Source organism: Hevea brasiliensis, chromosome 11 (genome assembly GCF_030052815.1).
Source record: "Hevea brasiliensis isolate MT/VB/25A 57/8 chromosome 11, ASM3005281v1, whole genome shotgun sequence".
NCBI lineage: Eukaryota > Viridiplantae > Streptophyta > Magnoliopsida > Malpighiales > Euphorbiaceae > Hevea > Hevea brasiliensis.
In genome coordinates this window covers 6,830,556-6,902,644 of record NC_079503.1, presented here as the reverse complement: position 1 = coordinate 6,902,644, position 72,089 = coordinate 6,830,556, and the positions used below count along the sequence as shown (strand labels likewise).

The 72,089-nt window shown below is 32.6% G+C and overlaps 4 protein-coding genes and 2 long non-coding RNA genes across 16 annotated transcripts; 3 read left to right on the top strand and 3 right to left on the bottom strand.

The window, feature by feature from the left end:
* Nucleotides 1–17,381: 17,381 nt before the first annotated feature.
* On the top strand, nt 17,382–20,830 carry LOC110673066 (protein LAZ1 homolog 2). 5 transcript variants are annotated; one of them, XM_021836073.2, is made up of 8 exons: nt 17,382–17,530; nt 17,774–17,830; nt 18,078–18,186; nt 18,472–18,656; nt 18,750–18,838; nt 19,047–19,296; nt 19,966–20,196; nt 20,294–20,830. In XM_021836073.2, the coding sequence occupies exons 1-8, from the start codon at nt 17,504–17,506 to the stop codon at nt 20,477–20,479; spliced, it is 1,134 nt and encodes a 377-aa protein (XP_021691765.2). In that variant the 5' UTR covers nt 17,382–17,503; the 3' UTR covers nt 20,480–20,830. The 5 variants fall into 5 exon arrangements, with proteins under 5 accessions (XP_021691765.2, XP_057985762.1, XP_057985763.1 ...); XM_058129779.1 differs by having other exon boundaries at nt 17,774–17,835; XM_058129780.1 differs by having other exon boundaries at nt 17,382–17,640; nt 20,281–20,830.
* A 5-nt stretch (nt 20,831–20,835) lies between these two features.
* Nucleotides 20,836–28,675, bottom strand: LOC110673065 (uncharacterized). Of its 2 annotated transcripts, XM_021836070.2 has the most exons (13): nt 28,096–28,673; nt 27,422–27,574; nt 27,081–27,293; nt 26,914–27,003; nt 26,630–26,746; nt 26,270–26,539; nt 25,225–25,381; nt 24,895–24,972; nt 24,505–24,605; nt 23,860–24,030; nt 22,131–22,205; nt 21,756–21,863; nt 20,836–21,422 (listed from the first exon to the last, which is right to left on the bottom strand). In XM_021836070.2, exons 1-13 carry the CDS (start codon nt 28,483–28,485, stop codon nt 21,075–21,077), a joined length of 2,271 nt encoding a protein of 756 aa, XP_021691762.2. In that variant the 5' UTR covers nt 28,486–28,673; the 3' UTR covers nt 20,836–21,074. The 2 variants fall into 2 exon arrangements, with proteins under 2 accessions (XP_021691762.2, XP_021691763.2); XM_021836071.2 differs by lacking the exon at nt 22,131–22,205 and having other exon boundaries at nt 28,096–28,675.
* Nucleotides 28,676–30,818: 2,143 nt separating this feature from the next.
* LOC110673062 (protein trichome birefringence-like 16) lies at nt 30,819–35,182 on the bottom strand. Its single transcript, XM_021836067.2, has 6 exons — nt 35,027–35,182; nt 34,524–34,675; nt 34,124–34,222; nt 33,488–33,841; nt 32,988–33,183; nt 30,819–32,014 (listed from the first exon to the last, which is right to left on the bottom strand). Exons 1-6 carry the CDS (start codon nt 35,029–35,031, stop codon nt 31,159–31,161), a joined length of 1,662 nt encoding a protein of 553 aa, XP_021691759.1. The 5' UTR covers nt 35,032–35,182; the 3' UTR covers nt 30,819–31,158.
* Nucleotides 35,183–36,934: 1,752 nt separating this feature from the next.
* On the top strand, nt 36,935–48,427 carry LOC110673031 (uncharacterized). Of its 6 annotated transcripts, none has more exons than XR_009141332.1 (7): nt 36,935–37,169; nt 37,253–37,308; nt 37,393–37,878; nt 38,083–38,464; nt 47,290–47,486; nt 47,570–47,828; nt 47,948–48,427. It is a non-coding gene; the product is annotated as an uncharacterized LOC110673031 (long non-coding RNA). The 6 variants fall into 6 exon arrangements; XR_009141331.1 differs by having other exon boundaries at nt 36,937–37,308; nt 38,083–38,221; nt 38,359–38,464; XR_009141330.1 differs by having other exon boundaries at nt 36,937–37,308; nt 38,083–38,225; nt 38,359–38,464.
* Nucleotides 38,037–43,078, bottom strand: LOC131170551 (uncharacterized). The gene is made up of 2 exons (XR_009141333.1): nt 42,756–43,078; nt 38,037–38,433 (listed from the first exon to the last, which is right to left on the bottom strand). It is a non-coding gene; the product is annotated as an uncharacterized LOC131170551 (long non-coding RNA).
* Nucleotides 48,428–49,171: 744 nt separating the features above from the next.
* Nucleotides 49,172–53,249, top strand: LOC110673029 (proteasome subunit alpha type-6). Its single transcript, XM_021836006.2, has 9 exons — nt 49,172–49,335; nt 49,430–49,524; nt 49,602–49,683; nt 50,167–50,263; nt 50,717–50,775; nt 51,067–51,149; nt 51,775–51,870; nt 52,595–52,654; nt 52,945–53,249. Exons 1-9 carry the CDS (start codon nt 49,260–49,262, stop codon nt 53,035–53,037), a joined length of 741 nt encoding a protein of 246 aa, XP_021691698.1. The 5' UTR covers nt 49,172–49,259; the 3' UTR covers nt 53,038–53,249.
* Nucleotides 53,250–72,089: the final 18,840 nt, after the last annotated feature.

Here is a 72,089-nt window from a genome sequence, read left to right as displayed (position 1 = left end):
CACAGGGTGACATGTGGCATCATGAGATGGTGACATATAGAACTTCACATAAGCTTGCCATATGTCTTTTGATCATGTAAGATGATCAAAGTAAAGATTAAATATAGGTTTGACACTTGACACAATGTGATTTGGTCAATTAAATCTAGAGCTAATCAAAAGGTGACATGTGGCAAAGGTTTTAAGTGGTGACCTAGCTATATAATGTGTTGTTATGAAAAAGAAAAATAACAAGCTGCCACTTACTCTTTGGTGCCACCACCTAAAGAACACTCTTCCTCTCTTCTTCTTCTTCATCTCTCATCAATTCAAAGAGATTAGCAAACAATCTCTTGAATTAAAAATACTAGAAATCGTTTCTAGTGTCCTGTTTACATCTATAATCTCTCAAAAGGCAAAACTTGATTTTCTAATTCGTAGAAAAAGCTTTAGAAGCTGTTCAAGGGCTGCCATTGGTGATCTTGGTGTGGACAAGCTAGAGGGACAACATCTGGTGTCTTAGACACATCCCAAAGGTGCCAGACGCACTGCAGTGCATCAAAAGGTTAGTGCACTTGTTCTTGATCTAATCTAGGATTCTAATGAATTAATCTGTTAATTCTAAAATCTTAAATGGCAAATGTAGATCCAAAAACATATTAAAAGAGTTTTAATATACTGTTTATCATTGAAATCAAATAGATAAAAGTGAATCTCGCATGATGCATGTGACCCTAGATGAAAAATTTTTGGATTCAATAATCTAAACTTATGTTTTTCATGCTTCCGCTCCTTCACTACCTAAGTCATTTGGGAATTTTGTGACAAATTTCCATATGACTAAGCAAGAATGCACCTTGGCTGCTTTACTCAACATGCTGGTTATTGCCCAAAAGAATATGTCGGGCGATAAAGGAAAAGAGGTAGCTTTGATTGCATCTTCTTCTGCTGAAAGTCCAACAAGAAGAAGGGCAATAAGAAAAAGAAACCTCAGATTCCTGGCCCTTCCAAGAAAATAGCTAAACAGAAAGGGAAGACTAAAGCTGATGGAGGCAAAGGAAAATATTTCCACTGCCAACAGGATGGGCACTGGAAAAGGAACTGCCCAGAGTATCTTGCTTCTCTGAAAGGCAAGAAGGATACGCCTTCAGAAGGTATGTCCATATCTTGTTATTTAGATTCTAATGATATTCATAGCTCATCTACAGCTTGGGTTTTAGATACTGGTGCTAGTTCTCACATTTCTTATGATATGCAGAAACTAGCAAATAGTAGCAGCTTGCGTTTGCTAGATGTTAGAGTCCGAATTGGCAATGGCTTAACTATTGAAGCTTTAGTCATAGGATCTAAATATTTTTACATGTTTGGACATGTTATGTGTTTGGATAATATTTTATATGTACCTGATGCTTTTAAGAACATCATTTCTATATCTAGTTTGACTAAAAAAGGCTATGAATTTTAGTTCACAGATGATGTTTGCAATATTTATTTTGGAAATAAATATGTTGGTTTGGATTATATGAATGATGGTCTTTATTATTTGGATAATAATGACAAACACAAAATGAATGCTAGTAATCTAAATGAATGCAATGCCATAGTGAAAACTAACTCAAGTTCAAAATATATTTGGCACTTAAGGTTATGTCATGTTGTAGAAAATAGAATTGTAAAACTGGAAAAAATGGGGATTTTATCCCATTGGGCTCTGAGCCTACTCCAACTTGTGAATCTTGCCTTCAGGGCAAAATGACTAGATCACCCTTTGTACGACAAGGGCTAAGAGCTGAAAATATTTTGGAGCTAATACATAGTGATGTATGTGGTCCATTTAAAGAAATGGTTAGAGGTGGTTTTCATTATTTTATTACCTTTACTGATGATAAATCAATATTTGGGTATTTGTATTTGATGAAATACAAACATGAATCTTTTGAAAAGTTCAAAGAATTTAAATCTCAAGTAGAAAATCAAATAGGAAAGAGTATTAAAGTTCTTCGATCAGATCTTGGTGTTAATACTTGAGTACTGAATTTGATGAATACTTGAGAGAGCACGGCATTCTTTCCTAGCTGACTCCTTTAGGAACACCACAGCTGAATGGTGTATCTGAAAGGAGAAATTATACCCTATTGGCTATGGTACGTAGTATGATGAGCTATATTGATATGCCAATCTCCTTTTGGGGATTTGCATTAGAATCAGCTTTGCATATTTTGAATAGGATTCCATCAAAATCAGTATCTTCCACACCTTATGAGATATGGCATGGAAGAAAAGTCTTAAGCATGTTAAGATTTGGGTTGTCCAGCTTATATCAAAAAGCTAAACACTGATAAATTGGAAACCAGATCAGAAAAGGGTCGATTTGTTGGATATCCAAAAGATAGTTTTGGATATTATTTCTATTTGCCTACATCACAAAAGGTTGTGGTGAGTAGAGATGCCATATTTCTTGAACAACAGTTTGTTCAAGAAGGAGGCAAAAGAAGGCAAATAGAGTTGGAATTGGAGAGTTCTGACCATCCAACAGATCAGATGGATATAGATCCATCTACTCAACCTACACCTATTGATGAAATATCTACAACTGTTCCTCATAGAACAACCAGGGTATCTCACCCACCAGTGAGATATGGTTTCCTTCATGAAGAAGAACAAGAGTTGTCTACTCATGAAGAAGTAGATCATGGAGATGATCCACTTACCTATGAAGAAGCTATATCAGATATAGACTCTTCAAAATGGATTGATGCTATGAAATCCAAAATTGATTCCATGTATAAGAATCAAGTTTAGGATCTTGTTGACCCACCTGAAGGTATTGTACTTGAAGGTATTGTACCTATAGGGAACAAATAGGTTTTCAAGAAGAAAATTGGTTCTAATGGAAAGGTAGAAACCTATAAGGCAAGGCTAGTAGTGAAAGGGTTTTGCCAAAGGCAAGGAATTGACTATGTGGAGACTTTTGAAGGAACGAAAGCATGAAAAATACAAGTTTATACCATTGAATTCAAAAATTTTTACCTAGGGTCACATGCATCTTGCAAGATATATTTTTATCTATTTGATTTCAATGATAAACAACATATTAAACTCTTTTAATATGTTTTTGGATCTGTATTTTCCATTTAAGATTTTAAAATTAATCAAATTAATTTTAGAACCCTAGATTAAATCAAGAATAAACACACTAACCTCTTGATGCACTGCAGTATATTTGCGCCTTTGAGATACGTCTTCAGGACACCAGATGTTGTCCCTCTAGCTCGTCCACACTAAGAACACCTATGGCAGTCCTTGAACAGCTTCTAAAGCTTTTTCTATTATTTAGAAAATCAAGTTCTGCCTTTCAAAAGATTAAAGATGTAAACAGGATACAAGAAACAATTTCTAGTATTTTTAATTCAAGAGATTGTTTGTTAATCTCTTGGAAAGATGAGAGAAGAAGATGAAGAAGAGAGAAACCTTCTTGGGTGGCGGCACCAAAGAAAGAGGCTGCTGATTGTGTTATTTTTCTTTTTCATAACAACACTTATATAGCTAGGTCAACACATTAAACCCTTGCCACATGTCACCCTCTGATTGGTTCTAGGTTTAATTGACGCAATCACATTGTGCCAAGTGCCAAACCTATATTCAATCTTAATTTTAATTATCTTACATGATTAAAAGACATTTGGCAAGCTTATGTGTAGTGCCATGTGTCACCATCTCATGGTGCCACATGTCACCCTGTGAAATGACTAAAATGCCCCTGTGTCTTAATTTTGAGTTCTTAACCCAAAATAATTATTTCTCTTCTTCTAATCAATTTATATCAAATATAAATTAATTAATTAATCTCTATTAATTAATTTCTCATCAATTAAATTCATATTCAAACACTTTAAATATAAATTTAACTTGTGCTATACATCCAATAATCTAGATTTGGTTTCAAGTCATGCTAGGGACTTTGCAATCTAATTGCAAACCAAACCTATTTAATTAATCAATTAAACTCTTTAATTAATTAATTAAATCATATTTAATTAGTTGATTACTTGTGTATGTGTGTGACTTACTAGGCTCATCACTTATTGGCAATGAGACATGATATCAACTCTTAATATCATTAGAACTCTTTCTTACCATAAATGATTTCTCTAAATCATTTTATGCACCTCATAGACCATGGTTATCACCTAGCATAGCATGCTATGGCCATCTAATTAGTAATAAAGTTTACCTTAAATGAACCTATAATCATATGTTACCATGCACTAGAATCTCTCTATTACAAAATCCCAACTCAAGCTGGAGTCATGGTTTATGTCAAACTCCATTTGCTATGAATATTATGTTCTCTTTTAATTTCAGTTCTTGATTAAAAAGATTTTTCTCATCAGAAACTCTTTTCTGATTAAATCTATCTGTCCTGGCCAGGAACTTGAAACATCAAGAACAATTAAATGAACATAGGATTTTATCTCTATTTACTTAGAGGAACATATTCCATCTTGATTAACACCTACCTCCATATATAATTAGTAGGAGCCAACACATGCCCATATACCCATACATAATACAAGTATGAAAGTAGTATCAAACTCAAACTACCTATATACAAGATAACTGTGCTATCTCAGGTCTAAAGATTATATGCACTGATATGATTTATGACAATGCATTGACAAGAGTAAACTTCATGTGCTTGTCATAAGTGTCACTGGTTCGGCCTACTTATCATGTATAAGTGCCTATCATGTTTGTTATATGGCATGAGACTCACCATTCCATCTTATTTATATCTCATATAAATAACTTGGGAACAAACATGAATATAATCTTTCTGGATAAGTCATGTCCTTATTATGAAGTATCCTAGATTGTAAATCTATTTATGATACTTTGTGCTAGAAATACTGTCACTCATATTCTTAACAACTTAAGAATAGAATTTCTAACAAAATATCAATGGACTTTTTCTATTACACGTAAATATATTATGTAAACGGAAAAGTGGAAATGCCTTTTATTAATAAAAACATGTACAAGATACATACTAAATGATATGCTCTAGGGCATACTACTAAAATCTCCCACTAGCACTAGAGCCATTTATTAGAATATCTTAGACCCATCTTCTCAAGATGTCGGTCTAGCTGAGTCTGTGACATAAGCTTAGTGAATGGATCAGCTAGATTTTCAGCTGATGCTATTTCTGTATGGTTACATCGCCTCGTCCAATTATTTCTCTGATAATGTGGTAGCACCTTTCTATGTGTTTGGATTTTTAGTGAGACCTTGGTTCCTTAGCCTGTATGACTGCTCCATTGTTGTCACAGTGTAGAGGAACTACTGACTCAATGGAAGGAACTACTGTAAGTTCTGTCACGAACTTCTTTATCCAAACAGCTTCCTTTACAGCATCTAATGCAGCAATATACTAAGCCTCGGTAGTGGAATCTGCAGTCGTGCTCTGTTTGGAACTCTTCCAACTGACTGCACCTCCATTACAAATGAACACATATCCAGAGGTAGACTTTCTATCATCGATATCTGATTGAAAATCAGAATCAGTGTAACCATCCAATTGCAAGTCTCCATCTCTATAGATCAAGAATAAATCCTTAGTTCTTCTTAAGTACTTAAGGATATTCTTGTGACTATCGATGTTCGGACACGGATTGGATTGATACCTGCTAGTCAAACTAACAGCATATGTGATATCCGGCCTAGTACACAATATTACATATATTAAACTTCCAATAGCCGAAGTATATGGAATCCTGGCCATTTTATCTCTTTCTTCAGGTGTCTTTGGAGACATCTCTTTAGAAAGGTAGATACCATGTCTCATTGGTAACAATCCTCTCTTGGAATCAAACATGTTAAACCTCTTTAACACCTTTTCCAAGTATAGACTTTGGGATAAACCAATTATTCTTTTCGCTCTATCTCTATAGATGCGAATCCTAAGAATATAGGTTGTCTCCCCTAAGTCTTTCATGGAGAATGTATTTGACAACCATACCTTTACAGTTGTCAACATACCTGCATCATTACCCATCAACAGTATGTCATCCACATATAAGACAAGAAAAGTGATAGCACTATCACTAACCTTCTTATATACACATGGCTCATCCTCATTTTTGATAAAACCAAAGGATTTAATAGCTTCATCAAAATGGATGTTCCAACTCCTTGAAGCTTGCTTCTACCCATAAATGGATTGCTTTAGCTTGCATACCTTGGAACCATCTTGGGATTCAAAACCCCTAGGTTGTTCCATGAAAATGTTTTCTTCAATGTATCTATTGAGAAAAGCTGTTTTGACATCCATCTGCCAAATCTCATAATCATAGTATGCAGCTATTGCTAATAGAATCCTAATTGATTTAGGCATGGTAACAGGTGAGAAAGTCTCCTCATAGTCGATTCCTTACCTTTAACGAAACCTTTTCGCTACTAGCCTTGCCTTATAGGTCTCTACCTTTCCATCAGAACCAATTTTCTTCTTGAAAACCCATTTGTTCCCTATAGGTACAATACCTTCAGGTGGGTCAACAAGATCCCAAACTGGATTTTTATACATGGAATCAATTTCGGATTTCATAGCATTAATCCATTTTGAAGAGTCTATATCTGATATAGCTTCTTCATAGGTGAATGGATCATCTCCATGATTTACTTCTTCATAAGTAGATAACTCTTGTTCTTCTTCATGAAGGAAACCATATCTCACTGATGGGTGAGATACCTTGGTTGTTCTACGAGGAACAACTATAGATGTTTCATCAAGGGGTGTAGGTTGACTAGATGGATCTATATCCATCTGATTTGTTGATTGGTCAGAATTCTCCAATTCCAACTCTATTTGCCTTCCTTTGCCTCCTTCTTGAACAGACTGTTGTTTAAGAAATGTGGCATCTCTACTCACCACAACCTTTTGTGATGTAGGCAAATAAAAATAATATCCAAAACTATCTTTTGGATATCTAACAAATCGACCATTTTCTGATCTAGTTTCCAATTTATCAGTGTTCAATTTTTTGATATAAGCTAGACAACCCCAAATCTTAATATGCTTAAGACTTGGTTTTCTTCCATGCCATATCTCATAAGGTGTGGAAGAAATTGATTTTGATGGAATCCTATTCAGAATATATAAAGCTGATTCTAATGCAAATCCCCAAAAGGAGATTGGCATATCAGTATAGCACATCATACTACGTACCATATCCAATAGGGTACGATTTCTCCTTTCAGATACACCATTCAGCTGTGGCGTTCCTCGAGGAGTCAGCTAGGAAATAATGCCATGCTCTCTCAAGTATTTATCAAATTCAGCACTCAAATATTCACCTCCACGATCTAATCGAAGAGCTTTAATACTCTTTCCTGTTTGATTTTCTACTTCAGATTTAAATTTTTTTGAACTTTTCAAAGGATTCGTGTTTGTATTTCATCAAATACAAATACCCAAACCTTGATTTATCATCAGTAAAGATAATAAAGTAATGAAAATAGCCTCTAGCTATTTCCTTAAATGGATCACATACATCACTATGTATTAGCTCTAAAATATTTTCAGCCCTTAGCCCTTGTCCAACAAAGGGTGATCTAGTCATTTTGCCCTGAAGGCAAGATTCACAAGTTGGAGTAGGCTCAGAGCCCAATGAGAATAGAATCTCCATTTTCTCTAGTTTTGCAATCATATCTTATGCAGCATGACATAACCTTAAGTGCCAAATATATTTTGAACTTGAGTTGGTTTTCACCATGGCATTGCATTTTTTTAGATCACTATACTCTGGGCAGTTCCTTTTCCAGTGCCCATCCTTCTGGCAGTGGAAACACTTTCCTTTACCTCCATCAGCTTTAGTCTTCCCTTTTTATTTAGCTATTTTCTTAGAAGGACCAGGAATCTGAGGTTTCTTTTTCTTATTGCCCTTCTTCTTGTTGGACTTTCCAGCAGAAGAAGATGCAATCAAAGCTACCTTTTTTCCTTTATTGCCCGGCGTATTCTTTTGGGCAATAACCAGCATGTTGAGTAAACCAGCTAAGGTGCATTCCTGTTTAGTCATATGGAAATTTGTCACAAAATTCCCAAAAGACTCAGGAAGGGACTGAAGGATCAAATCCGTCTGTAGTTGGAAATCCATATTGAAGTCAAGATGTTCCAACTGCTCAATCAGCCGAATCATCTTGTGGACATGATCCCCAACATTCTGTCCCTCAGACATCCTCATGCGGAATAGATGCCTAGATATCTCATACCTAGCATTCTTACTGTGCTCACCATACAACTCTTGTAGGTGAAGGAGGATCTCACTCGCACTCTGCATGTTCTCATGCTGCTTCTGTAACTCATTACTCATGGAAGCAATCATGTAACACTTAGCTCTCATATCATGCTCCTTCCACTTGTCCAAAGTTTCATGTTCCTCTGGAGTGGCCTCTGGAGGTAAGGGACCAGGAACATTTGAATCTAGAACATATCCTATATGTTCAAGGTTCAGGACAAGTTTCAAATTTCTTAGCCAATCAGAGAGATTAGGTCCTGTCAACCTATTGCGATCAAGTATGCTTGCAAGGATATTGGATGGTGGTGGTTGTTCTGTGCTCATTGTTATTAGAAAATTAATTGCAGAAAATAACCAGATTAATTAGTAAATGTATCATGTAATTAACCAAAATGATTATGGTCTTTTAATCAAATTGGTCCTCCCACTAACTTAGCGAATCCTACACTTTGAAAGTAGAAAACGGAAATCCTAGTTGGATGGATTTCTAGTGGTTGATTGAATTCTTATAATTCTATTGATCATCTTCAGGTACATCCGTTATTGGAATTACAATAAACTATAAGTGAGCAACTCCTTACCCATCACATCTCATGTGAGGTTCAATCTTTTACCTAGCCTCTAATCCTCAAAATCTCAGATACATCTATTATTGACTTATCTTGCATTAGTTAAGTTGATCCCATTGAGCCAGTAATTATGCAAATAATTTTAATGTCCTCAGGTACATCCAATATTGGCCACCAAACCATTTACATATTTACAATATCTCATGCTTAACAATTATTCTTAAGAAAATCTCTTAAATTAATTGCATCATATGCAACTATTTAAAATTTCTTAAAATAATGGCCCCAATAGAGGGCCCATGTTATAATTACTTTAATTATAGCATTTCCAACTTAATCATTTGTTTGGAAGATTTTGTGGTCGTCCTAATTACTATTAAGGTCTCACTTTGAACATTATCCATATAGGATGCATATATCATATAATTGCATACATTCCCATACATCTCATGCATTCATGGATAAACAGTAAATATGGTATAATCATGCACTTTCTAAGGGATTCAATTCTGAGCCACCAAGAATTGAATCAGGGCATTCCTAGGTGCATTTCATTCATTCATGTTACAAGAGTTGTTGAAAGAGTACATAATCAACACTTGATCTTGAATTCCTCCCACTGGTCCCACCAATGCTCTTAACCTCCTTGAACTTCTTGCAATCCAATATTACATAGTAATCCTTGGCATACCAAGGCGAATTTACAAGAACTTAAATAAATGAAATTACAACCCAAAAATTACTACAAACTTAATAATACATGCCCAAAATAAATTAATTAATTTACAATCCCAAAGAAACATAAAAGAAATAAATCTAATCACATTAGTCTTTTATAGTCCATGATTATCCATCATGCATATCACTATTTAACAAGTAAATAAAATATACATACTTAAATTAAATTGAATATCTCATATTCAACTTAAAAATCCAGATTTGAATATGATTCAAATAAATTTAAAAATTCAGATTTGAATCACATTCAAACAACCTTAAAAATTCAGATTTGAATCACATTCAAACAACCTTAAAAATTCAGATTTGAATCACATTCAAACAATTTTTAAAAATTTAGATATGAATATTATTCAAATAACTTTAAAAAATCAGATTTAAAGATGATTCAAACAACTTTAAAAATTCAGATTTGAATCACATTCAAACAACTTTTAAAATTTAGATTTAAATCACATTCAAACAATTTTTAAAATTCTGATTTGAATCACAATTTAATTGTGTGATTAAAATTCTAATTAAACAATTTAATTAGACATAGGATGAGCTTTTAGATCATACAATAATTGCAAATTAAAAAGCCAAACCTTGCACCATCCATGAAGCCATACTATGATCACCATGTTGGTGTTCTTCAAGCAAGCCGCCACACATCCATTGCAACCAGCAATGGATAAATCATCTCATGATCAAAACACACAATTAAATCATATAATCAATAATATAAATGGCAAATATAGTGGCTCTAATACCAATTGAAGGAACGGAAGCGTGAAAAATATAAGTTTATACCATTGAATTAAAAATTTTTTACCTAGGGTCACATGTATCTTGTAAGATTTATTTTTATCTATTTGATTTCAATGATAAACAATATATTAAAACTCTTTTAATATGTTTTTGGATCTGTATTTGTCATTTAAGATTTTAAAATTAATCAGATTAATTTTAGAACCCTAGATTAAATCAAGAACAAACACACTAACCTCTTGATGCACTGCAGTGTATTTGCGCCTTTGAAATGCGTCTTCAGGACACCAAATGTTGTCCCTCTAGCTCGTCCACACCAAGAAAACCTATGGCAGCCATTGACTAGCTTCTAAAGCTTTTTCTATTATTTAAAAAATTAAGTTCTGCCTTTTAAGAGATTAAAGATGTAAACAAGACACTAGAAACAATTTCTAGTATTTTTAATTCAAGAGATTGTTTGTTAATCTCTTAGAAAGATGAGAGAAGAAGATGAAGAAAAGAGAAACCTTCTTGGGTGGCGGCACCAAAGAAAGAGGTTGCTGGTTGTGTTATTTTTTTTTTTTTCATAACAACACTTATATAGCTAGGTCAACACATTAAACCCTTGCCACATGTCACCCTCTGATTGGTTTTAGGTTTAATTGACCCAATCACATTGTGCCATGTGTCAAACCTCTATTCAATCTTAATTTTAATTATCTTACATGATTAAAAGACATTTGGCAAGCTTATGTGTAGTGCCATGTGTCACCATCTCATGGTGCCACATGTCACCATGTGAAATGACTAAAATGCCCCTGTGTCTTAATTTTGAGTTCTTAACCCAAAATAATTATTTCTCTTCTACTAATTAATTTATATCAAATATAAATTAATTAATTAATCTCTATTAATTAATTTCTCATCAATTAAATTTATATTTAAACACTTTAAATATAAATTTAACTTATACTATACATCCAATAATCTAGATTTGGTTTCAAGTCAAGTTAGGGACTTTGCAATCTAATTGCAAACCAAACCTATTTAATTAATCAATTAAACTCTTTAATTAATTAATTAAATCATATTTAATTAGGTGATTAGTTGTGTATGTGTGTGACTTACTAGGCTCATCACTAATTGACAATGAGACATGATATCAACTCTTAATATCATCAGAACTCTTTCTTATCATAAATGATTTCTCTAAATCATTTTTTGCACTTCATAGATCATGGTTAACACCTAGCATAGCATGCCATGGCCACCCAATTAGTAATAAGGTTTACCTTAAATGAACCTATAATCATATGTTACCATGCACTAGAATCTCTCTGTTACAAAATCCCAACTCAAGCCAAAGTCATGGTTTATGTCAAACTCCATTTGCTATGAATATTATGTTCTCTTTTAATTCCAGTTCTTGATTAAAAAGATTTTTCTCATCAGAAACTCTTTTCTGATTAAATCTATCTGTCCTGGCCAGGAACTTGAAACATCAAGAACAATTAAATGAACATAGGATTTTATCTCTATTTACTTAGAGGAACAGATTCCATCTTGATTAACACCTACCTCCATATATAACTAGTAGGAGCCAACACATGCCCATATACCAATACATAGTACAAGTATGAAAACAGTATCAAACTCAAACTACTTATATACAAGATAACTGTGCTATCTCAGGTCTAAAGATTATATGCACTGATATGATTTATGACAATGCATTGACAAGAGTAAACTCCATGTGCTGGTCATAAGTGTCACTGGTTCGGCGTACTTATCATGTATAAGTACCTATCATGTTTGTTTTATGGCATGAGACTCACCATTCCATCTTATTTATATCTCATATAAATAACTTGGGAACAAACATGAATACAATCTTTCTGGATAAGTCATATTCTTATTATGAAGTATCCTCGATTGTGAACCTATTTATGATATTTTGTGCTAGAAATACTATCACTCATATTCTTAACAACTTAAGAATAGAATTTTTAACAAAATATCAATGGACCTTTTCTATTACACATAAATATATTATGTAAACGGAAAGTGGAAATGCCTTTTATTAATAAAAACATGTACAAGATACATACTAAATGATATGCTCTAGGGCATACTACTAACAACTTTCTCGCCTGTTGCCATGCTTAAATCATTTAGGATTCTATTAGCGATAGCTGCATACTATGATTATGAGATTTGGCAGATGGATGTCAAAACAGCTTTTCTCAATGGATACATTGAAGAAAATATTTTCATGGAACAACTTAGGGGTTTTGAATCCTAAGATGGTTCCAAGGTATGCAAGCTAAAGCGATCCATTTATGGTTTGAAACAAGCTTCGAGGAGTTGGAACATCCGTTTTGATGAAGCCATTAAGTCATTCAGTTTTATCAAAAAAGAGGATGAGCCATGTGTTTATAAGAAGGTTAGTGATAGTGCTGTCACTTTCCTTGTCTTATATGTGGATGACATTTTGTTGATGGGTAATGACATAGGTATATTGACAACTGTAAAGGTATGGTTGTCAAATACATTCTCCATGAAAGACCTAGGGGAGGTAGCCTATATTCTTGGGATTCACATCTATAGAGATAGAGCGAAAAGAATAATTGATTTATCCCAAAGTCTATACTTGGAAAAGGTGTTAAAAAGGTTTAACATACTTGATTCCAAAAGAGGATTGTTATCAGTGAGACATGGTATCCACCTTTCTAAAGAGATGTCTCCAAAGACACCTGAAGAAAGAGATAAAATGGTCAGGATTCCATATGCTTCGGCTATTAGAAGTTTGATTTATGCAATATTGTGTACTAGGTCGGATATCGCATATGCTGTTAGTTTGACTAACAGGTATCAATCCAATCCAGGTTTAGAACACTGGATAGTTGTCAAGAATATCCTTAAGTACTTGAGAAGAACTAAAGATTTATTTTTGATACATGGAGGTGGAGACTTGCAATTAGATGGTTATACTGATTCTGATTTCCAATCAGATATCGATGATAGAATGATTACCTCTGGGTATGTGTTCATTTGTAATGGAGGTGCAGTCAGTTGAAAGAGTTCCAAACAGAGTACGACTGTAAATTCCACTACCGAGGCTGAGTATATTACTGCATCAGATGCTACAAAGGAAGCTGTTTGGATAAAGAAGTTCGTGACAGAACTTGCAGTAGTTCCTTCCATTGAGTCAACAGTTCCACTTCACTGTGACAATAATGGAGCAGTCATACAGGCTAAGGAACCCCGGTCTCACCAGAAATCCAAACACATAGAAAGGCGCTACCACATTATCAGAAAAATAGTTGAACGAGGCGATGTAGCCATGCAGAAAATAGCATCAGCTGAAAATCTAACTGATCCATTCACTAAGCCTATGTCACAAACTCAGCTAGACCGACATCTTGAGAAGATGGGTCTAAGATATTGTAATGAATGGCTCTAGTGCTAGTGGGAGATTGTTAGTAGTATGCCCTAGAGCATATCATTTAGTATGTATCTTGTACATCTTTTATTAATAAAAGACATTTTCACTTTTCTATTTACATAATATATTTATGTGTAATAAAAAAGGTCCATTGATATTTTGTTAGAAATTTTATTCTTAAGTTGTTAAGAATATGAGTAAGAGTATTTCTAGCATAAAGTATCATAAATAGGTTCACAATCGAGGATACTTCACAATAAGGATATGACTTATACAGAAATATTGTAATCATATTTGTTTCCAAGTTATTTATATGAGATATAAATAAGATGGAATGGTGAGTCTCATGCCATATAACAAACATGATAGGCACTTATACATGATAAGTAGGTCGAACCAGTGACACTTATGACAAGCATATGGAGTTTACTCTTGTCAATGTATTGTCATAAATCATATCAGTGCATATAATCTTTAGACCTGAGATAGCACACTAATCTTGTATATAGGTGGTTTGAGTTTGATACTGCTTTCATACTTGTACTGTGTATGGGTATATGGGCATGTGTTGGCTCCTGCTAGTTATATATGGAGGTAGGTGTTGATCAAGATGGAATCTGTTCCTCTAAGTAATTAGGGATAAAATCCTATGTTCATTTAATTGTTCTTGATGTTTCAAGTTCCTGGCCAGGACAGATAGATTTAATCAGAAAAGAGTTTCTGATGAGAAAATCTTTTTAATCAAGAACTGGAATTAAAAGAGAACATAATATTCATAGCAAATGGGGTTTCACATAAACCATGACTTCAGCTCGAATTGAGATTTTGTAACTGAGAGATTCTAGTGCATGGTAACATATGATTATAGGTTCGTTTAAGATAAATTTGATTACTAATTGGGTGGCCATGGCATGCTATGCTAGGTGTTAACCATGGTCTATGAGGTGCATAAAATGATTTAGAGAAATCATTTATGGTAAGAAAGAGTGCTGATGATATTAAGAGTTGATATCATATCTCATTGCCAATTAGTGATGAGCCTAGTAAGTCACACACATACACAAGTAATCACCAAATTAAATATGATTTAATTAATTAATTAAATAGGTTTGGTTTGCAATTAGATTGCAAAGTCCCTAGCACGGCTTGAAACCAAATATAGGTTATTGATGTATAGTATAAGTTAAATTTATATTTAAAGTGTTTAAATATGAATTTAATTAATGAGAAAATTAATTAATAGAGATTAATTAATTAATTTATATTTGATATAAATTGATTAGAAGAAGAAAAATAATTATTTTGGGTTGAAAACTCAAAATTAAGACACAGGGGTATTTTGGTCATTTCACTGTGTGACATGTGGCACCATGAGATGGTGACATATGACACTACATATAAACTTGCCAAATGTCTTTTAATCATATAAGATGATTAAAGTTAAGATTAAATATTGGTTTGACACTTGGCACAATGTGATTGGGTCAATTAAAACTTAGAGCCAATTAAAAAGTGACATGTGGCAAGGGTTTTAAGTGGTGACCTAGCTATATAAGTGTAAGGATGAAAGAACAAAATATATAAGCTGCCATAGGTGATCTTGGTGTGGACAAGCTAGAGGGACAACATCTGGTGTCCTAAGACGCATCCCAAAGGTGCCCAACACACTGTAGTGCATCAAAAGGTTAGTGCACTTGTTTTTTATCTAATCTAGAGTTCTAATGAATTAATTTGTTAATTTTAAAATCTTAAATGGCAAATGTAATTCAAAAATATATTAAAAGAGTTTTAATATGCTGTTTATCATTAAAATCAAATAGATAAAAATAAATCTTGCATGATGCATGTGACCCTAGATGAAAAATTTTGAATTTTAATGATCTAAACTTGTGTTTTTCATGCTTCCGCTCTTACAACTACACCACCTGAATACCATCCACATGCAAGGTTGATGTAGTAGTTAGAAGACCTTTGGTAATTTGTCTCATTTTAGGACAGTTAGGATTCCTTTGTTAGAGCATTATCGAGGCAAGTATCAATCGGAAAGGGAAACTTAATGAGTTTAAATAACTTAGCACCAAAATTAAAAAAATTTGTGTTAATTATTTGGGACCTAATGATTTGGGGTTCAAAAGTTTTTCAGGCCGATTAGTTTAGGGGACATTATAAGTAAAAGAAAGAGTTTATTATATATATATATATAGAGAGAGAGAGAGAGAGATATGTGTGTGTGTGTAAAAAACGAGTTCAATAAGCCAATAGATAGTTCTTCTTCTAGCAAGATCGATAGCATAACTAATAACTAAAAATGCATGATCGGTGATTGTGAAACAATAATACCTCCTGCATAGTATTTAAAGAGAAATTATCTCCATCAATCATAATAGACATAGGCTGTTGGGCCACTGCTTGCATCAGTGTTAGTTCAGAGAGATACGTTAAAGACATATGAAGTTTTGGATTCCAACTGTAGCTACATCTACCCTTTATCTGTCATAAAACTTTTGCTCATATGCTAGGCTGGGTAATTACCTTTAGCAGTCAAGCCACCATGATCGATTGTGTAGTGAAAAGGCATTGTTTAGGTAACCACCATCAAATCCATTCTCATGTGAGTCACATATTGCTTAGATAAATTGATCAACTGGCCATATTTGATCTTATAGATAAACTCAATAGTTGGCACTGCTAAGAAAGTTCAACAACTTTCACAATGTTGGCTTTAAACATTTGCATCAGTAACAACTATAATTGCTCTCCAATTCATCGGACCAAGTGCATTAGTCATGCTTTCATACTTTGAATTGGGTTATTTGGACCATTTTAGGCTATTTGGACCAATTGAATACAGAATATTACAATTGGTATTAGAGTCACCCGGATTAGGAAATTATACAAAATCGGTGGCCTTGCCAGTAAAGGGCTACCCATATCTAGAGATGAGTGCAAACACTAGATACTAGGACGCCACAATACTTGATGAGTCTAGCCTTAGTCATTGTATAGCACAGTATCAACACAATTAGTGATGAGGGCATCACAAAATTAAGTAGATGAGATTGTCATATTTCACATTAATGGTATATGAGAAAAAGAAAGGTTATTATCTCTAGGCTTAATACTAAAAATAACTTAATTAGTTTAACCATTTTGGGCCTAATGGTTTGAGACCTAAAAATTATATTGGCTAATTAGGTTTGGAGTGTTACAATTGTTTCACAACGACGATGGCATGAAGTCCTTAATATTTGGTATTATTGAAAATTTGAAATAATTTTTTTATACATATTAAATATAAGTTTGAGTCAATAAGAATTTGTTCGGTTGAGAATTTAAATTTTACCAATCATCTTTTTAATAGTGATCTGTAAATTACATAGTAATCAATAATATTGGCAGTATATCCTAACCTTGTATTTATAGCCTTCTACGACCTAATTTTTTTTATCAAAAAAATATGTAGTCACCTTATAATGTCAGACATTCAAAAAAAACTTTGTTATAAAAATTAATTATGAAAATTTTCACAGTAGAAAGGTAAAATTAATTATTTCAAGTAAAATTATATATATTCTCTTGAAACCAATATAGAGCAGCAATTAACTAATTATATTTTCGATTCTTAATTACTGTCTTTTAATTACTGGCTGCCATTTATAGCATCTGGTTATCTTGTTACAGGTTTGGATCAAGTAACTAGTCTTCGTTCAAGTTTAGAGATTGGCACAGCTTGATGGCATCAACTGATGTCTCAGCCTATAAAGATACCTACGGTGAGTTGCACCAACCAGCTGTTATTATTGGAGGATGCTTTGCAATTGTAGCCGTAGTGCTTTCTATTCTTCTCATATTCCATCATCTCAGATTATACACCAATCCTGCGGTTTGCTCTTTAACCAAACAATGCTCTAGTTAGTTTTTTATTTTTCCATGTAATTACGAATTAGTGATGGGAAATTTCATGATTTGTAGATTAAATTGGATCCTCATTTAAATCTTGAACTCACTATTTCCAGGAACAAAAATGGATCGTGGCAATTGTTTTCATGGTTCCTGTCTATGCTACCGAGTCAGTAAGGTTCTATCTCTTGGATGCTTAAAGTTTCATCACTTCTATATTTGCATTTTTTTTACGGGCTCAAAGTGGCAATTTCTACAGATGGGTCGTCCACAATGGTGTTAATTTAGCATTTGTGTTCCTTGTGAGGAAAAAAAAAAAAGAAAGAAAAATGGAAATTTGATCATTTTCTGCAGGGAATTTATCGTTTTTATGGCTTTGATCATGTACATATGAGAGGATAGTTCTTTGGGTTTTTGCAGATTATTGCATTGTGGAATCCTCAACTGTCTCTTGTGTGTGACACATTAAGAAATTGCTATGAAGCATTTGCCTTGTATACGTTTGGGAGCTATTTGGTTGCTTGTCTGGGTAAGCTATATATATGCGAATATTGTTCATTCTATCTGCTGGAGTACAATGGTGCCAGTGTGCGTCTTAATGTCCCTGCAGGAATTCAACATAACTTCAAACACTTGCATAGATAGAAGTTAACAGATTCAAGAAACTATGGAATATAATCTATATCAACACTTCAATTGAACCTTCAGATTCTTGAGACTCAAATTCTCTATCAAAATGTTGATTTGTATCCCTGTGATATTATTTGGAGAAGATTGTTAAGTAAGCTTGTCTTATACCAAGCTGTTATGGTAGGTGGTGAAAAGTGGGTCATAGAACTTCTTGAAAATGAAAAACAAAAATGGCTCAACCAGCCTTGGCTAGAAGGATCAGATGAAAATCAAGGTCTACGTCAAAGATCCTTTATCAACTTTTTCTGCCGGCCATATGTTATTGGAAGGGATGTCTTTACAATAGAAAAATTTGGTCTTGTACAATATGTAAGCCAAAGCAGTCGACTTTTCCATTTACATGATCTTTTTTTGTGACTGTTAAGTTTTTGTTTGGATTCTAATAGCTTTATGTTACTTCAGATGATTCTCAAGACTTTCTGTGCATTCTTGGCATTCTTGTTGGAGCTTTTCAGTGTTTATGGAGATGGGGAATTCAAGTGGAACTATGGGTGTGCACTTCTTTGATGCTCTTTTCTCATTCCTAGTAATGTCATCTAGTCGTTTAGCTACCTGTTCTATTTTATCTTGAAAGAAATACCTGCTATTTTTCATTTTAGGGCAATTGTTGTCAAGCCCCATAGTTGGAAGGATGTCTTGTTGGAAGATGAGAAATTCTTCATCATAATTTTTATAATGTCTCACTCTGGAACCTTGCAGATATCCATACATAACAATAGTACTGAACTTCAGTCAAATGTGGGCATTATATTGTCTTGTGCAGTTCTATAGCGTAATGCATGAAAGGCTTAAACCGATAAGGCCACTTGCAAAATTCATCAGCTTCAAGGCTATTGTGTTTGCTACCTGGTGGCAAGGTGTGGGCATTGCTCTACTATGTGCTTTTGGAGTTCTGCCTAATGAGGGAAAATTTCAGACAGGGTTGCAAGATTTTTTGATTTGTATAAAAGTAAGTTGTTATGGTTAACGATATATTTACAATTCACACCAGATATATTTTAAGGAGCGTTTTAATTGTTCTTAAGGCCTGTTTGGTATTGTTGTTAAAGATGCTCTTTTTCAAAAACACCTTTTGAAATATGTTAATTAGAGGATATTAAAAATTAGTTTAAAATTAAATTTGACATATTTTAGTTAAAACTAAACAACTTTTTATTAACATCTAAAATGGTACTTTTCCAAAAAGTGCTTTTCTTTACCTCTCAATCTCAACACCAAATGGGCCTTAGTAATAACTATTATCAAGTGTAGGTAGCACTAGATCACAGAGGTTCTGGTATAATTTTCATTAATAACTTAAAAGTTCTGATTAGGTCCTTTGCATACTTTATCTGCTAAGGTTCACAACTTTTAGTTTACCCTTTCAAGTGTTACAGTTTATAAGAAATATATGGATGGCCTATATCTGTGCTCGATTATTAGTAAAACGTATCATATGCATAGATTTTCGCCCTGCTATAAATGATGATATTGATATCAATTTTGAATGGATGGAAGTTTGAAGCCCAGGATGAATTTTTTATGTGCAGAACATTCATTTTCAAACCGTAATTGCCTGAGATGTATGATAATACTTGTTTTCTTAACCACAATGGTATATGTTTATGTGGTTTGGCAGATGGCCATTGCAGCTGTTGCCCATGTATTTGTATTTTCAGCAGAACCCTATCATTTTATTCCTGCTTCTGATCAAGGAAGGGTCACCACTAAAACAACCAAAGCAGAATTGAATTTAAAGGAAGATGATGAGGATAATCGAGTCATGCTTGAAAAGAAAGAAACTTGGGTGTCTTCTGGAACAAGCGTCACTGAGAGCATTCAGGACATTGTTCTTAAAGGCGGTCAAAGAGTAAGTCTCTCCAAAAATATACAATTTGTAATATAACTTCAATGTGGAAATCTCAGTTTCTATGGATTTTATGAATATATATAGAACCTGGAAACAGGTTGTCAAGGATGTTGTATTGACAATAAATCAAGCAATAGGACCTGTTGAGAAGGGTGTGACAAAGATCCAGGAGACCTTCCACCGGAGATCACGAAGTTTAGAAGATGAGAAAGATTCAGAGTTAAAAGCGGAAGAATGGGTTGAAGAAAATCTTCCAGGAAATGAAAGTCATGTCAAGCTTTGAAGGAAATGAAAGAAGAGGGAAAAGCAATAGAAAGAAACAAAACAGAAAGGAATGGTAACCGTAAAGGCATCTGGAAATGCAATTTGAGACCACAGCTGACCATAGTTACAGAGGCATGTGCAAACAATTGTTTCTCTGATTGTCTATGGGTACATGATGCTTGGTGACAGGAGAAGGGACTCGCAAAGAAAATGAGTCGCTGCTTGCATGAATCTTTTAACAGGTGGAGCTTTCTTTTCTACTTGTGTAATTTGCGCATTGAATCTCTGAATGCATATGTTTAGGTTATTTCTGTGAAGACTGATCAATCTTTATTATAAAACTTTCATGGTATGATTTATTACTAAATAACTGTGTCATCCAATCCAATCAAGCATCTCATAATTTCTAATGTAAAATCATTGAAATGTATGATACACGAGAACTTAAAGCGAACTGTTACAGCAGGTGGCCCTGATTTCCTGATTTATCAATACCAGTAGTTGATTTTTGTACAAGAAGCCGTTTGAGGCAGAATGAATGCTTTAAACAAATCTCTATCATACACCGTATATCAAATATAAGTTGTTTAATAAAAATATTTGATGTATAATTTTTAGTTTCCTTCATTTCCACAACAACACAGCTGTGAACAGCACTCTAGGCAGCCAAAACAAGCAAGAGCAACGCAGAGCTGTGTTAATGCTATCGCACATTGGTCGTTCATCTTGGAGCAAGACTGGATGCAGCACATACAACAGCATTTATTACACATACTTCCACAACAATTTGAAGCTGCCTTAATGATGATTTCAGCTGCCTCAGGCAGCTTTGTTTCTTCAACTCCAGGATGAATGTTTTCTGCAGTTGCAGTCACATTGCCAAAGCCAACACCAAGATTTGGTAACAATATTCTTCTCTGGCCTTGAGAATCCACATTCGGAGAATCAGTCTTGTGTGATAACTGCTTACAAGAAATTCAAAAGAAGTCAACAACATGATTATATATTGCATTTAATTGTCAGGGAAAGGGATAAGAAGAAAACACTGCATGACAATTTTATATTATTATCTGACATTTGTTACAGCCAGAGTGATCCAAATGTACTTTCAGCAATGACATTTGACCAACAAAGGAAAAGTAATCACTAAGTCTTAATTTTAGGTTCATACCGCATTCAAAAACCATAGAAATAAAACATATATAGGTAAAACATAATATTGCTGGAGATTTACAAGGACCTGTCTGCAATTTGTAACAGAGAAATGCAGAAAATATATTTGCGAGGGCCAATACCTTGTGCGCTCTAGGTGATTCACTGGCATGATGTGCTCTCTGACTCTCAAGTAATGCCAGCCGAGTATATTCAGACACAACACCTGTTTGTATGCTCATTTTGGCAACCTATCAGAATAAGGATATAACATCAGCAACTTCCCGAATCTAGGAAATGGAAACTTGCAGTCATGACAAGTAGATATGATCAGCAATGTTCGTAGTCTGAACACAAAAATTAGCGGAGCTGAACTTCCTGTTAAGCATTAGTAAGAGCTAGACCTACGATAATCTTTCAGATAATCAGCAGAACAGTAAAACATCTATGATCATGCTCTTTTCTCACCCCCTTTTTTCCCCACATGGTATACACATAGAAGAAACCCAGCAACAAACCTTCTCCTCAAGCTGTTTGTTTTCTGAAAACCATGCCTGGGCTGTGAGTAGATCAATCCGTTGCTTTGCAAAAATCTGTTACAGAAGATAAGAGTATTGGAAGATAGGGTAAAACAATGAACTAAACCATAATTTGTAGCTTATTGATGGGAAAAGGGAGACATAAATATAAATGACACAGAATATGTAAACATAAAACAAACCCTTTATGTAATTACATAGAGGATAAACAACTAGATAGAATCAGAAGCTATAAATGAGATTACCGATTACGGACATAGTCAACTTATCAAATCAAAGACTAGAAGTAAAATGGGTATAGTACATGGTTCATCATCACTCAGCCAAGCAAGAGCGGAGCCTGAAAATATTTTTTTAGGGGCCAATAAAATGATAGAGCTACATGCTTTTAAATGTGGTCAATTAGTTCACTTGACTTTATAAAAATATTTTAAAAATATATAATATATAAAATATTTTTAATAGTTTTTAATATATTTTCGTTAAAATTAATAATAAAAAATAAAAAAGGTCAATTTTATATTTTGCATTAATATATATAAAAAGAGTTCAAGTAACTATATGATTTATTAAATATTATATAATTTGTTTATAAATTTTTTTATAATTTAAATGAAAGTTTGAGATATGTATAAAGTACTTTATGTTTAAATTCTTTTAGGTAGTATAAATAATAAAAAAAATACTCTTAATTTATAATTATCATTTTAATATTTTAATATATTAAAATAATTATAAAATATTTTGATTATTGAAATTTATTTTTTAAAATTAATTTTTTACTAACAATTATTTGAAATTTTAATTATTAAAAATTATATATATATATATATATATATAACACATTATTTATATCATAACAAAACAATAAAAATTATTTGAGGGCCAATGATCAAATAAAATAAATTTTTTAAAGAGTATACATATACGCATAAGGAATTTTGCAGCTAAGTATGACAAACTCAACTCAACTCAACTAAGTTTTTATCCCAAAAATTTAGAGTCGGCTATATGGATTTTATTTCTCCACTCTAAACGATTTTAAGTTAAATCCTCAAAAATGTGTAATACTTCTAAATCATGTTGTACTACTCTTATCCAAGTCAGTTTAGGCCTACCCCTTCTTTTCTTTCTATCTTCTAACCTAATGTGTTCTACTTGTCTAACTGCAGCTTCCGTATGTCTACGCTTCACATGACCAAACCACCTCAATCTCCCTTCTCTCAATTTATCCTCAATTAGCATCACTTCTACATTTTCTCTAATACTCTCACTACGAACTTTATCTAGTCTAGTATGGCCACTCATCCACCTTAACATTCTCATTTCCGCAACTCTTAGCTTAGACACATACGACTCCTTCAGTGCCCAATACTCACTTCCATATAACATGACCGGTCGTATGGCTGTACGGTAAAATTTTTCTTTCAACTTATTGGGAATCTTGCGATCACATAAAACTTCCATGGCACGTCTCCACTTCAACCATCCGACTTTAATCCTATCACTAACATCCTCACATCCAAAACGTGATATTGGCATACCTAGGTTATACTCGTAGCATTGAGTCAGTCGTGGCTATGTGACATGACTACATAATTGAAACAATGTAATAACATCACATGTACCATGGTCTACATTGTGATATAACATAAATAATATCGAGCATAATTCAAATAAAAAGCAAGCTTGCAAGTTAGAGCCATACCCTGTCAAAAGGCATGTCTTTTTCCTTTTGTATCTTCAAGTCCATAACAAAATTACTCAAATCTCCTAAAATACCTTTAGCTTTAACAGTTTCAGGGAAATTTCCCTGATATCTCCCAGAAATAATTAACAGGCCTTCAGAAGAAAAGTCTGGGATACGGGAGGGGTACACCTACAAAAATGATTGCAGATTTAGATCAAACAATTAAATTCATACTATTCAAATGATAAATTGGCTAGATATAGTTTTATTATATCTAAGCTAAGACAAGTACGATAATTGACTAAGATACCATTAAAAGAAAGTAACAGAGAAAAAGCATGTTATGGTATCAGTGGAGCACACATTGTAGATTAACATGTTCAAATTTCTTGTGTGGAAAAAAATCCCTAAAAATAAATACTAGCCTTGTAAGAATCACTGCCTTTATCAAAATAATGAATTCAGACTTGATGCCTCACATGTATCATCCATTGTCATCCTTGGAAAAATATACATCAATACAACAAGAAAATGGAATTGAAGAGCAAGTGGAATCGCATTTCAATTGTGAATACAATTAAAATGAAATAAACAAGTGGCCGGCGATTACACTTTCTTAATAAGGCTAAACCAAAAAACTACATGAACTCATCTAAATCATACCTCAACATCATCAAGATCATCAAATGCGTCAATTGTTATGTTTGCAAGAATGGTAGATAGACCTTTAACAAACAACTTTTGCATTTGAGATTGAACTAAATCTGCCCATAAACAAATAAAATTACAAAATCATAAGTCATATACAACAATAATGCATAATTTAAGTAGTAGTATTAGTACAAGAAGAAGGCATATTTCTTTATATTCTATGTTATCTAAGAATACTTCTTTACTTAGATTAAAATAAAATTTAAAATTTGAAATATCAAATTTAGAAATTTAAGAACAAAAAAAAAAGTTAAATGGCAAAAAAAAGATCCATATAGCTTACTCCAACTAGTTTGGGATTAATGCTTAGTTGTTGTTTGTTTGCTTAAGAACATAACTAACCTACATCATATGTAGCATCATATTGCCCCCCGCTAATCATTGCAAGCATTCGCAGGAAATAATGATTACAATATGTACCTGCAATATTTCATCAAGCCAATATCAAGAGTGAAAAAAGAATCACTTATCATGAATTCTCAAAAATATCATTAAATCCAAAAGGCAACCACAATACCTGCTACCTCTCACCCTCCTAAAAAAAGAAAGGGAGGGAGGGGGGGAGGGGGGGGAGGGAGAGGTGATGGGTTGGGGTGGAAAAGAGAGTTTTTGGCAAGTGGCCATATGATACCAATCCAACCATTTGAAGCACAAGACTAAAGAAGCCATTACCTATGCCAAATGTGTATATACGTGGACATAGTGATCCTTTGCCAGTTAGATGACTTTCCATTAAATCACAAATGTGTCTTTCTTCTTCAACAGCCCCATCAGTGATAAGGAAAATGACAGGAAATGAACCTTGAGTATTTGATACAATTTCCATCGCCTGAAAGCATGAAACAAGCACAAATAGAAAGTTCTTTTACTTTCTTTTCAGTGGGGTATATTATATAAAGTTGATTTGTCAGGCAAGCTCTAAGTGTAGAGGAAGTTTACAAACAATCCCCAGTTCCAACATAAAGTTGGCGTCAAAAGATTACAATGAATGCAAACAAGGTAAAATTGAAAAGTATCAGGTAAGGATGGCAACGAGGTAGGTCGGGGCATGAATCCCTTCACTTGTCCCGCTCTGCAGAGAATTGGGGTCAGGGATGAGTGCTAGGAACTTCTTCCCCACGTAGATATTTTTTTTTAATTTTTTATTATATAATATAAATTTATTTATTAAAAAATAAATTATAAGTTAAAACATTTAATAATGTATATATTTTTTTTGGTTAAAATTATAATATTTAAGTATTTAGATACATAAAAATAAATTAATTTTTTAATAAAATAATAATACATTATTATCAGAGTGGGGAGACCTTCTTCTTGTGCAATATCAGAGGCAGAGCGGAGTCCAAAAGAATTGGTCGGGTATAGGTCGAGTTTGGGTTGGGAACAATTGTCATCCCTGTATTAAGCTCAAAATGGATAAAAATGTAGTAAAAGCCTAAACTGGTGGCACAAAAAAAAAAAGTTTGAAAGCCCTATTCACCAAAAGTAAACAAGCTCTATATTTTTCTTTAGAATGATGATTGGTGATCAAGACCAGAAAGATATTAATTGTTTTGAAACTCGGTCCACCTATATGCTTTGTAACAGGATGCTAACATTTTCTGTGTGTTCTATTTTGTATTTGTTTGCAAGCCACTGCCCTCACCTATTTTGTTTTAATGGATATTTATGGATACATTTAGAAAAGATCAGAAAATCATACAGGAGAAATTACCTGATTTAGGGGAAGCAAAATATTTGTACTACCCCCTGCTATAAAGTTTAGATTTATCCACTTAACAGCCCTTTCAACTGTTTCTGCAGTTGCCAACTCCATCGATGGAGAAAATAAATAAGTCTCTCCATTAAAAGCTATAATATTGAAAGAATCTTTTGAATCAAGTTTGGTGAGGGCTCCAAACAATGCATCCTTTGTACCCTCAAGTGGCTTTCCTTCCATGCTTCCACTTATGTCAACAACAAATACTATCTCTTTTCTGAACACCTATCAGATTGATTAAGATGAGGACAGATACAACAAAGAGATGGCTAAATTAAAAGAATACATATCAGATAGAGCATATGCTACACTAACCTTCCCACTGAATTGTTCTCCTGGAAAAAGATAGACGGAGAACATCTCTCTTTGGTCGAAATCTTGCACAGTTGGGGATTGCAAAATCACACCGCCATATATATGACTTGAAGAGACCTAAAACAAGCACATAATATGCTAGAATTAAGTCCTGAACACATCCAGATAAAACTGCCAATTGCAAAGATGCTCATGGATCTCCAATTTGCATTTAACATCCACAAAGCTATCATTGGATAAGCATATATGTGCACTAAAACAAACAAAAAAGACATGAGTCTTACAGAATATGAGATAGCAAAGTCAATATCTGTCCAATTGAGAACTTCTGATTCATACAAGAAACCCAACTTCCCTGCTTCACGTTTTAATTGCTGGAAGGCAACAAAACTACATTCAGATATATATCATAATTAAAATTCAGAACCAAGGAACCTAGTCCAAGATTCACCTTCAAAGGATGACTAGTCGTCTTGCACACAATTTCAGTTCCAGTACCAGAGTTCACATTCAATTGTATCTTTTCTTTTTTGGGTAGTTTCTTTACAGCGGGAGTGACATACTCTGGAAAACTAAATGGCACGATCAGTGAGAACTCTCCATTGCGGTATAATAATTTTTGTATCCAACTAACTTTTATGGAAAGACTGGTGCCTCCATCAACCTTGAAAAATAAATTAAAAGAAAAAACAGCTTTAGAAGAAAAAAAGTTAAAAATAGAGTTTTTCATAACACAACACTTCAGAGCATATAAGAGAAAATCAATGTCTGCCTGTATCAATGAGTACTCACTTTTGGAATTGTCAGGGTAAATATATGAGGCTTCAAAAAGCCTCCATTTTCGGGCCGGCCTTCCCTTTCCATATCTTTCTGACCATCCACTGCGATCAATTCAGTGGAATAAGACTTTCCAGGAACTTCCACCTCAACACCTAGAATTGAACCCTGTTAGCCAAATAATGTATTGCTTGAGAACAAAAGGAACAAAAGCAAAATTCAAACGCTTTAACAAACAAAGATAAATTAACAAAGATCGTCACATGCAATGCACCCTTTACCTCTTCCCTTCATTAAAACATAATTTTATCATTACCACTTAGCCCGCAGGAGCACGTACTGGGGTCAATGTTTATGGCCCATATGGAGTGGAAGGCGAAGAGGAGTGGTCTAAATGGTCAAAGATAGGTACTTGAAAATTGAAAGCATTTTAAAGCTCGTACTCTCTCTTTTATATTCATTAGTTCGTAACAAATTCCAGACTCAGGCTTTTTGCTTAGGAATTTTTTAAATTCGTGATGTAGAAACAGCAACTAGCTGACGTTGAACCCAATCTAGAGCAGACACAAAGTTCTCAATGCAGAAAAATATTTCCAATAATGACCCAAAATTCATGAATTTTTAAATGGAAAATAACTTACTCAAATCCACGAAGAACCTTAGAAAATTTACAACATTCAAGCACACACCTGCTCGCCCATAGGAATCGCAATACGGCAATCACAGCAATTGCTGCCCATAACGCAATGGACCCGCCAGGAACCGCTTAGGCGAACAATAACGGAGTCCAAATAAGAATCCGACTCAAGTTCTATCCGGTTCATCTGGAGCGGAATGAGCGCGGGCGGATCACACCGGCCGTACACGTGCGGCTGGTAGCTGGGAATATCCGGGTTATCCACGATAGCGGGATCCGATATGACTGCGTAAACCATGGGTGCCGTTGGAAGGAGACTTTCAGCCGATTTCTCCATGTGAACATGCGGCTTAGGCGGAGCGACAGCCCTGTCCTTGCCGAAGTACAAACGCTTGGAGAGCTTGAGCCCATCCTCCACGGATTTGCCGAATTCCTCAGCCATTGATTCGATCTTTCCTCTTCCAAAATAGGTAAACTCTTGTTCTCTTCGTGCCTTGCCCTTGGAGAAAAGAAATTTTAAAAGGAAGGGAAAGAGACGAGCAGCAGAGAATCACTCTGGAGCTGGGTTTCTTCTCGCAAATGGCGTAAATGGCACACATTGGTTCTCGCCTTTTTAAACTTTCAGAGACGTTAAAAATTATTATTATTATTATATTATTACTATTATTATTTGTTTTAATGTTTTGCCCGCTTCGTTGCACGTGACCTGAGTCAGCTGGGCCATTTGATTAACATTGGCGAATGGGAGATTGACATGTAGGACGCCGGCGAATAGGTAGTTGAAGTTAACAAAACTGTATAGGAAATAGCGAGATTGTAACGTTAAAGTGACAGGACTGTGTATGAAATGGAACGTTAAGCAGCATGAAGACACACGGTGTCGTGTTTCATTGCCATACGTGGCACGCTGGATGTCCTTGTCATAAAGATTGCTCTCGATCTTGACAAAGAACGGAACAAGGAACAGTATCATTCTCTTTCACTTTCTATCCACAATCTTTGATATGATTTTGGGTACACAAATTCTTAGCGTAAATCCACACAAATTGCAAATATTCCTCGATTGACTTAATTAATTTCTTTATTACTATTCATTTCGTCTCATAAAAATAATTTTTTATTTTATCTATCTAAAATTATAATTATTTATTTGTTTTAATTTATTTATTAACTTATTAATATATTCATATTTATAGTGTTTTTATGTTATTAGTTAATTTTAATAAGTTTTACATGTATTTTTATTATAGTGCTTTTATTATTTTAATAATTTTAATTGTGTATCACTTTTTGTTTTCTTAATTATCACGTCATGTTTTGTCATCATGTGTAACCATGCTTGCTTGCTTAGACCATGCTTGGATGTTAGTCAGCAAACATCCTATTAAAATTACTCTCGGTGAAACTTGTTTTTTCATATGCTTGGCCAAGTTTCGTGCTTGTGTTGGCATCAAATAAGAAGAAAATTAAGAAAATTCAAAGTGCCCCGTAAGCTACTTGCGCTGGAACATTTGGAAAGCCCGTAACCAAGCCATAATCCGGCCTTCTGCCCCTGATCCAGTTGTCAATTTTCGAAGAGCCCAGAATGCAGTTGATGAATTGCGTTTTATTGTTGTTCCACAACTTCATTCTATGTCTTATTGTTAATCATCCTACTTCTAGACAGTCTCGGATGTGGATCCCCTCAAATCTTGTACGGTGAAATTGAATGTTGTCGCATCCTTTAGTAATGTTTCATCCAAGGCTGGCTATTGTGTTATTTTGAGAAACTCTACAGGCCCATTTATAGATGGTTGTGCAGCTATTTTTAATTGTTTATCCCCCTTGGTAGCAGAAGCTCTGGGCATGAAAGCAGCTATTGAATTTGCAGTTTTCAAGGGCATTGTCGAGTGTGTGATAGAATCGGACACCCTACAAACTATTCACCTGATTTTATTTTCTAATACTCCATTCCCATGGGATGTGGAGGTGATCATTCATAATATCAAAAGCTTATTGTCAAATTATTCTGGGTTCTTTGTATCCTTCATTCCTAGATCAGCCAACTAACAGCTTCTAATGCTAGATTAGGTAGCCCGAGCTTCAGGTGGATCTTTAACCCCCCGGAACAGTTAGCATTATTGTTGGTTAAGAATAATTTGTATTCTGTCTCATCTCATGAATAATAATTCCTTTTTCTAATAAAAAAATCAAATAATTTAAGATTATTTTTTCTTGCATCTGATAATTAAATTTTAGACTATCAACTGGTAGAATTTAACTAAATTAGGTCCAAGAGAAATCAAGATATCATATTGCTTTTGGAAATATTAAGATATTTTGAAAATAAATTAAATTAAATTTAACAATTCAAAATTATTTAGTCCGTTAATTTTAAAAATTAAAAAATTATTTCCATTATTAAATTACATCAAATTGAAATAAAACCAAAAAATAAACCCTCAATATGTTTTAATTTTTATTGAGCCACAAATCAAAACCACTTGTTCCAACCGCGACTAGATCTAACCTCGAGCTCAGCTACTTGACCCTTTCCCTTGCCACTGTAATTACAACATTCCGCGTGAATCCTACACAAAATGAGAAATCCATATGAGCTCCACCCAAGATCAACATTATCTGGGGCCCGGCACTGCTCAACCCCCATGAATGAGAAGTTTCCCAGGTGCCTTTCTTTATCTAACCGAAAGCATAATAAACGTATATCTTTCCAAGTTTACGCGTGCGGCTACAGAGGCCAAGGAAAAACAATATGGTCATGAGAACTTAACCCAATAACAAAATTCCATACTGTTTGTTTCCATATGATGATTTGAATGCATGTTACAGATACGTATCCCCAACAGTATACACTGCTATTGTGTGGAAATTGCTTGTATCTATTTGTATACAATCATCAACTGTAGAACACTAATCCAAAATTTCCACGGCTCTTTCTACTACTAGTTGCCTACTACTACCTCTTGATCCAATGCTCTTCCCTACATTTGCCGCAATTGCAGAAATGCCTAAAAAAAAAAAAAAACACTCCAACCTGAAACTGTTGAATGAAATCACCGAACCATGTATTACCTGTAGTAATGATGGTGATATTGACTTGAACCATAAAAGAATATTATTCATCCTGCACCTTTGACATATCACTAATTTGCGCAAAAAGGATTTCATTCCATGTGTCAGGAACACCAGGTAGACACCAATGCAAGCAATCCTGCACTCCTGGTTTGGCAGTAATGCTAAATCGTGATATGTGGCCCTCATCTCTCAGCTGAGACAGAGCTGTTACGTCCAAGAGCTTAACCCCCGTCCCTTTCACTGCACTACCAGCACTATAATCACTAGAATCATTTTGCATTACTACCTTTCCAACAGACATGGGGGTTGTATTGTCACAGCTTCCCCCAGTGTTCCAGTCGCCATTAACAAAATGCCTAGGTGAGATGCTCCGGTAGAAGGCTTTCAAGCGTGGATGTTTTGGAAGTTGTTTGTTCACCCAGTCAACAATGCTGTGGATTGTAAAATTTTTGGCATCTCCAATCATTGCCAGCTTCTTGTTGCTGTTGGGCATACCACCCACATGCATGACCCAGCGATTTTCCCTAAGCTTCCCTCGGTTCCAATGATGCCCTGTGTTGAGAACAAGGACATCTATTTTGTGAAGAAACAAGCGCAAAAAAGCAGGTGGCCGATCAAGATGCATGGCATAATCAGTGGCTGGGTTTTTTATATCAATAGGTTCCAAGTCACAGAGGCAAGCTGACCAGTAATAAAGCACAGTAGTGTTGGTGCTTGGAAACCAATATGCCCACCCATTAGGGCGGACACCACCCCGAGGTTTGACAAGTGCATACTTCTCTCCCACATCAATGACATCATGCCTATCATTTCCACCTGTGATCATACACATTAGAGACTGGAACTGTTGTCGGCCCAATGAATCTCCAACAAAAGCTAGAGTCTTGTCTTGCATCCTGGGATGTAAATTAAAGATCACATGATCATTTAAAACATATATATATATATATATATATAATATTTTAAAGCAAACAAAGAACAAAGCAATTATCCACACTCCAAGCAGCACAACTATGCACACACATTCATCTAACTGCAAGATAGTGGAGTGTTTTTTAAGGCAAGTGACTAATGAGTTGGCAAATTATGACCATGTAAAGGACTTGATCTATTGATGCTTTTGGTCAAAATTTAAGTAGTCTTGTGCATATAATGGTACTTCCAAACCAAATTAAATGAACACCAAGTATAGCATTGGCCTACAAAAATTAAAACGACTACAGCAATTCCAGTAACCATAGCATGGTTATCCTAACAGGCATCCAACTCAGGACTTCTGCCATGAGCCCTACAATAACTCAAGCGTTATTTGGATGGGATCCAAAAAGACCATGTCTTCTGTATTATCACTTGGCCTAACATGGCCAAGAGTTGAAATAACATGACATGGCTAGTTTTGATTACACCAAGAAGTAGTGTACGAAGCATCAACATCTTGCACCAAAAGCAGTAAATGTATCACCACAACTACCTTCTTGCTTGTTTATGTGTTTTCTGAAGATTCAGTCTGCTAATTGTTATCCCCAAGACCCCAAACCCAACCAAAGCATAAGTGAGTTCAACCAGGAGCATCTTATGGCTAACATTAACCAAGTAACTTCAGCTGGAATTTATGAACAAAATTAAAGGACTTGTGAACAGCCGTTTCGAGATAAGTATCTATAGGTGGAAATTAAAGAAAAAAACCTACTTACTCCAGAATGCATCCATAGGTAGAAGGCCACAATAGGTTGATTTCTTGAGATCTTAGGTTTAGACTAGTTTACTGAGATGCCATTACCATGTTCAAAAACCATGATACCATGTTCAAAAAACATCAAAGGTGCGGAATGTTATCATAAAATGTTCAAAAATAAAATGCAGTGATACCTTTTTAAGAACTTGGCCCCTTCAAATTCTTCCATTTGGCAATTGTTTGGTTGCCATCGCAGCTTCTCATAGGCAAAATCTGTGCGTTGCATCAACCGGCAGGCCCACATTTGTGCAAGCCATCGCTTACAGCCAAGACCAGAATACAAAGGCCGACTGTTATCTACAACCCATTTCCCTTTTGCATAATTACAGGCTGAAAGAGATGGTAAAATAAAATGAGAAATGCTAATTAGTAATAATATGCACAGCAATTATCATAACAGAACTGCATTGGTTTCAAAACCAATAAAGTGCACAATGCTCACACTGTCACACATAGGCCTCAAAAGCTCAAACAAATAGTCTACATAGACAAGGATGTCTGCCATTCATTTCGCCTATAAAATATAACACAGTAGTCTTGGCAGATGCTCTTTCAAGTTTCCCATAGCATGAAGGATGCAGAAATCAGAATTAATAATCATGAATGATTCATATTGTACACAAGCATAATTTACCTTCGTTATTCACAAGCACTGTAATATTCTTCTCATCTTGTTCCTTGAGGGAAGAGTTTGCACTTGCATAACCCATTGGTATTGCTAAATCCAGGGTTTGCCCTTTTTGTTTCAGATCTTTTTCTCCTTCATTCTGGTCATGCTTTCCTTTTGTTTCTGTCACAATAGAACCCTCTGCACTTCCATTTTCTCCAAATTCCACCACCAGATTGTCTTTAGCTTCTGTTTCTGTTACAGAAGAGCTAGCATTTTCTTTGGCTTTGGACAAAGGAGAACTTTCTCCACTGCCAATTTTTCCAACTTCCAGTACTTGTTTATTTTTTGCTTCTGTATGTTCTGTAGCTGGGGGAGTTTCTGCATAGTCACATGAATCTCATGACTTGTCGTATGCACTTATGAAGGCACTCACCTCAAGTCCCAATAATATTCCACAAAAAATCCAGAAAGGAATTTAAAAAAAAGGAAAATATAAAATAGGAATATTAAATCCAGTTAGGAACACTCTATCTACTAGAAAAGGTGCAGATTAAAATGAGATTTAGAATTAGTTATTCAAAACCACAAGGCCACTAAACAATGAAAATCTTCATCAGGTTCCTTATCATCACAAGAATGCAAAAGAAAAGCAACAATTACCTTTATCTTGAACACGAGTTCTTGGTGAATAGTTGCCTGCAGGATTCTGATCAGCCACATCTACATCTTTGCTAATTTGAAAATGTGGTTCTGAAGATGCTGAGCTAACAAAGGATTACCATTAGAATGTCTATGTCGCAGTTATGGGAAGATAAAGTACTTAATTTTCAATCTTGAACGATTAGAATTCAGTATAAGCAAATGAATTTTTCAACTGTATCCCATGAACAATAACAGCGATTGTCATTTCAAAAAGGTGAGCTAGTGTTTTCACGGCATTTATGAAGACTAAATGTCACCTTTATGTGGAACAGATTGCATGAAGGAATGCCAAGATTATACACAACTCCTTCAATTTTCTGAATGTCAAAGGTAAAAGATTTATACACTAGCAACATACCTTGAGGTAGCTGGAACTGCTCTTTAGGTGGAAGTAAGGTAGTAACAAATGGGGCTCTATCCCATGCCCATATGAGAATGGTTGTGCCCAAAATAACAATGAGAAGAAGAGAGAATTCTTTACCCCTGAAACGGGAAAATCCTCCTTTCATCCTAAATAAACATAAAGACACATGTAAACTTGTCAAAAATGTCTCCAAAGACCACCAGAATATAAAATTTTCCAGTTTCTAAAACAGAAAACGAAGCAAGAGCCTCTGAAATTTCTCACTTGAGCCATTTCCCTGGCATGCAAAGACAAATAAAAAAAAATCCAAACACAGAAACATGAAATTATAAATAATTACTCATCTGAGGTCGACAATTCCTAATTAAAATAATCTATAATGAAAAAAATGAATCTCTAGCAGTAGCAGATCCTGCAGTTTCGATCTGATTCCAGTAGATGATGCTATACTTACGATGAAGGAAAAATAGAAAGCAATGAATGATTAAGAGGAGTACCTCATAAGCAAGATTCTGCGAGAAAAAATTTTAGAAATCGCCAGAAAAAAGAAATATGGAAACGAATTATAAGAAGAGGAAATTTCATAGCAGACGGCAAGGGGCGGAGGAGAAAAGAACAAAATTGGAAAAATATAAAAAGGTAGAAATGGCACCGTTTTGGGGGATAAACAAATGTTTCTATGGTCTGTAAAGATACTCCGTACGGGACACGTCACGGGAATTTACTCTTTTACATATTATTTAATTAACGAGAAATTATTCTACGTACTATGAGCGGATGCTTTTCCTTTTTTTTTTAATATTTAAAAAAAAAAAACAAATGGCTCGAAAATGGACCGTTTTTGCTTTCACGTATATATAATGCTCATATTTCATATTTAAAGAATTAATTAAAATTTACCTAATTTTTTGATACTCTAAAAATATTAAAAATTAATTTATTTTATTTATTTTATGAAAAATAATTTATAATAAAATTTATGAAAATATTTTACTGCTTAGTTACAGTGTTATATTATTTATATTATATAAGTAATTTTATATTATAATAAAATTATTAAAATTTAAAGAAGAATTTTTTTAAAAAAGAAAATCATTTTCCTTAAAATTACTTAATTTTACATTTGATTAAGAAAATATTTTTTATTATTATATTTTTATAGATGATTTAAATATTAAAAAATATGAAAATTATTTTTTAAAAAAATATTTTCTACAAAATAAAAGAAGAATTAGATACAAATATTTAATTTTTTCTTATTTATAATTAAAAATGAAACTCATATTTTTTTCATTGTGGGAGCATATATTTCATAAGCACCCAATAATCCTTTCTAAAATTTTAATAGTCTAAATTAGTGCCCTAGAAAAGTGCAGGGTTATTGAGCAAAGGTGGAGGGGAGAAAATTGTGTTCTTTAAGCAGGGAAGAATCTTTAATAACAGCAAATCTTGGATGTTAACTTTTCTTCATTACAAAAAGTGAATGCCATTGTAGATTATGGATCTCCCCTTTTTTGTATGTGAGGGAATTAAGTCTAAGGAAGTATTTATTATAAGATTAAAAAATTAAAAGTTAAATGTTATTTTTATAAAATTTAAATGAATAATTGTTAAAAAGAAAAAATAATTAATTTATGTTATTCCATATGAGATTAATAAAAAGCCTTAAATGAAGTGTAATATTGTTCCATTTATTAATTTAATCCTCCTTAATCAATATTTTACCCTTAAAGAGGGGTTAAATGTTAAGAAAATTAAAAGTTAACATATTCTCTTATAGCATCGAGTTAAAAGTTACTAATAATTATTCTTATTAATATTGAATTAAACACCCAAGTTGAAATAATGAGCTCTTAGTAAAATAGATAATTATTTATGAAAATAAGTGTTGTATTTTAAGAACACTTTCATCTTGGTTATGTGGGAAGATTGGCACTCCAAAATTCAGTAAATCCATCTCTTATAACCATCTTTGGAATATAGTTAACTGTACAGTTAAAAAAAAGCATACGGGTCAAAAAATACCCAATTATAATTTTTTTTTTTTTAATGAGAAGTGGGAATCATCACGCATATTTAGGGATAGTAACAAATTAAATAATTTTTAATGTTTATATGAATTTGAATTTAACAATAATAATAATAATAATAATAATAATAATTAATTTGAATTTAAATTTTATATTGGATATTATTACCTCTAATCATATATATATATATATATATTAAGATATTATATTTTAAATAAATATAATTTGAATATTTTAAAATATATAAAATTAAGTAGAATTCAAATAATCATAATTAAATTTAAAATAAATTTTAATTTAATTAGTGAACAACTTAAATATTAAAATTATTAATCATATATGATTTTCGTGGTTGCATACCATGTCTCACAGTTATGAAAAGTGAAAACCGCATGGAATGATGCCGACCCAACCCAATCCACCCACACTGAGAGTGCTTCTGTGAGAGAAGAGAAAAGCAAGTATTTGCCTAACTCTCGGGCAAGTATTCCACATATATTGTTGTTAGGTGGGCATGCCAACCAATGCCAACTCCAGCTCTGGACTTGAAGTTCACAACCCTCTCCAGTCTATCTGCTACAAGCGTGGCTCGCTTCAGCTCCTCGACCATGTCTTTCCAATTGAATTTGCTTTTTTATGCGGGAATCTAATTTTTTTTTTCTCGAATCGTAAATTTTGATTCTTCTTTAACAGAGAAAGCTCCCTCTCGAGACTGTATATCTGGATATCCGAAATGCATCAGATGGATGGTATCTATGTTTTGCACCCCTATTTTTAATGCAAGATTCATTTTCTTCTCTATATATAAATTCTTGACTGTTTTAATTTCTCAGGTCTGCCATACAGGAGATGGTGGTCCGTGGGGCACCAGCTACTGCTATTGCAGCTGCCCTCTCTCTTGCAGTGGATGTCTTTAACTTAGACTATTTTAATGGAACGCCTGATGCTGCTGCCTCTTTCTTCTTCAAGAAATTGGAATATCTCGTTACGAGGAAATTGGTCTGCTTGAATCTGATGCCAGCTTGCTAATCTTGCTTATTGGGTTATTATATTAGCTGTTTGAATTGCAATTGATATGGGTTATCTTGTCTGGAGATGTTTTGCTTTATTTTAACTTGATGTGGTGTTTGCCTAATTGCCTAAGCTGTTGAAATGGTAACTTATTCAATTGCTTTTAATGGGAAGTAGCAGATTATAGGATTGTCTTTCATGTTTTCTCAGCCGACCTACTGCAGTTAATCTTTCAGATGCTGCAACAAAACTTAAAGAAGTTATATCAAAGGCTGCTGCTACGGCTTCAGAATGGAAGAATGTTTCAGGTAGTATGATTTTGTTATGCACCGTTTGTTTATTATTAATGCATGTAATTGGCCTGAAACCCATATTAGTCTTTGTCGGATAGATGATAGTAAAGTAGGTACACTTTGATTATCTTCTTGCACAGTTCTGAATTAAGTGTATGCAAAGTCAAAGAGCATTGTTACTAATTTATGGATGTGCCACCTTCATTATCAATCTGATAGGCTTACATAGAAGCTGCTGAAATTATGCTTGAAGATGATGTTGCTTCAAACAAAGTAATTGGTTCTCATGGAGCAATTTTTATTCAGAACCAACTGAAAAACTCTGACAGGCTTTCTATTCTGACACGTTGCAATACTGGTAGGTATGTTTCTCATCATCTTGTGTTTGTTTTCCTCATATTATTTTCCGTCCCACATGGATATCTTTCTTGATTGGCAAAGAAAATGTGAGGAAGTGTTTATAGCTCCAATCTGGGTGCGTTTTGTTTTTTTCAGTCTTGCAACAGCTGGATATGGTACTGCTCTGAGAGTGATTCTTGCACGTCATACTGAAGGAGTGTTAGAGAGGCCCTATTGCACAGAAACACATCCTTTCAATCAAGTGAATATTTAACTTGAATATTGTATCTTCTCATGCGCAATGTCGTAAACTTGTTGACAAAAAATAGGCTGAGACCAGGTGCAGTGTCAGAATAAGTTCATTGGTGTAAGAAAATGGCCGAAAGCATAGATTACATCTTCTATTTTTCAACTCAACTCAACTCAACTAAACCTTTATTCCAAAAAATTTGGGGTCGGCTATATGGATTCGCTTTCTTCACTCTAAACGATTTTGGGTTAAATCCTCAGAAATATGTAATGCTTCTAGGTCATGTTGTACTACTCTCCTCCAAATCAATTTAGGTCTACCCCTTTTTTTCTTTTTATCCTCTAACCTAATGTGCTCTACTTGTCTAACTGGTGCCTCCGTATGTCTACGCTTCACATGACCAAACCACCTCAATCTTCCTTCTCTCAACTTATCTTCAATTGGCACCACTCCTACCTTTTCTCTAATACTCTCATTACGGACTTTATCTAGTCTAGTATGGCTACTCATCTACCTTAACATTCTCATCTCTGCAACTCTTATCTTAGACGCATGCGACTCTTTTAGTGCTCAACACTCACTACCATATAACATAGCGGGTCGTATAGTTGTACGGTAAAATTTTCCTTTCAACTTATTGGGAATCTTACGATCACATAAAACTCCTGTGGCACGTCTCCACTTCAACCATCCGGCTTTAATCCTATGACTAACATCCTCCTCACATCTCCCATCTACTTGAAGGACTGAGCTTAGATTTTTAAAGTGATTACTTTGGGACAGTACAACTCCATTCAAACTAACTCCATTCAAACTAACTCCTTCCTTATCATCCGTTTGGCCTTCACTGAACTTGCAATGCATGTATTCTGTCTTCGTTTTACTTAACTTAAAACCCTTTGACTCTAGAGTACTTCTCCAAAGCTCTAGCTTTCGATTGACTCCTTCTCGTGTCTCATCTATCAGAACAATATCATCCGCAAATATTATGCACAAAGGAATACTCTCTTGTATATGTTTTGTCAATTCATCTAAAACTAATGTAAAAAGGTAAGGGCTTATGGCTGATCCTTGGTGTAATCCAATTGAGATCGGAAAATCTCTTGTGTCCCCTCCCACTGTACGCACAATAGTAGTTGCTCCTTCTTACATATCTTTCAACACTTGTATTTACCTAAAAGATACTCTCTTTTGTTCTAACACATTCCATAAGACATCGCTTGGAACGCTATCATAAGCCTTCTCCAAATCAATAAAAACCATGTGTAGATCTTTCTTTACATCTCTATATTTCTCCATCAAGCTTCTAATGAGAAAAATCGCTTCCATAGTTGAACGACTGGGCATGAAACCAAATTGATTGAGAGAGATAGAAGTATCATGACGTAGTCGATACTCCATAACTCTCTCCCGCAACTTCATAGTATGACTCATGAGTTTAATTCCCCTATAGTTTGAGCAACTCTGTATGTCTCTCTTATTTTTAAAAATAGGTACTAAAATATTCCTCCTCCATTCATCAGGCATTTTCTTTGAGTTTAGAATCTTATTAAATAATTTAGTTAACCATGCCACTCCCATATCTCCCAAACACTTCCACACTTCAATTGGTATTTCACCGGGTCCACAGGCTTTACTTACTTTCATTCTCTTAAGTGCTTCCTTTACTTCTAAAGATCTAATCATTCTAGTATAATTCACATTCTTTTCTATTGTTCTATAGTCTATATTCACGCTATTACCATTTTGACTATTATTAAAGAGATCATTAAAATAATTTCTCAATCTTTCTTTAATGTCCTCATCTTTCACCAACACTTTTCCTTCTTTATCCTTAATGCACCTAACTTGATTAAGATCTTGACATTTCCTTTCTCTCCTCCTTGCTAATCTATAAATATCTTTCTCCCCTTCTTTAGTTCCAAGTTTCTCATATAACTTTTCAAAGGCCTGTGCTCTTGCTTGACTAACAGCCTTTTTTGCCTCTTTCTCTGCTATCTTGTACTGTTCATATGTCTCATTATTATCACATTTAAGTAATTTCTTATACCATTCCCTTTTTCGCTTCACTGCCTTTCGTACTTCCTCATTCCACCACTATCTCTCTTTTGAGGGTGGTCCATGTGCTTTAGACTCTCCAAGTACTTTTCTAGCTACTTTTCTAATCTTTGATGCCATCTGTATCCACATATCATTGGCCTCCATACCCAGCTTCCATACTTCGGACTCGAGAAGCTCATTTTTGAACTTCACTTGCTTTACTCCTTTGAACTCCCATCATTTTGTTCGAGCTACACTATTTCTTCTGACCTTACTTGAATTCTTCCTAAACTTGACATCCAAGACAACCAACCGATGTTGACTTGTTAAAGCCTCTCCTGGAATGACCCTTGCATAGAGCTCTATTTGTCTTCCTGTTTAAGAGGAAGTCGATTTGGCTTCTATGTTTCCCACTTTTGAAAGTCACTAAATGTGACTCTCTTTTTATAAAGTAGGTATTTGCTAGTATTAGGTCGTATGCCATAGCAAAATCTAGGATACTTTTTCCCTCCTCATTTTGACTGCTAAAACCAAAACCTATATGAACATTCTCATAACCTTGTCTATCACTTCCTACATGTCCATTCAAATCTCCACCAATGAAAACATTCTCTTCATTCGGTATGCTTTGCATTAAATCATCCATATCTTCCCAAAACTTTTGTTTACTCTCACTGTCTAGTCCTATTTGTGGGGCATAAGCACTAACTATATTTATTGTTTCTCTTTCTATTACTAGCTTTATTAGTATAACTCTATCTCCTACTCTTTTCACAGCTATTACTGCGTCTTTCAATGTCATGTCTATGATTATGCCCACTCCGTTCCTGTTTCTCTCCTTTCCGGTAAATCACAGTTTGTACCCTGAATTACCCACTTTCTTATTTTTCTCTCATACCCATTTAGTCTCCTGAATGCAAGCAATATTCACCCTTCTCCTTTCCAAGGTATCCGCAAGCTCCATTAATTTTCCTGTAAGTGATCCAACATTCCAAGTGCCAACCCTGATCCTTCTCCTATCCTGCTCCTTCCTAATTGGTCTACTTCGATGATATCTTATGTTGTTTTCTATGTCTATCTTGTGTTTTGTTCCACTATCTGTTCTACTATCTGTCCTATGGACTAACTTCTTTACCCACACCCGTCCATGATGTGGGAATCCTTGCTCACTTAACACCACACCTGGGCACCGGCATGGCATGGAGCGTCGCTTTCGGTGAACGCCCTACACCCTTGCATATTTCTCACTACACCCGGACTTCGATGTAGCGCGTCGTTACTAGAGGACGCCCCAACGTTTATATCATTTGAATCCATATCATAAGGCGTGATGAAATTTTTACGCTGGTTGTCACCTACTGCAACCCTCCTCCTTTATCTGGTGAAAGACGACAGGATAACCTATGGCCTTAGACGAGAGGCAAGAGCGTTTTTGAAGTGAGGCACCATAGCCTAAATTGCGAAAATTATATATATATGTGTGTATACAACAAAACAATTCATACTTCTTACAACAAAGCAATACCCATCTAACAAAAAAAGCAACATATACAAATCATATAGAAGAATAGCCATCACTAAAACCATCTATATAAATTAAAAATCATCTAACAAAATAATACCCATCACTAAAATTTTAATGGCAGAATTATGAATGATAGATTAATGGCTTTGGCATATACAATTAGGCAACATATAGAAGAATTCATGTCATAGTTGAGTTCAATGAGACATATAAACAACTATCAAGACTATCCCAATTCAAGACACATAGAAGAATATATGTAATTGCAACAACAACCATCAATGCTGTCCCAATTCAAGTAAATAAGAAATTAAAGTATTAACAATTGATTTTTCAATAATTTGTACACTTGCACTGCATCATAGCAAGAGCATCAGTACCAATTTAATAAAAACATATCACAATTCACAATACCCATTTAATAAAAAGTATGTCACAACAATAAGCAATTAATAAAAAGTATATGACACTACCCATTTAACAAACTTAACAAAAAAAAGAAGAAAAAAAAAAGGTGAAGATGGAACTGCTGGAGTGAAGATGGACTGATATAAGAAGAGAAGAAAAGAATTAAGGAGGAGAGAAAAGAAGAAAAAATAAAAAGAACCAAAAAATGGATTGCAGGTGCTGGATGGACTTGCTGGTAGGTTGCATAGTTGAAAGGAAAAGAAATATAGAAAAGAGTAGAGGAGAGAGAGGAAAGAAGATGAAGATGAGAGAAAGGAAGGAATAACATACCTGGGAATGCTCTGTTTCTTTGCTTTGCGGCGTTTTCTGCTCTTCTTTGGTTGCGGAATTCGATGATTACAGGATAGGGTTTATTTTACTTTTATGCTTTTTAAAAAAAATTAAAAAAAAAAGAAAGTTTAGGTTATTTGCCACGGGCATTGCCTTGTTGGCCCTCACCTGACCAGTCTTAGGTGCTCGCCTCTTTGCAGTGAACTTGCCTCAGCCAGACAAGGCGTTAGGGGCTCGCCTCACTTCGCCCGGCGCCTTTTCTTGCCTTTAACAACACTGGACTAGTCACAAATGATCAGGAGGTAGGGACAACCCATCTAGTAGTCTCCATCTCCTGGTTTAACACAAACAATCAGCAACATAACATAGCATGTATACCTTTTCCAACAATTGAATGTTTGGAATGCATAGACAATAAAAGAAAAAGATGGGAAAATATAGGATAACTTTATCCCAAAGAATGGAAAAAAATGATGGTGGTGGCAGTGGTGGCAGAATTTGATTCTAATGGTGTTCGATAACCTATCTCTATCAAACTGCAATATTAATTTTGTCTTTTACAATCATGAAAATCATTTTATGCCTACAAATGACTCAAATCATTGCAAATTAGTGAACTTGCATGCATTAATAGCTGTTACCGCCAGCTTGAAAATTGAGGGTTGTTTTGCTTTGTTGAAGTAATTGGGTGCATATAGACGTGGTAATATGCTATGTAGCATGGAAAAAATATCAAAATTGGAAACGCGTTTCTTTAAAGAAACTTAAAAAAAAAAAAAAGAAAAAGAAAAATGGGTAGGTTAAAATCGATTACTTCACACTCACAGTTCACAATATTCACCAATAACAGAAAAGAAAGAAGAAGAAAAAGAAAAAGAAAAGGGAAAGGGGTACCTTCAAGGCTTGGTAAGAATTGCAAGATTCGCAACACCACATTTCGATTTCTCTTCTTTTTCTTTGATCCATATTAACTCTTTTCTCTCTTATCAACACTCAAAGAAGAAAAAGAAGAAGAAGAAGAAGAAGAAGACGATTCTCCTGTAGCGTTTCCTTTTTTTCCTTCCCGATTTCCGATTGTTAAATGAATGAGGGTAATTAGGTTTATTATATTGGGGTGGTTTATTAATTTATTATTATTTAATTTATTATTTTCTTTATTATTATTTTATTATTTCCCTTTTCTAATTTTTTTGTAAAATAATTTTATCAAGTAATTTTTATTAATTAATTATAATTTTATTCTATTAATTAATCATAAATTTATCATATTTAATATCAATTTTTTTTCTCTAAATGTATATTCCATAATTAGATTTTTCTCAAACTAAATTTGAGGAGTTATCATAAATATTTTTTTTGAAAAAAAAAAGATAAAAAAAATTTTCCCAAATTCACTAAAAATTTTCAAAATTTGCCATATTTTTACAATCAACATTTTGAAGGAAATTAAGGACAAATGTAAATATATTTTTAAAGTTATTTTTAAAATTATAAAATTTCAAGTTTAAATTCTAATTAATGATAAATAAAAAAAATTCCAACATTCAAAATTTGTATTTTATATTAATATATTTTATATTTTTGTAATAGTTTATATATAATGTGTTTAATATAATTTGTTTTAATGTATCGTTATATTATATATTAAAATTTTTCATAATATAGTCAATTTATTCAATTCTATTATATATTTAATTCTTTAATCATTTAATATATAATTTACATTGTGCTTTAATCCTTAGTATATAATTTGTTTAAATAATTTGTAAATTGTATAAAATTGCATTTTCTTTTTGTCATTTTGATAGGACAATATTTGAATGGATTCTTCAAACTCAAATTCTCCCCAAGCAAATAGCACTAGTGGCACTTCTTCAAAAACTAGGGAGGAAGAATTTAATCCTCTGTGGAGATATGTAACTAAACTAGAGAAAACTGGAGAATGAGGGGGTAATTGTAAATGGATATGCAATTTTTGTGGACAAGAAAAGCAAGAGACTTATACTAGAGTGAGGGCTCATTTATTGAAAATCACTGGAAAGGGGATTGGTGTGTGTAAAAAAGTGATGAATGATAGTATTTCTGAAATGAGGAAACAGGAGGATGAGGCAACAAACAAAATTACCAATTCACAATCTAGGCGAGTTTCTTTGCCTATTAGTATAACTTCTGTTCCTTCATTGAATATAACTGAACCAAGTATTTCAGCAGCTTTAAAGAAAAGAAGAGTTAATGATTCTCCTCTTGGTAGAGCTTTTGACTTCCAAACTAGAGCTCAATTAGATGCAGAGATTGCTAGAATGTTCTACACTGGGGGTCTACCTTTTAATTTTGCTAGAAATCCTTATTATGTGAGTTCTTATTCTTTTGCTGCTAATCATGTTTTGGGTGGTTATGTGTCACTGGTTATAACAAATTGAGAACCACATTACTTCAAAGAAAAAGCAAATGTAGAGAGGTTGCTTGAACCAATTAAAAGTACTTGGTTAGAAAAGGGTGTTAGTATTGTGAGTGATGGATGGAGTGATCTCGGAGGAGGCCTTTGATTAATTTTATGATTGTTTACAGTGCGGACCCATGTTTATCAAATCAGAGATTGTGTGAAGTGAAAGATAAGCAATTTATTGCTAATTTGCTAAAAGAAGTAATTGATGAGGTGGGTCATCAAAAGTGGTACAAGTCATTACCGATAATGCTTCAAATTGCAAAGGTTGGAGAAATCATTGAGGAATGTTTCCACATATTTATTGGACTCCTTGTGTTGTGCACACTCTTAATCTTGCTTTGAAGAATATATGTGCAAAGAAAATTTGGAAACTAATCAAGAAACTTATGATGTGTGTCATCGGATCATGAAATCCATGGGGATGCTTTGCAAATCAAGAATTTTATAATGAATCATTCCATGAGGCTTGCAATTTATAATCGGTTTAGCCCTTTGAAATTGCTTTACACACGCTTTGCTTCTATTGTTGTGATGCTTAAAAGATTTAAACTTATTAGGCGTGCTTTAGAAGCACTGGTTATGAGTGATAAATGGTCACAAAACCCATAAGATGACCAAGGCAAAGCTAGATTAGTTCGTGATAAAGTGGTAGATGAGGATTGGTGGGAAAAGGTTTATTACATCATTGCTTTATCGGGCCCATTTATGACATGATCGAGTTTGTGACACGCATAAACCATGCCTTCATTTGGTTTATGAGTTGTGGGATTCTATGATTGAAAAGGTGAAGAAAGTTATTTTTTATCATGAAGGAAAGCAAGCAGATGGGTTTTCTCCTTTTATTATGTGGTTCATCGAATTCTTGTTGATCGTTGTGCAAAGAGCAACACTCCTCTTCATTGTTTAGCCCATTCATTAAATCCAAGGTAAAATATTAACTTACATATTGATCTTCTTGTTCTATTTTTTTTATTATTTTGAGAAATTATTTTCTTATTTAAGTAGATTTTATAGTGAAAAATGGCTTCAAGAGGGAGAAGGTAGAGTGCCTCCTCATATGGATGGAAAAGTATCAACTGAGAGAATTAAATGCTTTAGGAGGATTTTTTCTAATGAAGATGAGCGAATTAGAGCAAATGATGAATTTGCAAATTTTTCTTTGAAAAGTGGACCTTTTGCTGATCCTGATTCTATTGGAAGTATGTATGTTACAGATCCTAGGAAATGGTGGGCATGTTTTGGTTCTAATGCACCTTTACTTCAAAGGTTGGCTTTTAAAGTGCTTGGACAACCTACTTCCTCCTCTTGTTGTGAAAGAAATTGGAGTATTATTCCTTCATTCATTCATGCAGAAGGAATAAATTAACTCCAAAACGTGCAGAGGACTTGATTTTTATCCATAATAATCTTCGTCTTCTGTCCAGAAACTCCTCCCAATATTATGATGAGAAGACAAAATTGTGGGATGTTGGTGGTGATCAATTTGGAAGTATGGAAGATGTGGGAGTTCTTGAATTTGCCAACCTTTCATTGGATGAACTAGAGTTAGAGTCTGTTTTGTTTGATGAAAATGCAACTACAAGCATGGAGAAGGAGAATGAGAAAGACAGTGAAGTTGAGGAAATGTTATAAATTTTATTATATTTTCTTTTTTAACATTTGAATGTGTTGTAGTTGATATTTATTTCTTATAAGTATGAAACTTCTAAATATGTATTTTTATAGTTGAATTTAAATGTTGATTTGAACTTTATTTATTATTAAACATCTTTCATGATATATATATATATATATATATATATATATATATATATATATATATATATATATATATTATTTATTTATTTATAAATATACCCCTATATTTTTTATATTTACACGTTTCCCCCACGTTTCCGTTCCCTATGTTTTTTAAAATACCGTTTCCCCGTTTCCGCGTTTCCGTTTCCGTGCTACATAGGTAATATGTTCAATATTTTTGGTTAGAGCATCAGCCTCTATATTGTGATCGGAATTATGAATTGGTTATCAACAAACTGGCCAATAATAAAGATTGTGAGGGATAATCCTCAATTCAAATGTTTTCAGGGGTTCAGCCATTATCTCACCTCCTCATATTATTTATAAAGTTCAATTCTTACTACGGGGATCTAGACTCACAGCTTTTGAGTTGGTGCATGACAAAATAACCGCTACTCTTATAGCATATTCTGCTACAGCTGCGTGAATGAAAGATGGTCAAGTGAGTGCTGTGATTGTTGGAGCAGACCGTGTGGCTGCAAATGGTACTCTTTTGCAAATATGATTCACCTGCCTTTTGTCTCATTTCTGGAAGTGTTTTGCAGTAATGAGTACAATAAATTTGCAGGAGATACTGCTAACAAGATTGGGACCTACAGCCTAGCCTTATGCTCAATGCATCACAACATTCCATTTTATGTTGCTGCACCATTGATTTATCCCTTTCTTCTGGGAAACAAATTTTCATAGAGGAAAGGCCACTTAAAGAATTTTTAAATTCACATGGAGGACTTGGAGATCAAGTTGCTGCATCCGGGATCTCTGTCTGGAACCCAGCTTTTGATGTTACCCCTGCAAAGCTGATAAGCGGTATCATGACAGAAAAGGTTATCTCTTCCCCTCCCGTCCTTCCTTTTAGATATATAAATTCAAAAATGGTGAAAATGATAAGATTATTTAGTGGATACTGGATTTTATGTCTGATGATTTGTGTTCTCCAATCAAGGAGTCTGCTAAGATGAGTAATGGCGATTTTGACATAAAGAATTTTGTACAAGGGGCAACTGGGCAGTCCGTTGCATAGGAGAGGCATCTGTTGCTGGGCAGACTGGATGTGGATGGTACACATACGCCAAAGCGGTCAGCATATTTTTAAGCATGTAATTTAGCTGACAATATTAGGGGCTATACAACTTTTTTGTTAGAATGCTGGAATAAGCCTTCTGTATTGTCTCGCTCTCGAGTATTTTGGGTATTTTTTTACAAAGATTAAGGTTTTTGATTTGAGGGCACCCATTTTGCTTACATCTTATATACATTAAAGAGTGGTCGTATTTGTGAACCGTGTATTAGTTTCCCCCTCATTTGCAGTATGGATCTAGCCCAAACTAGGAATTCTATATAGCCTTTCATTTGACGCACCGAAACAATAAGGGATGATCTGCCCCTTTTTCATAATTATCTACTCCAGCGTTTCTGAATCGAAGTTCAAGTTGTATTTCACGGGTTTGAATGCTAGTTGAAGTTGTGTACTGGAAATTTTCTGAGCTTGTAAATTTCAAGTTGAAATGCTGAAGGGAAAATGGGAAGTACATTTTTTGAGTTTGTTCAAGCTGACTCTAGATGGCCTATTTGGAAATTAGATTTTTACAATAATTTAATTTAAATATTTTTTTTATCAATTTTAATGTTTAAAATAAATTGAGAAAAAAATTTAATTAAATTCTTATAAAACCATATTTAATATTTTTTTTAAGTTAAAATGGATTTTTTATTTTAAATATAAAAATTGACAAAAAAAATAAATTTTCATAAAATTTTACATTTCAAATCAAAGTTGAAAGAATTTAATCATACTTCATTTTAATAAAAATTATGTTAAAATTAATATAATTGTATGAAAATTTATTTAATTTTTATCTTGTAAATTATTATTATTATTATTATTATTATTATTATTATTATTATTATTGTTATTTCCTAAAGGAAGGATAAATGGATCAAGTGCAAGTAAAGAATTTCTGCTTAGGGGCCCAATCCTCTTTGCTTTGCTGGTAATGGTAATGATTTTATTTTTTTTTAAATGAAAAGATTTAATAGCGAAACAGATAATAAATCAATGCCCTATTAACGGCGTCGTTTCCATGAACAAAACGGCGCTGTCTGTACGAGGGGAGGACATTGGAGGGTATTTTAGACAAAGCAATCTCTGAGTTTTCTTGTTCAGCGAGTCAGTTGCTCCGGAAAATCAAATAAGAGCTTTGGAGGCGGGCTTTTCTTCGAAAAAAAATCATCTCCACAAGTAAAGAAAACAAAGAATGAGTCGAGGAAGTGGAGGTGGTTACGATCGCCACATTACCATCTTCTCCCCTGAAGGTCGCCTCTTCCAAGTTGGTATGTAATCAAAATTTTTGTGTTTCACACAGAGTCATTGCCTTCATTTCTTTTTCTCGGCTGTTTTAAGTTAGTTTCGAGAGAATTTTTGCAGAATATGCGTTTAAGGCAGTGAAGGCCGCTGCCATCACTTCGATCGGAGTTCGAGGGAAGGACTCTGTCTGTGTTGTCACACAGAAGAAGGTCCCGGTAAGTGGGCTTTTAGTTGATCTTGGGTTTGGAGGATACTGCTGAATTTGATAATTGACTTTTTGAATAATGAGCAGGACAAGCTTTTGGATCAGACTAGTGTCACTCACCTTTTTCCTATTACTAAGTACCTTGGATTGCTGGCTACCGGCATGAAAGGTCAGCCTCTCTCACTCTTGTGAAATTGCCTCGAGCAATTTATGGAGTTTTTGGTCTTTGTGTCGTGATGCAATTAGAGATCACTGACTATTGATTTTGATACTGTTCAACAAAAGGTTTGTCTGAGATGTACACATTATAACGAGTCATTAATTACTAGCTCAGAAAAGTTAGCAATCCAAAATATGCGTTGACTGGAATGTGAGAAAGATTGTGTAGCAATCTAATTTTCTATGCACAGTTAAAATATCTGGATGTGGAAATGTAACATGAATTTCTGAAATCTTGAACAGACATAACCTAGGTGCTGAAGTTCTTTATATTTCAGTTCTCATTTCTAGAAACTCTTATCTTGGTCTCTGTCAGTTTTCTTTTGCAAATTATTGAGGCAGCCTCTGGTTTAGAATTCAGACCTTGCTTTTGGTTGACTTTTGTGACTTACAAACTTGAAACTTGATTTTCTGTCATTATGCCAATTTTAAGCTGATGCAAGGACTTTGGTTCAACAAGCACGGAATGAGGCAGCTGAGTTTCGGTTCAGATATGGATATGAAATGCCTGTGGATGTATTGGCCAAATGGTACTGAATTTCTATATCATGCATATACAATAGTGGAATGTTAGTGCTATTTGACCATGTTCCTAGCCTAACTGCTAAATATGTTTTGGGGGACAGGGTGCATTTTCTAAATTTGGATTGTTGAAGGTGCTGTTCAAAAAAGATCTTTATGATTTAGTTTTAGAAAGTCTGCTATAAGTTAAGCTTTTGTTAAATGCTTGCTACAAACATTGTGAAAAAGAAATCTTTGGTGCCTTTTAAACATTTCCCATTGTTTGATATCTTTGAGAACATATTCTCAATTTGTGGTATAGCACAGCGCCTCCCTGATAGAGTTCATAATATTTTCCTCTATGAAGTGAATCCTCAATTATTTGTCTGCAATCACATGGATGGATCTTTTTTTTACCTTTAAGTCTACTTCAACTTATAATTTTATAGGACTTAAAATTTTTATCCTTGGTGCATAAATAGGATTGCAGATAAATCACAAGTTTACACACAGCATGCTTACATGAGACCCCTTGGAGTAGGTATGTATCTAATCTTTACAAGTACTACTATCAATTTTTATTGTTTTATATAGTTGAGTTTGTGTGGCAGTTCTTAAGTTGTTTGCTTTTGTGCATGTACACAAGTGTGTGTGTGTGTGTGTGTGTGTGTGTACATATGCGAATATTTATAGGTAAATGTTTATAGGTATATACAAGTGTGGTATACACAGTTATACACACACACACACACAGAGCCATTTACAACTGTTAACTGCTGCTATGTGTCTTACTTTCATTCATTCTAACATCTTTCTTATATTCTCTTTGAAGTTGCTATGGTTTTGGGTATTGATGAGGAGAATGGGCCTCAACTCTACAAGTGTGATCCAGCTGGCCACTTTTATGGTCACAAGGTAGGTGGCAAATTGATTTTTTTTTTTTTAAATCAAAATGCATTAAGTTACTTATGTTTATGCCATGTGTCTTGTTTCTGAATTGCAAGGTAAGCACACATGAGTGCTCATGATTATAGAACCAACATATCTGGGGTTGGTTTTAGGTAGATTAGTTCATCTTAAAAATTTGCGTATTATTGCATCTGCTTTTGAATCCCACCCAACAGTGAAATTCATTTTCCACTGGGTTTCTCAAGTATCTGGTTTTGTAGGAATTTATTGTTTGGATTACAGATTGATAGTGATCTTGCTGGAGGACCTTCTATTTATAAGATATTCTAAATCAAGCCCTATGTAGTTTGGATGTAATGAAAAGAAAACATGGTCACAGAAGCCATTTTGTAAGGATAAGCTTAAAGACGTTGAAAAGATAAATTATATGTGCTAATTTCATCCCAAACTAGTGACAAAAGCTTCTCATATCACTGAACTAATGTTTTGAAGTGCCATATATTACAATTTAACATTGTCCTTTGTATGTTCAAATTAATTGATTTGTATGTTGATTTATTTTAACTTCCCATTGAGTGAAATTCCAAGGGAACCTTGTGCTCAAGCGTCTTGATTTTGATATATGTTGCAGGCTACCAGTGCTGGATTGAAGGAACAAGAGGCTATCAATTTCTTGGAAAAGAAAATGAAAAATGACCCTGCTTTATCCTATGAGGAAACTGTGCAGGTACTTTTGTTTTTTCCCATTTGTTGAAAAAGAATTTGCTGGAGGGCATATTTATTTGGGTTAATTACAAAAAAGTCATGAACTTTATTCCAAATTCTCATTTATAGCGTAAATTTTGAAAATAGCCAATTATGGCCTATACTTCTTGGTTGGAATTGTTACCAGGTCATCAAAATTGATTAATTACATGTAAAATAACAGCTAAGTGGAGAAATTAAGCATATATCTTAGTAAATGTAGTAGACTAATATCGCATATATTTATGGACATATTTTACCAAAATTGTTAGTTGGAAATTTTGTATTCTATTTGTAACTGGGGATAAGGGAGTATTAGTTGAGACCATATGCTGCAACTGTTTATTTTTCTCATATATTTTATATATTCTACCTATGGGTTTTTCTATTTTGAATTCTTCTATGAGTTCCTTATTTTGCCCATCACATAGATTAATATTGAATGCAGAGAGAAAAATGCCCTTAACTTTTCGACTGAGAAGTTCTTTCGTTTTCTTTTGTTCTGTGTTTGGAGGCAGGGATTAATAAGGAATTTAACTGAATAAAAATTTACTGGGTGATGATCAGTTTAACATTATGGATTACTTGATTTCCTCAGCTGCTTGATATGCATAGAAATAATTTATTTTCTTTATGGAAGCAATTGTTAGTTTTTGGCTTGATTATTATTTAAATATCCTAATAATGCATGTGCTACTGTCATGCAGACAGCTATTTCTGCTCTGCAATCTGTTCTTCAAGAGGACTTCAAGGCTACTGAGATTGAGGTATTAATATTTCCCTTTATCATGTTAACTGTCACCAATGATAGTATCAGAATATCTGAAAATGGAAAGATGCTAATATTAAATATTTTAATGTGTTCACCATCAAAGGTATGTTCATTCTTTCCAGTGGTGGCTTTTAATTTGGCTCTTGTAAATCCACACATGTTTTCAATAGGATTTACAATATGGGATTTTGCTGGCATGATGAGATGACATTTGTAGTGACTAGTGTTATAGTATTAAGTAAAATGTTTCAGCAATCCATCACAAGAATATTTGGTGTTTTGCAGGTTGGAGTTGTGAGAGCCGATAATCGAGTTTTCAGAGTGTTGTCAACTGAGGAGATTGATGAACATTTGACTGCCATTAGTGAACGCGACTGATTTTGTTGATTAAGCTATTTACGCAATAGAGACAATTCCGCGGACATTTGGGGTCATCAGGATATGCTTTTAGATGATCATGGAGTTTGCTGAAGGGATGAGAGACTGAGAGACAACTGTCATTATTTTGAATTTAATTCCTCTCTGCTGCTTATGATTCGTTAAATTATCAAATGGTGCTTTGATTAATACAATTTCTGCATTTCCTTCTTTTTCCTTTTGCTAACAAATGATAATGAGCTAACTGGATCCAATTTAGAAAAATCCTTTATTGCCAAGAATTAACATGACATTTGCAATTCTTAAGTCTGGTTTGTGTCAATTTTGTTAGCTTCTATTACTATAATGGAAGTTTACGGTGATCGTCATGATGTGTTATTTTGTGCTTAAATCAGAATGGCAAGTTAACCCATTTTCATTATGGACTCATTCGGGCCCATGAGACTTATTGCAGAAGCTAATTACAAAGCCCATTTCTGCCTGGTAAACGCTGACATTAGTCTCTTTCGAGTTTTGGACCTACAGCTACATTGATCCACTGAAATTTCTTTTATATATATATATATAGTCTATGTAAAATTTTACGGCATAATCATATGATCAGTTATATTATACGGTAGTGAGTGTTAGGCAATAAAAGAGCCGTATGTGTCTAAGATGATAGTTGCAGAGATGAGAATGTTAAGGTGAATGAGTGGCCATATTATACAAGATAAAATCCGTAATGAGAATATTAGAGAAAAAGTTAGAGTTGTGTCAATTAAGGATAAGTTGAGAGAAGGGAGATTGAAGTGGTTTGATCATGTGAAGTGTAAACATACGGAGACTTCAGTTAGACAAATAGAGCATATTGGGTTAGAGTATAAAAAAAAAAGAAGGGGTAGATCTAAACTGACTTGAAGAAGAGTACTACAACAACACCTAGAAGCATTACACATTTTCGAGAATTTAACCCAAAATCATTTAGAGTGGAAAAAGAGAATTCATATAGTCGATCCCAATAAATTTTTGAGATAAATGTTTAGTTGAGTTGAGTTAAATCTATATAAAATTTAATATGTTATACCAAAATTTGATTTGGAATATGTTAAAACTTTATAATTATTTAGTTATTTATTGAAGAAATTAAATAACTTGAAAATCTTTTATTTGGAGTCTTACATTATGCTTTAAATAGTTTATTATAATATATATATAATCGTTGTTGGAGTAAAAAACTAATTCCATATTAATGATAATCTTGTAATCCTAATCATGTTAGTAGTACAAATTGTATCTCAAAATGATATATATTTGAATTAAAATTAGATATGCGGATTAGAGATCAAAGACATGTTTGTGAATTGAAAATTCCCGCTATCAGTGATCATAATTAGGGATGGTTAATGGGTCGAGTGTATGAATATAAGGTTACAAGTTTGTGAAAGGAAGAAATGAGATTCACATTTCTACATTATTATTAAGCGGTAAAGACTGGCAGAAGGACGATACCCTCCATAGTTCAGTGACTGAAAAACTGAGGATTCTTTTGTCTCGATAGGGAACATGGAAAGTAAATTCAATACGATTAATGATGGTACATGGACACAAGCCTCTCGTGCATTTCCTGATACTTATTATTATTATTTTTTTTCGATCTTGTCGAAGCATTTCTGAAACAAGCAGTCAGTAATGCATCTCTGCTATGACTCAGTATGCACTCTCATTGTTTGTTTGCTGCTGTTAGTTTGTTCTTTGTTTGACTGACAAACAAACATGTATCCATCATACTTAGATGATTTTTTTAATTAATTAATTTAATTTTTTAACTACATGACTTTTAATAATGGCCATTTTAACATAATTTTTTTGGGTGATGACTATTTCACTAGCAAAAATGTTAATATTAGAGTAAATGATCCGTAGATGAATTTTATTTTCATGACCTAATTATGGGCTGAACCAGCACTAAGATTTGGGTTAGTATAAAGCCCCAAAGTTTATAGTAAACCTAACTATTCTAAGTCCAAGCCCAAGGCCTCATCACTATAGTCCAATTTTAAAAAGACAAACGAACAGAGTCCAGCTATAAATTGGACTATCCAATTGGGAGTTTTTAACTTACTCGATTTGTAATCACAAAATATATCAATTTGGGGAGCTCAACTCCCTCACAATCCTCAACATAGAGCTCCCTCACAATCCTCAATATAGCAATTTAATCAAATAGAAGCTCAGCTCACTCATCCAAGATATATATCCATCCCATGTATCCACACATGCATAAATAATAGGTTTACAATTTCAAAATAAATAAACTATTATAGTCTCAAACTAAATAATACTTCTAGCACATGTAGAGTTTTAGATTTTTAATTAATATTATGAAATATTGATATTGCTGCTAAGAGACTTGCGAGGAAGGAAATATGTTAATAAGAAGAAGGAGATCCTCTTGTCACCTAAAAAAATATGGTAAACAGAGTGAGCGTTCGACTCATAAAGTAAGATATTGATTTTAAAAATAATTTCTATAACTGCCTAAGATTAATGTATCCATAAGGATGAAATGCAACAAATACCAACATATTCAACCAAATTCAAATAATATTCACACAAAAATAATTTGAACCACTCATACACTCGTATGTCACATCAATAAATATATATATATATATATATATATATATATATATATATATATATATATGAGAGATGGTCCCCTACACAACTCTCTTAATTTCAATATCCACCAGTGAGATCAACTTGGGCCGATCTTTCTCTTAATAATCTCAATGCGAGGGTCAGCAAGATCAATCCAAAGCAGTGCTCACCTTGACTTATCACAAACAGGACCGGGCCCCAAGCGAGACTAGCTTAAGCCGATTTACTCGTCCTACCCATATCTAGTACCACACGCTGACACACGCACACAGCTTCAAATTACCCTAAGGCTACACCCATATCAATTTCATCAAATAATAATGTAACACAAAGCATGCTTATAATAACTATATACATATAATTATAAGTGAATGCATGAATATGCCTTGTATGTATAATAATATTAAAATTATAAATAAAATTGATATCTACTCAAAGATTAACCGAAGATCATTGAGACGGCTGAGCAAAGAAGAAAAGTTAATCCGGATCACCTAAATAATTATATTAACGAATTTATTAATATTAAAACAAAACAAGAAAGTTAAAGAGTCGAAGATATCCTAAATTTATGTCAAAAAACTGGCAGAATTTCTCATGTATCTAGGACCTACCCAACCTGCAAGACAATTCAAATAACACTTATACATCTAATGGCCTCAGGCCCATATTATAATAATATCATATTGCCTCTCTTAAACCCATCAAATCAGTTAAAAATCATATAATTATATATAAAATAAGAGTGTTACATTTATTAATACATTAAATCAAATTGATTGATAGATAATGCCCTTGTGAAAAAAAGTAAATAATTTTAAAAAATAAAGTTTATAGAAGAAAAGGAAAAAAAAAATGGGGTCATATCACTGTTCCCATGAATAATGATTTGAAATTTCATTTAAGTATATACAAGCAAAATTTTTTGTGGATTTACAAATCATTTTGCCTTTTTTTTTTCTCTATATTTTGCAATGATCAGCAATGAGGTGATTATTATTTTTTCATGATAGAGGAAGGGGATAAAAATTCAATTATTTCCAAAAGCATTGTTCCTGTGCCCAATAATTTTGGGTATGTTTTAGTATATGTGTATAATATTAAATATAAATAATGTCAAGTATTTTTTTTTATAGATAGGATACACACACAATCAATGACAGAAATTGATCATTGTTATTCTAATAAAAAAATACTAATTAGTATAAATTTAATAATTAAATAGTTAAATAAATTAAATAAATAATTAAGTAAATGTAAAAGAAAAATAAAATAAAAAGTTAAATGATTATAAGCCATACTTTGAAAATTTAAAATAAATTAAAATTAAAAAGACTTTAAAATATAAAAAAGAACTTAAAGGAAAAGGGTGTTTTGAGTGTGTGATGGAGTCATATAGGAATAGAGCATTAAATGATTTAGAGGATATTTGTCTTAATTTGTAAGTTGATCAAACTATCTTTTAAACTCTAAAAATAAGTTAATTTATTTGTTTATAATAAATTTTTAATTTAAAAGCTAAAAAAAATAAGTTGAGAGACCCAACTTTGTATTTTAATACTTATATGTCAATTTGATCAAGTATTTTATTATATTATTCTTATTTAATTTTTAAAATTTATCATAAATCTCATTTAATATCATTTTTAGTCATTTTAATAATAAATATATTTATAAGTTATTTTTTACTAAACATGTTAACTATTTATCAGTAACTTATAAATATTTTAACTAAACATATAACTGCTTAAAATTTTAAATGTTTACAAGTTCAAATTAGTTTATAAGTATTTAGTTAATTTTCATAAGTTAAGTCAAATACTCTTTTAATTTTTTTATAAATAAAGTAAAAAAAAAAAAGAAAAAATTTTAAAATGTAAAATAAAAAAGAAACACTATATATGTTAATAGTGAATGTAGGATTCAAAAAAAAATCTAAAAATACAATTTTAAAAAGTACAATATTTATATTGTTCATAGAAACACTAAAATATATAAAAAAAAAATTAATTGATGGTATAAGTCATCCTAAATGGTTGAAAAATTAATATGAATTGAAATTACAAAGATTTTGAATTTTTTTAAATATTTAAAGGAAAAAGGTACTTACTGTGTGGTGAAGTTACGGAGGAGATGAAGTATTAAATGGTTTAACAGTCTTGTGCGAAAAAGCAAAATAACAAAAACTTAAAAATATAAATTTAAAAATAAAAAATAAACATTGTTCCCGTGAACGATAAATGTAGGTACCATTTTATTACATTGTGAAAAAGAATAAATATTTTTTTAAAAAAAAATTATAAAAAAAAAAAAAAGGAAAACAGGGCTAGCATGAACAATGAAATGAGATGAGTTTTGGTGGATACGCGTTTAGAGTGCGTAAGTTTTGGGAATAGGGAAAGGTAAATGAGAATTGAAATTTCTAATTCACGAGAATGAGAATGAAAATGAAAATGAAATAATTGGATTCTAATATTCATAAAAGAAATTATTTTTATTTATTATTATTTTTCAATTAATTTTTATTGAATCAAATGAGACTTTAATTTAACTGTTAACTGATCATAATTAATGGCTGATTGATATCTAAATAACTATAATTATTCCTAAAAATTGACAAAATAATTTTCATAAACAGATCAATGGATTGGAAATATAATTTCATATCATGAGTCAATGGCTGACGGAAATATTCTGATCAAGACGATATCATTAATTATAGCTGTGGTTATTATTTTTTTTCCCCTATCGGCTAATAAATTATATTATGAGTTTTAGTTTATTAAAGATATTTGCCTCAGCTTAATTAATGAACAGGGGTGGAGTTTGTGAACAGAGGGGCATGGCCCTCTCAATTTTTTTTAAAAAATTAATTATGTATAAAAATTAATGATTATATATATATATATATATTTGTCTATTTTTATTATATCTATATATATATAATTTTTATCTATTATTTTTTACTTGCAAAGTACTTATTTTTAGTGAAATATTATCTTATAAATTACAAATTTTATTTTTAAGAAAATTTTAATTATGTCAGTCCTTTTTTGGAAATAAACCTCATAATATTTATATTTCTAATAATTAATGAACAAAATATTTTATCTCATCAAATCTCATAATAATTATTTTAATTATCATTTAATAGCTGTATTAAAAATAATATTAGACTAATAAACAAATGCTTTATATCTTCATAAAAATGGTATAATAAAAATTATGAATAGAAATACACTAAAAAAAATATAATTCTTTTATAAATTATCATCATCATCAATGAATAAGATAATTTTCAAGCAATTATAAATAATAAAGTGAATTTATATGATGTTACTAATTTATAAATGATAGAGAACTTTTTGAATCGATTCATTGGGAGATAATCCAATTTTAATTTATTTATAGCATTTTTGTATGTAAATATAAATTAAAAAATTATTTTTTTATTTCTAAAAATGTATGAATAATTTGATTTTTTTTTATTTTATGAGTTTTTTCTTTATATGTACTTTGATTATATGAATGAAATTTATTTATCTCGTGAAAAAAAAAAAAGGACAATAGTCTAATGGGGAACACAGAAACACCTAAAAACGTTTAAAATTTGAAGAATCGAATTAATTAACACAAATCCACGAAGTTGATGCTTGAATTAAAAGAAACGTGCATAAAGAATGATGGGAGCCCACTTATCTGAGTCTTAAGAAGTTCAAAATAGAATAATAATAATAATAATAATAATGCCCTTTCCTGAGATAGAAAATCATTCAAGAACAGCCTCTTTCCTCTTTTGGTCTTTCGTCAACACGGTGACGGTATTCAGCAGCCCATGCAAGTCCTACACCCCACCGACGGCCCCCGAGATAAGCTCATACTTAATCACTTAATTAATGTCAATTCAGAAACTTTGAGCACGCGTATAAAAACAAATTATTATTTAATTTTTACATTTTAATAAAATTAATGACTTTGTTATTTATATTCTTAAAATATATTATTTAATTTTTATATTTTATTTTTATTAAATTTTTTATGTCAAATTTTTTTTATTAATCAATAGATTTTAATACTAGTCAAATTATAATTTACTTTATTTATTTTAATAAAATTGATTAGTTGATTCTAATAATTTAAAAAACACATTTTACTTTGTGAGTGCCCTTCATCTATGAATTGCACTATGAAGCAAAATATAGCTCTTGAGGTTTTGATATTTATTAACAAAATAGTCACTAATGTGATAAAATTAAAAATTTTAATTGTTTTAATTTTTATTTTTATAAATAAAAATGTGCAAATTACATGTTAAAAAAATTAATACTTAATTTTACAAAAAAAATTAATTACAAAATTATTGTTAATTAATAGGGTGAAATTTTACAAAATTAAATATTAATTTTAATTGTTTTAAATTATGTCTAATTTTACAAAATAACTATTAAATTATATTTATGTTTTATATCATATTACTAAAATGTAATGATAAATTTATAATTAACAAAAAAAATAAGGATCTTAAATATTTAATTCATAATTTTATAATTTTAACTATCTACAAATTAATCATTATATATTTATTAATTACAAAATATAGGAGCTTATTTGTAAATATTTACAATGGGGATTTTTTGTAAAATACATGAATGATTTTGTAATTAATAAAAAATTTTAGGGACCATAAACTAATTATTCATATTTTTATTGGGTTTTGCCGATCTAAAAAATTAAATTATTTCATGTAGAAATCATAATAAAGGATATTTTGATTATTTTTTACTAAAATTAACAGCAACTTAACTGTGATTTTAATGGTAGGATTAAATTTATTAAAATATCAAGTATTAAATAGGTAAATTTTAAAAATAAAATATCTAATTTATAAATTTTACCAAATCTAATGAATTAAATTATATTTTATATTTTAATTAATTTAGATAGTATATAATAGACGACAATATTTGTAAATATTAACAATAAAGTTATTACAATATAAAAAATAAAACAGAATTACTGTGATATGATGGTGGTAATTTATTTATTTTTTTTGGGAAGAAATAAATTTATATTTTTATAAATATTTTTATTTTTAAATGCATAGAATATATTTTACGTTTTATCACCAACAGCCATAGGAAGGGGCCAGAGCCGCCGAATCTCACCTGCGCGTCTATTTTTCGATCGACTGGTCCCCTCACCCCCTTGGCTCGCTCGCAGGGCCCTCCTCACGACCTTTCATGCTTACTGATTTTCTTATGGTTAACTCCTAAAATAATTTATCAAAAACCATAACTAAATACACATTCAATTACACGTAAAATTCAATATGTAAATGAAATGTCTAGTCTCCTGTGTGCATATATTTATGTAGATAAAGTTAGATCATATTTATGGTCGAGATATATTCTTTAAATTACATAAAATAATTGTATTCATTTATCTTTTATCTCTTTTTCATTTTCTTCTATTTTCTTTCCAATAATTCAAAAGAATACTTTTTATAATTTTTTGAAAATTTTTGTCTCAGCCTACTTGATAAATAAAATGATCTTTAAGCAATCATGAATATTAAGGTGAGCTTATGTGATACCATCAATTTATAAATAGTAAAAAATTAACGCTCTTCTCACTCTTCTATAACATTAGTATATACAAACTACAACATTAGTACACGTAAAAAAATATGCTTTTTTATTATTCATATTTTTTAATCGGTATTATTCAATAAAATTAAATTTCAATTAATTAACTTTTTGACACTTTTAAAAAATTAATTGAAATAAATTAAAATTTGATGAAAATCAGATATAACCTAATTGAAATATTTGGTTTGGTGATTAGGTAATCAATCAAATAAATAACCCAATTAAAAATATCAGGTCCAATTAACCTTAAATTTTATGTAGGGGTCTAATTGGCTATCTTGAAATAGTGAAGGGGCTAAAATGGGCTTTGCTATTTTTTTAACTATTGTAATATAATTATTTGTTTTGGGGCCAGTGCCGAATCTCCCCTCGGCCTCTTTTTTTCGATCTACTGGTCCCAATATACCCTTTGCACGCTCACAGGGCCCTCCACCTCACAACTTTTCACACACTGTGCTAAAATAATTTATCAAAAACCACAACCGTCTACATATTTAATTATTATATTCTAAAAAAATTATTATTATTATTATTATTATAAATGGTATTATAATTTATATTATTAATTAAAAAAATTTTATATTACCATTTTAAAAGTAATTGAATTCATAATTGAAAATTATATTTTTTTAAATTACTAATAAAACTAAAATAATAATCTTATTTAATCAATTCAATTTAATTTTTAATTATAATAAAATAATATAGACTCTAAATAATGATTATCTTATAAAGTACACTACATTGTTGTTTATTTATTTTATTTTATCTTTAAAACTTTGAATTATTATATATTTTTTTAGTATATTATATTAATATAAAGGTGCCATAAATTAGTAGAAAAATAAATGAGAATGAGAGGTTTAAAATGACACGGAGAAAAATTATATAAAAGGATTTTCAAATTTTAAAAATTAATGCAGACTTGGTGTATAACAGAGCTAGACGATGAAAAAAATTTATATAAGTAATATTTGATTGACTTCGGATTAAAATTTAATTATTATTTTAGAATGTTAAATTATCATTGGTTCTTTAAAATGTGATTTCTATTCCATCAGTGTCTTTCAAATCTCAAAACCATAATCAATCACTCATAAAATTCAGCTGGTCATCTGATCCCAGGAAAAATCATTGAATTGAGATGCTCAATGCTTAATGTTAACTTAGGGTTTCCAAAGTCTCCAAGCAATGGTAAACCATTTATTGGATTCACTAGAACAATATATATATTCTTGAATAGAAAGAGTAAACGTACTTTAAGCATTTTAATATATTTAAATTAAAATTAATATTTAATGCGCTGAAGTTTGAATCATCATGATCACTTGGCTCTCAAAAGGAGATTCTTGGTAGACCATGAGCAATTTTTTTTTTTTATCATTGAACACATCATGGAATGCTTTGTTTCTTTTTCTGAAAAAAGAAAAGATATAATTAATTTGAAATACATGTCTACAAATAATTTGTTAGAAGTCCCCTGTTGGGCATGTAATGGCAACAATTATTAAGCAGTAATTGGATTTAATGATTGAATTTAGAAGCTAGAAGCCAAAATTATAATTACAAAAGGATACAAGAAAGCAAAAGAACAATGATGAAGAGGAAGAGGACCACAGGAAAGAGACGTATGCATAGAGTGAAATGGCATTGGCAGCCCAATCTCGATAGTAATTTTAATTTTCTTAGGCATGTTTGTGAAGAATCACGTTGTTGTTCCTTGAAATGATAAATGGCTCTACCCTGCAATTCAAAAAAAACGGCTCTACACTATCTTTAGGGCCTACAATTAATGGACAGAAATGATAGATGTGAAAGTGTGAGTGTCCTCAAGAATCAGGATCAGTTCCCTGCCTATACATCTGTTATCATTTGGACAATGCTGGGCCTCACCAGTTGAATATTAGGGACGGCAATGTCCATATGCCCCGGCCCCCAGGAGAATCATACCCTACCCTAAACTCGGGATGACATGAAAGTAAAGTAAATTATAATATGCACTCTGTATACTATATAATACTATATTAAATATTCATAAAAAAAAAGTAGTTAAATTATTGCAGTAAATAGCCTGGCTCATGACATTCTTGCGGCTGCTGCGAGTTTTGCTGATATTTTTACTCAATTCTGTAATGGTCCTGTGGTTAATCAGATTCACTTGAACTGGCTTAAATTAAAACAGATGGGGGGTGAGTCTTCGGAATCAGTAGGTCCTTTGGGGAGGAATTATTAGGGACCACTATGACTAGGATCACAATGGGTACGATAACTATAAAAATTATGGTATTTAAACTCAAATTCAATTAATATTTGTATTATTTTAACTAGTTCCAATTAAAATTAATTTTTAATTATTTGAATTCATCTAAAATCTGATTATTATATCTGAATAATAACTAAACTCATTTAATTTTATATATTTTCATTAATATTCTACATAAAAATATTTTTAATTAACAATTTATATTTTAAAATATAATAATTCTATAAAATATTTAAATTCTATTTATTTAAAATAATATATATATATATAATATAAATAATATTATAAAAAATATATGTTTTAAATTTAATATTATTTATATAAACTGGTTCAACTCTACTTAAGTAGTTTGTGCTTAGCCAGTCCCAAATCCTGATAAAGGAGAAGGGTTGCGGTAGGTGATAACTAACGTAAAAATTTCGTCACACCTCATGATATTGATTCAAATGATATAAACGTTGGGGCGTCCTCTACTTACGACGCGCTACATCGGAGCTCGGGTGTAGTGAGAAATATGCAAGGGTGTAGGGCGTTTACTGAAAGCGACGCGTCATACCAGTGCCCAGGTGTGGTGTTAAATGAGCAAGGGTTCCCACATTATGGAAGGGTGTAGGTAAAGAAGTTAGTCCATAAGACAGATAGTAGAACAAATAGTAGAACAAAATACAAGATAGGCATAGAGAACAATAGAAAAGTACTTGGAGAGTCTAGAGGACATGGATCACCCTCAAAAGAGAGATGGTGGTGGAATGAGGAAGTACAAAAGACAGTGAAGAGAAAGAGGGAATGGTATAAGAAATTATCTAAGCGTGATAATAATGAGGCATATGAACAGTACAAGATAGCAAAGAAAGAGGCAAAAAGGTGTCACGACCCAAAATTCTGAACTGTGACCGGCGCATAATTTAAGTATTCTTAAATCATGCAAGCCTTATCAGAGTATCTTGAATGAATATATTGTCACTTACTAATTTCAAAAATAGACAAAATCCAAATAACCAAAATGCTGAATAAATATAATAAATATCTCATAGGTAAACTGCGGAGTCTCTACAGATTTCAATAAAAATTTAAACTGTTCAATAAACCAAACTAATTATTAGCCCGAGAAAACACGAATTCGGGCATACCATGAGAACAAATCAAAGTTGTCCCTCTCCAGAAAATGGATTGAATATTTGGATCAGCTGCAGAATTCTACTGATCTGAAACAGATAAAAGATAGAAAAAAACGTGGTTTGAGCTAGATGCTCAGTGAATAATAATTATAGCACACAACGGAATAGGAACAGGCAGACGCTTGATTAATTTCACAATAAATTTTCTATTCAATAAAATCATGCTCATGCTGTCAAAAATCATTAATAAAATAACTTCATAAAAACATAAATATAAAAGAAAATCATTAATAAAATAACTTCATAAAAACATAAATATAAAAGAAATTCATTCAATAAAAATTTTATGGTACAGTGCACCAGGGTGATGCTACCGCACATCACCAAAGGCCAGATGGTAAGCGCGCTACCAGATATCAGATACTTTCCTCCTCCTTCACAGATATCAATGCATATGATACTAATGCAAACCATAAACTGCAATGATGCATGACTCGACAATGCAACCTAATACCGTGATAGTCCACACGGCGGGGCCAGATAACAGAAACAGATACTGGGCACAGGTACCAATTCAAAATAGAAAATCAATTTGTACAAATCAATCAAAATTAATAAAAAATTTCAGATAGCAAATAATAACTGATAGTGCAATTCCAATAGTGTATTTCAATAGTTTCAGAGAGTCAATAAAACCAAATCAATCTCAAATAAATTCAGTAACACATCGGTAAATTTTATAGTCAAATATCAATCAATATAAATACATTAAAGGCCTGTTCCCGGAATCCTAATTGGTCTAATGCAGAGATAGTTGACAAAATCAATTATTCAATCAAAATCGAAATAAAATTCAATAATAAAATAAAACTGTAGAAAATCACATATAAAATAATTGTTAAAATATTAATTTAAAATTTCATTTAATAATAAACTTAATGCTAAGAAATTTTGAAAGGGACTAAAACGGTGCCATGTACTTTAATTATCACTCACCTGGAATCTCCAAGACAATAGTTATTTTCAATGGACGAGAGACAATTTCAACTGACTGATTGAATATTTGAATCTCCTACATACCCAAAATATAAAAGAAAAATATTAAATAATAATAATATAAAATAATTTTAATATATATATTGGGTGGGACAAATTTGGTTTGCCGATGTGGATGAACAGGGGGACAAAGGTTTTATATATATATATATATATATAATCTAAATTGAAGGTTATTATCTCATAGCAATCATGATCAACCCAATTCAATACCAATGATCAAAGAAAAAAAAAATTTCTAGAGTAGTTGTAACAAATCGATGAAAGAAAATAAAATCAAATTCACCCATTATTGAATAAGGAATGAAAATTTTTACCTTGAAAATAGAATTGAACGTGATGCATAGAGAAGTAAAAATTTAGGGATTCTCTGTTGAGAGTATTTGATAGAAAAAGGAGGTGACAAACAGGTTTTGAGAGCAAAGTTTAGCAGAAGAGATGATTAGGGTATATATATATTTCAAGAGTTCTATTAAGTGTAGAATGAAAATAGAGTTATTATTGAACTGGGTTGTTTAGATTACAGATATATATTTAATTTCAAAAATAATATATATCTAAAAATAAATAAGCAGACCATCTAATAAAAAATATATATTTTTTATAAATATATTAAATTATTGTTAGCTAATTAAAATAAAATAATAATAAATAATAAATGCATATGGGTTTTTACAAAAAGGTAATTAGTCAAGCAAGAGCGTAGGCCTTTGAAAAGTTATATGAGAAACTTGAAACTAAAGAAGGGGAGAAAGATATTTATAGATTAGCAAGGAGGAGAGAAAAGAAATGTCAAGATCTCAATCAAGTTAGGTGCATTAAGGATAAAGAAGGAAAAGTATTGGTGAAAGATGAGGACATTAAAGAAAGATGGAGAAATTATTTTGATGATCTCTTTAACAATAGTCAAAGTGGTAATAGTGTGAATATAGACTACAGGGCAATAGAAAAGAATGTGAATTATATTAGAAGGATTAGATATTTAGAAGTAAAGGAAGCACTTAATAAAATAAAAGTGGGTAAAGCCTGTGGACCCGATGAAATACCAATTGAAGTGTGAAAGTGTTTGGAAGATATGTGAGTGACATGGTTAATTAAATTATTTAATAAGATTCTAAACTCAAAGAAAATGCTTGATGAATGGAGGAGGAGTATTTTAGTACCTATTTTTAAAAATAAGGGAGACATACAGAGTTGCTCAAACTATAGGAGAATTAAACTCATGAGCCATACTATGAAGTTGTGGGAGAGAGTTGTGGAACATCGACTACGTCACGACACTTCTATCTCTCCCAATTAGTTTAGCTTCATGTCTAGTTGTTCAACTATGGAAGCAATCTTTCTCATTAGAAGCTTGATAGAGAAATATAGAGATGTGAAGAAAGATCAGCACATGGTTTTTATCAATTTGCAGAAGGCTTATGATAGTGTTCCAAGAGATGTCTTATGGAGAGTGTTAGAACAAAATAGGGTATCTATTAGGTACATACAAGTGTTAAAAGATATGTATGAAGGAGCAACTACTATTGTGCGCACAGTGGGAGGAGACACAAGAGATTTTCCTATCTCAATTGTATTACACTACGGTCAGCTGTAAACCCTTACCTTTTTACATTAGTTTTAGATGAATTGACGAAACATATACAAGAGAGTATCCCTTGATGCATGATGTTTATAGATGATATAGTTCTAATAGATGAAACGCAAGAAGGAGTCAATAGAAAGCTAGAGCTTTGGAGAAATCATGCATTGCAAGTTCAGTGAAGGCCGAACTGGTGATAAGAAAGGAGTTAGTTTGGATGGAGCGGTACTACCCCAAAGTAATCACTTTAAATATCTCAGCTCAATCCTTCAAGTAGATGGGGGATGTGAGGAGGATGTTAGACATAGGATTAAAACTGGATGGTTGAAGTAGAGAACGGCCACGGTAGTTTTATGTGATCGCAAGATTCCCAAAAAATTGAAAGAAAATTTTACCATACAGCCATACAACTAGCCATGTTATATGTCATATGTGTCTAAGATAAGAGTTGCAGAGATGAAAATATTAAGGTGGATGAGTGGTCATATTAGACTAGATAAGGTCCGTAATGAGAGTACTAGAGAAAGGTAGGAGTGGTGCCAATTGAGGATAAGTTGAGAGAAGGGATATTGAGGTGGTTTGGTCATGTGAAGCGTAGACATACGGAGGCTCCAGTTAGATAAGTAGAGCACATTAGGTTATAGAATAAAAAGAAAAGAAGAGGCAGACCTAAACTGACTTGGAGGAGAGTAGTACAACATGACCTAGAAGCATTACACATTTCTATGGATTTAACCCAAAATCGTTTAGAATGGAGAAAGAGAATCCATACATATAGCCAACCCCAAATTCTTGGGATAAAGGTTTAGTTGAGTTGAGTTGAGTTGAGTTTATATAAACGGGTTCGGGTGATAGATACCTAACATACAAAATCTAAACTCACCACGGTATTATTCCTTAAACCCAAACTTATCCTAAATCCGATTATATACCACCCAAACTCATCCTATTATATTCAGTCGAGTCGGATATATACCCACAAATACCAAACCCTTGCCATTCCTAATTATAGCAGATGGGTGGCCGGTTTTGTAACTAATTGGGGCATTTGTTCAATGCTAACGGCGGGGCTGTGGGCTCTTTGGGAAGGTTTGAGTTGAGTTGAGTTTATATAAACGGACTCGGGTAATAGATACCTAACATATAAAATCTAAACCCACCATGGTATTATTCCTTAAACCCAAACTTATCATAAATCCGATTATATACTACCCAAACTCATCCTATTATATTCAGTCGTCGAGTTGGATATATACCCACAAATACCAAACTCTTGCCATTCCTAATTATAGCAGATGGGTGGCCGGTTTTGTAACTAATTGGGGCATTTGTTCAATGCTAACGGCGGGGCTGTGGGCTCTTTGGGAAGGTTTGAAATTGGCCAAGAGATTAGCAATCCCTAAGATTTAGATAGAATGTGATAAGTTATTTCTGGTGAAGTTAAGCCTCCGAGAAGTGCTTTGCCCTTGGTTAGTGTAATTAACTCCGTTAAATGGAGTTGGAGTTTGAGGTTTAACCATATTTGGAGGGTGGCTAATTAGAGGGCGTTGATTGTCTTGCTAATCTTGCTTATGGATTCCCAATTGGTGTGCATGAGCTCCAGCAACCTTTGGCAACGGTTCTGAAATGGCTTGCTCACGATCAGTGTGGGGTGGCTTATAGTCGTGTTAGTTCTTTGTAATGCTGCTTGAGATTTTCTGCTTTTATATATATATATAAAAAAAACAGTTAAATATTGAATTTTTTTAAAAATAAAACTTATGTTTCTGTGAGTAATTGCGTGCATCAAATAATTTTATTGGCTGATAAAATAGGTGTCAAAGTTAATTAGATTGGTAGCACACGGGTACATTCTTTTAGGCTTTAGTTACTCTGCTCTTTGTATATATACTAAACTCAGTAACGTAATCTATAATGCAAATTCAAGCAATTGTTCTTTTCCCTATTTTTCCACAAACTTGTCTGAGACAAGATAGTTTTGAAGTTTTTTTTTTTCATATTAATGTTGAAGTTACTGATAGAAAAATATTTTTTAAAAAAATTAATTAAATTATATTAAAAATTAATTTAAAATTGAATTTAATATGTTTTAATTGTATTCAACTCAACTCAACTAAGTTTTTATCCTAAAAATTTGGGGTCGGCTATATAGATTCGTTTTCTCCACTCTAAACAATTTTGGGTTAAATCCTCAGAACTGTATAATACTTCTGTTTCTAGTTCATGATGTACTACTCTCCTCTAAGTCATTAATATGTTTTAATTATAAATTTTTAAAATAATAAAATTATTTTTAAGATTATCTTTAATATTTAAAATAATTTTTTTTTCTAGAAAATATTTTTCCAACTTCAGAATTTCAATGCAAAAAAAACAGGACTTTAGTTTCCCATCTCATCCCCATTTTAATATATGTATTATTGGGAAAAAAAATGTTAAGTGTGAGTGAGGTAGAATTGAATTCTTACATTAAAAAAAATGAGACGAGTGGAAACATATAATACTAAAAATTAAAGACCTGTTACTTTAAAATTTTGGATTGTAATGACGAAGCATAAGGCAGGTTAGAGGGGCTATGATCCCCAATTTTTTTTTAATTTTTATAATTTATTTATACTTAAAAATATAAAATATAGTCAAAAATTGTAAATTGACCCTTCAAATGAAACTCAAATTAGTATATTTAACCTCCTATTAATTAAGCTATAACTGTACCATAAGTTAAAATTTTTATACATTTCTTTTGATATTATTTTCTAATTAATAAAGAGAATTAAAAAATTAAATTATTTTTTATTAATAAAGAAAAGTACAAATTAGAAATTTAAAGCAATAATAATAATAATAAATTATTTTATTGCAATCTTTTAAAATTTTATTATTATTCATAATCATGAAAGAGTTTTAATTAATATGGCCCCTTCAAATTAGAGGTCTAGCTCCGCAACTGTTAGGTTAGATGGAGTGTTAAACACATAAGTGTATTATTTTATAAGGATTATTAAAAGGGATTCTCTCCATGTATTTTAGGCTCTTGAATTTCTAACAGTGATATTAGAGCCGATGATTTGGTGGAGACGAGTGTGGATCAAGATAGTGGTCGATGATTTTCATGGTGTCTCTACGTGTGTATGAAATAGCAAAGAGACTTCTGGTAGGCTAGTGAAATGGTGACTCCTGGTAAAAAGAAGCTAGTAAAGCAATAAGGCACTCTTCTAAAGAAGACTAAACTGATGGAGTAGACTCTTGATGCATATGATGGTTTTAGTGTGGCTTCTAGAATAGGAGTATGCTCATGTAAATGACAATAATGTGGCTAGCCCATGGGTTTGATGTTGTCCCATATCGATAGGGTATAAGGCAAGAGTGCTAAATATAAAGACTTAGATAATCCTCCCCCATTTGTTAGCTTTTGGGGTTAAGTTAGGCTTTGTTCATTTTCTTTACATGATATCGTGCCAACTCTTGTCTCAATATTAGGCCATTTGCAAATGCTCAGTCTCATACTCCAAATGTTCATGCTTAGACATAAGAAGGGTGTATTCTCTCACATTGACTGGGTATAAGACAAGCATACTAAATATAAAGACTTAAACAATCTCTTTTTTGAGTTAGCTTTTAGAATAAAGTTTGATCTGATCTATTTTCTCTATATTTGATAGAGTAATTAAGTTCTTGTTGACACTGTAAATACTTGAATTAAAAGAAAGACTTCTTGTTATGGAAGAGAAATACACTCAAGGAGGAGATGATTGTATTTTGGTTTTTTGTAGCCCGTTTTGTTGCTTGTTTTAAAAGCAAATACTGCTTATCTATGGGAATGGTGTATTGTTCTTTTCTTTGAAACTTTCTTGCTCTCGGTGTTTATACTGTCTCCTATGATGGTTTGTCACTTAGCATGCTTTCCTCTAGGTTGGGGCATATGGGGAGGCCTATTGGTCAGGGTTTAAAACAAGGAGATTCATGCTAAGTTTTTCCTAACAATTTATAATTAATAGAAAAAAATAGCTTATAAAAAAAGGGAAGAGATTTATCGGGAAACCTACAAGTGTGAGCGAATTAGAATTTCTGAATTAGAAAGAAATGGAATGAGTAAAAGATATACAAATGAGAAGCATTCATAGACTCATTATTTTAAGATTTTGAATTAAATTTAATGTCAAGCTCATGAATATGTTTTTCTTAAGACTATTAAGAAAAATTCTCTTGAAGCGTCTTGGCTCGCGGAATCTCTAATATTAATTACAGTGCGGTACGCATGAATCATGCAATAAACGAATATGTTCAATTACTCAATTAATGAGTTGAAACTAACGAATATGTTCAATTACTCAATTAATGAGTTGAAACTATGTACAGTACAATGATATGTAAACATGAAATCGGCGTTGGGTCGTATTCTCCTGATGGCCATATGCATGCTTTTAGCTGTACCTTCCAAGCCTGCAGGGCTTATGGGCAGGCATAAAAAGATCTAAAAAAATCACTGATTAAAACATGAAAATTTTGTCTGCTTATTTCTGACTATAACCCATAAACAGACCTAAATTATTAAATAAGAGGTTCTTGTAACTTGTATGGGTAATGGACAACTGCTCCATGTTTCTCGTATAGCTTCTGCAAAATTATAATGTTCCTTTCATTCGAAAAAAATTTGATTTTTATGTTCAAATTCATAAAAGATTAGGATTTGTTTACTGGTGAAAATTAAAAATAGTTTTTTTAAAAAAATGTTTTAAAGA

Excerpts from the sequence above, each read along its gene's own strand:
- LOC110673066 (XM_021836072.2), top strand. The coding sequence starts at position 17,491 with ATGGCATCAACTGATGTCTCAGCCTATAAAGATACCTACGGTGAGTTG. Across the intron at positions 17,641-17,773 it reads GATTATACACCAATCCTGCG|GAACAAAAATGGATCGTGGC; the intron begins GTTTGCTCTTTA and ends CACTATTTCCAG. Across the intron at positions 18,187-18,471 it reads CTATTTGGTTGCTTGTCTGG|GTGGTGAAAAGTGGGTCATA; the intron begins GTAAGCTATATA and ends CTGTTATGGTAG.
- LOC110673065 (XM_021836070.2), bottom strand. The coding sequence starts at position 28,485 with ATGGCTGAGGAATTCGGCAAATCCGTGGAGGATGGGCTCAAGCTCTCC. Across the intron at positions 25,382-26,269 it reads TTTTGCTTCCCCTAAATCAG|GCGATGGAAATTGTATCAAA; the intron begins GTAATTTCTCCT and ends TCATGCTTTCAG. Across the intron at positions 24,606-24,894 it reads TGATGCTACATATGATGTAG|ATTTAGTTCAATCTCAAATG; the intron begins GTTAGTTATGTT and ends GTTTATGGGCAG.
- LOC110673062 (XM_021836067.2), bottom strand. Across the intron at positions 34,223-34,523 it reads GCAGTTCCAGCTACCTCAAG|CATCTTCAGAACCACATTTT; the intron begins GTATGTTGCTAG and ends TTGTTAGCTCAG. Across the intron at positions 33,842-34,123 it reads AACTCGTGTTCAAGATAAAG|AAACTCCCCCAGCTACAGAA; the intron begins GTAATTGTTGCT and ends GTGACTATGCAG.
- LOC110673029 (XM_021836006.2), top strand. The coding sequence starts at position 49,260 with ATGAGTCGAGGAAGTGGAGGTGGTTACGATCGCCACATTACCATCTTC. Across the intron at positions 49,525-49,601 it reads TCACACAGAAGAAGGTCCCG|GACAAGCTTTTGGATCAGAC; the intron begins GTAAGTGGGCTT and ends AATAATGAGCAG. Across the intron at positions 52,655-52,944 it reads TCAAGGCTACTGAGATTGAG|GTTGGAGTTGTGAGAGCCGA; the intron begins GTATTAATATTT and ends GGTGTTTTGCAG.